The sequence below is a fragment of the Calypte anna genome, chromosome 26 (genome assembly GCF_003957555.1).
Source record: "Calypte anna isolate BGI_N300 chromosome 26, bCalAnn1_v1.p, whole genome shotgun sequence".
NCBI lineage: Eukaryota > Metazoa > Chordata > Aves > Apodiformes > Trochilidae > Calypte > Calypte anna.
The window spans coordinates 1,645,320-1,716,089 of NC_044271.1; the positions used below are offsets into that span (position 1 = coordinate 1,645,320).

The 70,770-nt window shown below is 50.7% G+C and overlaps 1 protein-coding gene across 2 annotated transcripts; it reads right to left on the minus strand.

Moving 5' to 3' along the window:
- Positions 1–15,037: 15,037 nt before the first annotated feature.
- Positions 15,038–32,327, minus strand: CTTNBP2NL (CTTNBP2 N-terminal like). Of its 2 annotated transcripts, none has more exons than XM_030465604.1 (5): positions 32,262–32,327; positions 28,618–28,725; positions 20,940–21,170; positions 19,635–19,742; positions 15,038–18,881 (listed from the first exon to the last, which is right to left on the minus strand). In XM_030465604.1, the coding sequence occupies exons 2-5, from the start codon at positions 28,714–28,716 to the stop codon at positions 17,442–17,444; spliced, it is 1,878 nt and encodes a 625-aa protein (XP_030321464.1). In that variant the 5' UTR covers positions 28,717–28,725; positions 32,262–32,327; the 3' UTR covers positions 15,038–17,441. The 2 variants fall into 2 exon arrangements, with proteins under 2 accessions (XP_030321464.1, XP_030321465.1); XM_030465605.1 differs by lacking the exon at positions 32,262–32,327 and adding an exon at positions 32,108–32,155.
- Between the last annotated feature and the right edge of the window lie 38,443 nt (positions 32,328–70,770).

Here is a 70,770-nt window from a genome sequence, read left to right on the forward strand (position 1 = left end):
CTGATTTAACCCCACTCCCCATCAGCAGCAGGGCAGGGGCTCACTCATCCTCCCACGGCTGAAGGTCACTTGGCTGATCTCACACCCCTGGGCCATAGCACAGCCCAATCCGTGCTGGAGTCACAAATGGGATGGTTTTTCTTTACAGGGATGAAACGAGGAGCTGGAAGGTCCCCGGCCCTGGCCCTGCGTGTGCTGGCACCAGAGCCCCCCCACCTCTGTGTCCTTTCTCTGCAGCCGGTGACAAACCCAGACCCTTCTTTTACAGGAGGAATCTCATCCTATAGTTGCGGGGAGCCCCTGTGTAACCCCCCCACCCCACCCGGCGGAGCTCGGGTGGTTCCGGGAGGTGTCCCGGGAGGTGTCCCGGGGAGGTGTCCCGGGGACAGGACGGACCCGCAGCGCTACCTGCTGGCTACCGGCCCGCGGGCCACTGCGCTGGGGACAGCTCTGCGGGGGGACCCCAGCCCTGGGGGGGTGCTCGATCTGACACAGCAGCTGCCAATGCCAAGAACTCCAGGGGGCTCCGTGTTTTATTTCCAGAGGCATCTCCTGACTCCTTCAAAGGCAAGGACAAAATATTGCAGCTTGTCCCACTGTGGTCCCTGTCTGCCCCTGTCTGACCCTGTATGCCCCCAGCTGGGATGAGGATGCTCCAGGGATGGCTCAAGTCTCCTGTACCAGGTAGGTTTCAGAACAACCTTTTTTATTTTTTTTTTCCTGGAGCAGCTGTGGGGCATTTTAAAGTATAAAATATATTCTTTTTCCATCTATTTGGGCAAAGATAATTTGTTAATATAGATTCCCTGCAAAACTTTAAAGAGCTTTTATCTTTTTTTTTTTTCAGTCGGTGGAAGCAAAAGTCATTTCCCTCTCTGGTGCTGGGTCCTCTGAGCAGTGTTCCAGCTGGGATGGCTCTCCCACACCCAACTCCATCCCGCTGTCAGTGTACTGTCCTCTGCTTGATCTTCTCGGGGCCTTTCAGAGCCATAATCTGTGTTTATTCAGTGGTGCACCGTTCCCCCTTCCTCACTGGTAGTCTAATGTCTGCAGGAGATAAGGACCTGCCCGTGCACAGTGAGTGCACGGTGGGTGCACGTGCATCCATCCAGCTCTCCATCCCTCTTTTCTCCAGGATTTTGTCCGGATCTTTCTCTCCCCACCCCATGGATTGGGTTCCCAGGTGGGCACCCTGGGGTGGCTGTTATGGATGGGACACGCGCCCTCCTCCAGCCTCACCCCCCTCCTCCCTCACCTCCTGCCCACCTGAGGGGACCCTCACAGGGAGGGGGTGGCTGTAGGGTCCCCCCTGGCACAGGGATGGTGGGGACAGTGTAGGAAGAGGGCAGGATCCCCCCGCTGCTCCCGGGGGAGGCAGCACAACAGTCTGCAGCCATCACTCGCGGGCGCGAGCTCTGTGTTTGTTTTTGTAATCCCCCTTTTTTTTAATTGTGATTTTAGTGGTGGTGAAAGGTGCTGGATTGACAAGCTGTGGAGACGGAAGGGCCTCTGGACTCCACTGAAGTTTACATTTACAAAGGACACAGAGAATAAATAGAAGACAGTGTTTAGAGTCCTCTGTAGACACTTCAGACTTGCTTATAATTCTGCAGCAATTCCACCACCTCTGGGGTGATTGATGCTCTCTATAAAGTCTTGCCTTAAAACATTTTCCTATGTGTCAGGGGCAGAAGTTTATTACACTTTACCAAAAGGGCAGGATTTGTGTTGTGCTGAAGGCTGAGTCCTTCCCAGCCCCATCCTCAGGAGAAAAAAAATAATCAGAGTGCTGGAAGAAAAGAGCCTTGACCCAAAGCAGGCGTGTGGCTTGTGGTCAGCCAGGTCTGATGCTGAGTTCTCCATCTGTGCTGCAAACAGGGTGGGTTTAGCAAGTTCTCATCAAGCTGCTTTTTTCTAAAAGCTCATGCATTCATTCAGGGGAAACAGAAGGCATCTGCTTTCAACAAAGAGGAACTGATATTTCTCATTTAGTCCCAAATATATTAGAAAGAGACTGCTTTGGGATGGAGCTGCTCAACAGGCTGCTGGGCTACACTTCTACTGAAGAAGTGACTTGGGTTTCTCTGTTTAAGATGGACAATTCAGGGCAAGGAACCAGGGTTCCCTTTTCACCCTGGGGCTGCAGGAAGAACAAAAGTGATGCAAGGAGTCACTTGGTGCATCCCTTTCAGGGATGAGGGCCACAGGCAAGGTGATCCCCACCCCAGGGCGCTGACCTTCCCTTCCAGCAGCTCCTTTGCCTCCAATATCATCATTCATATAGTGCTCCATTTCTTTAAACACTTTTTGAACAAAGTCCACAAAGTCCACCCACATTTCCAGCCCTTTGGCCCTGGCTGGGAGCAGATGCTGTAATGAGTTGCCTGAAAGCAAATTAACGGGGTGCTGATGTGAGGCTGATGGCATTGGCCAGAGCTGGGGCTCCCATCCTGTTGTATCCCCAGGATCAGGCTGTAACCCCCCCATCTCCTGCCACACAGCCATGGCCACTGAACTCACAGTGTCTGCCTGCTTTTGGATGTTTTGGGGAGAACCTGACCCTAGTTCAGCTATCTGTCTACTAAATCTCTGCTCCCTCCCTGCTTTTGTGCTGGATTCACCTTTTTTTGCTTTCCTTCCCTCAATACCCTCAGGTAAAAGACAAATTGCAACACACAAAAAATGACCCCAGTCACTTAATTTGAACCAGAGGAGACAGTGAGAGTCTGGATACAGAGCTGGATTTATGTTTTTCTTTCTGGAGGCACCTCCTCCTCCAGCAGTGGCTGTCGAGTGGCGTGAGCAGCATCTGAAGCAAATTGTGGGTAACCTTTCATACTGCAAGGCTCTTCCAGCAGGGTTTGCCTGTCCCAGGGACATCTGCAGCCCTCATGTTGGATTCTGGCAGCTGCTGAGCCCATTGTCAGCCAGTTCCACAGCTTCAGCTGGTAACAGAGAGAGAGAGAGGGGCTGCCAGGTCAGCCCATGAGCACAGAGCCACACGTGGCCAGGAGCATCCCCACCCTGTGCTGGGAGCTGTGGGGACAGAGCATCCCTGCAGCATTCCAGGAGGGATGGGGAGGGTCTGTTCCTCTGCCCTAAGCTGCAGCACTTGTTCTTGTCCCACCTGGTGAGCTCCTGGGCTGAGCAAATGTGTGCAGGTCCCTGGGCCACTATCTGGAGCTGGGTGAAACTGGGTTAATAATGGCAGTCTCACCTTGCCTGCTGATTCCAAGGGATTTTAAAAGTTGTTTTATTTTATATGACAACATGGAAAAATGTGAGTGATGCAGATCAAAAAGAGGAACTGGGAAGCTTAACCTCTGGCTCACAAGCTGCTGGACCAGCAGCTCAGGGATGAGAAGACAAATGTCAGACACCTGATTCCTGTGCTGCACATCATACTTTAGAGATTTGTTAATTAGTTTTTCCTAGATTTGAGGAGTTTGACCTCCTAGGAGTTTGACTAGTTTCCTAGTTTGAGGAGTGCATCAGTCATGGGTGGGTTTTCTCTTACACATGGTTGGTGGTCCCAGGGCTGTTGGGGTGTGGGGGGGAGAACAGTCTGCCCATGGCTGCAGGTTGTCTGTGTCAGAGCAGAGGGTGGGTTTCACCCCAGGTGAGGTGTGGGGGGGCCATGTCCAGGTTCTGACCGTGCTGCTGCCATGCATGGGTGCCCTGTGTGCATTCCTGTAGCTCCCTGGGCTGCAGGGATCCCCAAAACATAGGACACAGAGCCCATGGAGGGGTGCTGGTGAGGTACCCCAAGCCATGGGGAGCACCAGCACATCAGGGTGATTCCCTCCCACTCGGGAGGTGTTTCCCACAGCCCGGACATCACGACTGCACAGCCCTGGGCACATGTACAGAAGGGAACCCTGCAATGTCCCTGTCACCCTGTCCCTTCCTGCTGTCCCCTTCCCTCCAGTTCTCCAGCTCATTTTCTGATTCATCATCAAAATCATACCGTGACCCAGCAGTGCAATCAGGACACTTTATAAAACATTTCATTCCATTTCATAACCCCTTTCCATAAACCATCCCCAGCGTGTTTACAAACTTCCCATCTCTTGTTTCCTGCCTCTCACAGCAGACTCTGGCGGAGCTGTGGCACCCAGGGCAGCACCCATGGGAGAGCCTGAGGAGCTCACTGAGCCTGCAGTGAGCTGGAATTCCCTGGGGACAGGAGGAGTGACAGTGGGTGTCACCACTGTGGGACACTGCAAAGCCTGGCCCTGTGGCTCAGTGGGCTCGTGGCAGCCTTGCCATGGCCCATACTGAGACCTGGATAAATCCCTGCTCCTGTTTTAGCTTGGAGCATTGCTCCACTGCCTCTTGGGGCTTCTTTGGTTGGTTTCAGTGGAATGGAAGGAAAGTGGAGGTTGCAGCATCCTCAGCACAGCTCCTACTCCTACTGCCTTTTACAGAAAGTAAAGACAAAGCAGTGGTTCCAACCCCACGGGGTGTGAAATGAGCACAGATAAGTTTTATCCAGGAGGTCAAACAGCTTCTAACTTCCAGCCATTCAAATCCAGGCTGCTTTCCCAGGAGCTGCAGCCAAGGAGCTGCCTGGGAGGGCAGCACCCCGGGTGCCAGGGTTTGGGTGCTGGCAGGGCAGGGCTCACCCTCTGCAGGCTGAGCAGAGCCCGGGGCTGCTGGCACGGAGTAACCCTGTAACATTATCAGCAGCAAATGGCCCTCAGTGTGTCACTTATAGGAAGCAGAAAAACAAACAAACCCTGAATAATAGCCAAAACATCTTTTGTGGGACTTGCAGCCTTCTGACTTTATTTAAAAAAGAAGGAAAAAAGTAAATTTTCCCTGTCAGAGAATTGCTATCATCACGCAATGGCACTTAGGAATATTATAAACATGGGTGTCAGTTTATGGGGCTTTATGAGGTTTTCCTGCAGCCTTTCCTCCCCAGGCTGGGCTGTGAGCCTGGCAGGGCAGCCAGGGCCTGGGGAACCAGGGGTCACTGGGGGGTTCTGCAGACATCAGGGCTTCCCAGCAGGGCCCCATTCCCCAAAACCTCCTCCTGCCCCTCACTGCCTTTCCTTGGCCATGGGCACTGCTCACCCCGTGCTGGGCTGGCTCCTTGCTGGGGCTGCCACCCCCTGCACAGCTCTGACACCTCCCCAGCAAACCCCCCTCCTCATCCCACTCTGCTCCTCATTTTCTCCCTGTTCAGCCCGTTCCTTGCTTGCTGCTCAGTGGGATGTGAGCTGTAAACCAGCACCCAGCAGCTCTGGAAGAACCATCCCAGCAGGCAGGACCCCCCTCTGCTCCTCATTGCACTCTCAGTCAGTTTCCTACCCTGCTCAGATGTTGCAAGGAGGATTTTTCCCCACGGGAAAGCATCCCTGCTCCAAGCAGTGTCTGTGGAGGGGGAGGATGGACACGAGGATCCCTTTGGAGCTGCCTGCCAGGACATCTGCCCCTCTCTGCTCCAGATCTGCCACACAAAGCAATATAGCAAAACACCAATAGATCAATACCCCAGTAATACCCCACCTTACCAGTGTCTCAAAATGCCAACACACCTGCTTGGTTCTGCAAACCATGTGCTGGGGCTGCCTGCTGTCACCCCTTACCTGGCAGGTGGAGCCTGTAAGAGCCTTGGTCAGGCTCCCACATGGAGCTGCTGAGGATTTATAAGCTCAGGACGTGACTGATGGGCAGGGGACTCCCACAGAGCAGAGGAGAGCAGGGGAACCAGGGAGCTGCACGCTTGGACTGGATTCAAGGAATCTGCAGCCCCTCTTGTTCAGGCAGGTTCTAATAGAAAATTTGCCAAATCACCCTAACACCATAAAAACATTTCTTGAGGAAGGGTTGGGGCAGAGATGGGTTTATAAGAAACAAAGAAACACCCACCAAACACCCCGTGTCCCACCCTGGTATTTATGAGATGCACACAGAGGGTGTTGATAGCAGAGGCATTCTTGTAAGTCAATAAACTGAAAAAAAAAAAAAAAAGAGATTCCTCTTGGTTAGGAGGGGTGGTGACTTCGAACACATCGAGGGCAGTGAAGGAGATCATTCCATTGTTTTAAGATTTCCATAACTCACTCTGCTTAAGCACATAAAAATGTAGACATTTTGGCAATAAATGGGTAATTTTTGAGTATGAATCAAAAATCTCTCCCTCGTGCTCCCTTCCCCCTTCTGCCTTTTGTTGCTGCTGCAGCTGCCCCCCCCCCCCCCCCCCCCCAGCTCCACCCCATGGCCTCACGAACGGAAAAATGTCTTCAGCAGAAACCTCCCAGCTTTTCAGTCTCTAATCTGCAGCATCTGTGCCCAGCCCAGGCACTCCTGGCCCTTCCCAGCAGCTCACACATGCAGGTTGAGCCCCCCTTGCCAGGCAGTGACCATCAGAGGTGGCACTGTCACCAGCAGCCTCTATGGGTGCCACTGTCACCACCATGTGCTGGGGCAAGGGCTGACAGCAGCCCAGATGTGATGTAAATGTATTCCTGCTCGGGCTCAGGTGATGGGATGGCTTTCCCCATGGATGATGCTGCCCTGGGGCTCGGCAGCAGCCCCGTCCCCAGTGGCCAGGTGGGAGGTGGTGGCCCTGTTGTGGTGACATCCCCAGGAACCCCTGGGCCCTGGCAGTGCCAACACCTCAGGTGTGGGGCTGCTCCTGCACTGGCTGTTCCCTTCCAGCTTCTTAGCCCTGAAGATTGAGTCTGACTGTTGTCCCAACAGAGCACACTTATTTGGGTGAAAAAAAGCCAAAAAAAAGAGGTTATTTTGTCAACGTGTAATTTTCTCTGGCAAACCAAAACCAGTTCCCTGGGCAGTGCTCCTGGTCCCTTCTGTGGGTTGTGTGGGACAGGGGCTGCTGGGTGTCCCTGATGCCAGCACAGCCCCTCAGCTGCTCCCCCTGCCCACCAGCAGCTCTGCTGGGCTCCTGTTCTGCAGACCAGACAGGTCCTAAACCTCTGTGGGACTGGGAATGTGGTGGGATGGGATGGGATCCAGGGGTGCAGTGGTCACTGCAGACAGACTGAGCCCTGGCTGGATACAGGGAAGGAAATCAAGGGCCAGGGGTGACACCACCTTGTGCTTCTGTGACCTCAGCTGGCTCTGGGCTCAGCCTGCTCCAAAGGCAATAAAACCACGGAGGCTTTGGGCAGGGTGTGGGGCAGGTGTCAGAGCCTTGTGCCCAGCATGTGGCAGTGACAATGACAGAGTGGGGCTCTGGGACCCCCCGTGTCTGAAGCACCCCACTCCTGACCACGTGCCATGCTCCCCAGCAGGTCCTGGCACAGTGCTGCTTCTCAGCTCCTTCTCCTCCTTTTTTTTTTTTTTTTTAAAGTGAACAACTTTATTTCCCACTTTGACATTTTCCAGACCCACCTGGGAGCCTGCCTGCCAGAAGGACAAATGGCACAAGAGGAAATACATCTTCACAGCCCCAAGAGAAGAGAGGGATGGAATCTGAGCCCATAAACAGCGTTGCTGCACGGTGAGCGAAGGCAGAGCAGGTTGTGCTCTGGAGAGTGTAACCCCCCCTCTGCTGCTCCTCTTCCCCAGAAATAAATAAGAGGAGTGGAGCCTGTTTGTTTGTCTCTCTTGGGATGGATGCTGAAGGCTCAGGGATGCTTGGGGAGCAAGCACACAGCCCCAAGAGCCAGGGAGCAACTGCTGGGCTGCAAAAACCCTTTTCACGGAGTGTTTGCCACTCTGCCCACATCAGCTCGTGGTTTAAAAAGGTTTTCTCTGGTTTTGAGGAGGTTGGTTGGAGAGGTGGCTGCCAGCGGGTGGCAGGAGGCTGCTCCCTTTGGTCCCTCCCTCCTTCCCCAGCTCCTCTCCCCTGATCTCTCTCATCACCTTCCCAAGGACTCACTCTCATCAGTGGTGAGCATCCACTGCTGGAGACAACCCGAGGACCAGCCTGGGGACACTGTGTGCCCCCCACTACCACCACATCGGGGACAGGGGATGTGGCTCTGTCCCAGGGCAGCACCACTGACAGCCTGGCACTCTCCTCCAGCACTTAATTAACTTTCCTTAATTGGGGGACCTCCCGCCACATTTGTCGCATCAGCTGCCACATCTGTACAGGTGACAGAAAACGTGTCAGGTCACCCTACAGACACACTGGGGTTTGGTTTATCCTGGGCAAAGTCTGGTGGAGCTTCTTCCCAGCACTGGGGTACCTGGGGCTGTCCCCACTCACGAGTGACACCGTGGGGAGCACAATTCACTCTCTCCACATCCTCACCTACCTGGGGCAGCAGCGTGGGGCTGTCTGGACCTGCCCGGGTCACTGGTGCCTTTGTTACCACCAGTGGTGGCCCAGCCAGGCTCCTGGTAGCCAGACCCTCAGCCTGCACCCTCCTCCTGCCCTGACACAACTTTTATCCCCTTACCTTTTTTTTTTCTCAACTCACTGAGCAACAACTGTCATGTTTATACTCCATCCCCCCCTGCCCAAGTCCTGCTCTACCTCAAGGATTAAGCTTTCATCCTTCATTATGAGCTTCTCCCCCAGGCAACTTTTTCCATGAAGAAAAAGGAATTTCTGGGATTTCGCTTTTAAGAGATTACATTACACAAGTGTGTGTGTGTGTGTGTGTGTTGGTGAGGGGCTTCCTGCACACACACGGGTGATTTGTCACAACCTGGGGCCATGCAGTGGGTAAGGAAACTCTGGCAGGGGGGGACAGGCCACATCTTGGTGGCTCATGGACCTTCCTCCCCTTGCATTCCTCCAACCTCCACCCCACAGGGCAGTGCTGATGGCAGGACATCCATAAGGACATCCATAAGGACATCCATGAGGACATCCATGAGGATCTCCATGAGGTTCTCCATGGCCCCAGAGCTCTGGGGCTGTTGTGGGGTCATCCCCCTGGCACAGAGGAGGCAGAGTGGGGAAAAGGGGGAATTGCTGGGGACAAGGGAATGGGGTATCAGCTTGCTCACTGCTTTGGGGGTCTCTGTCATGGCCCCACTCTTTGAACCAGAATCACCCAAGCTTGATGCTCTCTGCCTGAGTCTGAGCTGCTCCCATGGCTTGATGGTTTTCCCTGTCCCCATCACAGTGGTCCTGGGGGGCTCCTCCCCAGCACCCACCACCTCCAGCTCCTGCAGGGTGAGCCCTGAACCCACTGTGATCCCGGCTGTTCTTACATGAAACCTCAGCTACTTACAAGGAACTTCTACCACGCCTGGGGGCTTGGCGTCAAAAACATTTGGCTGCACAGTGACTGCTGAACAAGGTTGTGCTTTCATTGGCAACAGCTTGTGTTATTAAATCCTTTTCGGGAGCTCATCTAAGCCCAACAAATTAACATAAGGGAACCACGATAGCTAATGTCAACCTACCAAAATAACCCAAATCTGCAGTTACAAACAGGGGCTGGCAGGATGCTCAGCTCCAGCACCTGCTGCCACACAGAGCCTGGTGACAGATAACAGAGCAAGGTCAGGTCCAGCCCGTGGAGATGACCCAAACCCTCAGGTACCCTCTGGGGACACCGTGGGACATGGTTCCACCACAGGAACGAGGGGGAGGAGAGGCAGGACCCCCAGAGCTGGGGCCCTCCCAGGACCCCCGTGGGTGCAGCCGTGGGGCTGAGCCCCCGCCCAGCGACTGCACCCGGTGAGTCACAGCTGAGTCAGACCCAGATCAGCCTCTGCTCCTCCAACACCACAGATTCCGTGTGTTCTGGGGGACAGCACCGAGATTTGCTCTTAGGGAGATAAGGAGCTGCTCTGGTGCTTTGGCTGCAGCCATTAGATGCAATAATTAAGCTGCGGTAATTAGCGATTCCTTTCCCTGGATGCTCCAGCTTGGCCACCAGGCTGCCCTCCTGCCACGACCCTGCTGTTGGGAAATTAAACAATTACCAGCTCTCCACTGCTTTTTAATAGGTTGCTTTCGAATTTCCTTCAGAAGTTGATAAATAGAAGTAGCAGACTCCACTCCTCCTCCAAAGATGCTGAGCTTCAAGGCATAAACTTCCTCTTTTCTTCTCCACAGCCCTCCCTGGTCTTCCTGGTGACACAGTGCCCTGGTGAGGTCAAACGGGAATGGGAGATATTGGAAAAAGGCTCCTGAATGCAGAGGTAGCTCAAGCACATGCAGTCTGCAGGACCCCTCTCTCTTCTACCCCCCCCTCAAAAAAAAAAAAAAATCAATCCAGGCATCAGAGGAGTTCTGTATCACGCATGCAGACACCATTGCAGGTATTAAAGAACCTAAATCTGATTAAAGCCCTTCTATCCCCACCAGTGGTCAATTCCAGAAACCAGCTCACCCAGGAGGCCGCAGTCATTTCATCCCCGAAGTCTAATTAAAGCCATTAGTGTATTCCTTGTCTTTCTGATAAGATCAAAGCATTCCAAGAGCCAGTCATTACCTTATTTTCAAGACAATTATACAACGTAGAGCATCGATTTATTCTGCCTCCAGCTGTATGCATTTATCTCTGTCTATCACGGGGTAATCTGTCCCATCAGACACAGCCCAGTCTGGCTCTCAGCTCACCAGGGCTGTGCTCACCTGCCTGGGGTCCTTTTCCACCCTTGGCTGCAAATTAACACCCCCAGCATCACCAGGTGTCCAGACCCCAGCACCCATGGTGGGACAGGGCACATCCAGGCTACTGTAGTGGTGCTGGGGCTGCAGCATTCACCCCCTCCCACATGCTGGGGCCACACATGAGATGGGATGCCCACCCCCCAGAATGCTGCCCTGGGTCCCCTTGTGCCCCCCTGGCCTGTCCCAGCCAGGGCTGTGGGCAGGGGGAGGGGATGCCTGTTGTGAGAAGGGGGAACCCACCACCCACCCAGCCAAAGCTGGGGGGCTCAGCACCGGTGGGCAGCGTGCACGGGGGTGCCTTCCCCTCACATAAACACATCCCCAGCAGCTCACAGCCCCTGGGAGAGCAGAGCTGTGAATTTTCATCTCTCAGCTAATCAACTCGCCTGCTAGTCCAAACTTGTCAGGAGCTTTATCCCTGCCCTGCCAGCCTCCTCCCGGCCCACGAGTGACAGAAGACGTTCCCATCCCTCCCCGAGACACATCCAGCTGCTACAAAAACAAACATCCTCCCGATGGCGATTCCTCCTCCTCAAACATCCCTGACCTCGCTCCCCGGGGGCTGCCCCTACAATAACATCTGCGCTGTGCCCGTGCCCGGTGTCGGCTCCTCCCGAGCCCCCGGCAGGGACGGGACGGGGCGGTGTTCACGGGGGGGACGGCAGAGCCCTGTGCAGGCCTAAGCTGGGGCTTTACTAATTGCTGGTTCTCCCTATTTCTCCATCACCAAACATTAATCACTGGCCGAGGCTCTGCTGCCCGTGAGGCTCCTGTAGACGAGAGGCAGCTGTGACAGAGCTGGGGGGCTCCTGATCTGCAGCCCCCTCCTGGGGAGACACGGGGGGCCTGAGGGCTGTGCTGAGACTCAGCAGGGTCTGAGGACACCGAGGAGCTCCCAGAAACCCACCTGGAAAGCTGCTGTGGCCTGGCACTGTGTCTGTCTTGGTCCATTTTGTCACCATGCCACCTTGCATTAAATGCCCCAAGCTCCTGCCATCCCAAAACGTGGCTGTCGGCAGCTCCAGCTCCAGGACACTCCCTGTGCTCCAGGTCACCAGGATGTGTTCAGAGTTTGCAGCTTTGGCTCCCAAAGCATCACCCAGGCACGGCAAGCATGGCTCGATGGCTGAGGGCAGAGCTGGCCCCTTGCCACCCCTGGCAGTCCCAGGGGCTCCTTCATCCAGAGCCAGCTGCAGGCAGATGGGAGCAGTGGGCAGGATGCACAACCTTGGAGCAGAGGACTGAAACCCAGACACGCGAATCCAGCCCCATGTTGGCTATTTGGCCTGTCCTCTTCATTCCAGGAGGTGATTACCCCCAGACTGCTCCTCCCAGCCTCTTTATCCTTTTACCCTTTTGGGGTGGGTTCGTTGGTGGCCACTGTCGGGGGGCGAGGCTGTGGCGGTGCCTGCGGCGCCTGGAGGGAGCTCAGGGGTTATCAGGAGCAGTGGCTGAGGCTGAAATAGCAGGGCAGGGAAATGGGGTAAGCAGACCTCAACTTCTTGGCATGTTTGCTTGTGCTTAACCTGTAGCATGAAAACTTTTCACAACAACACTCAGCGCCTGGAGCCTTCCTTGGCTGCGTGTGCCCCGGAGGAGGGTGAGCGCCAGGTCTGGCTGGAAGGAGGGATTGTGCAAACAAACAGCATCCGCAGGGCTGGGACAGGGTGAATGCACACCAAAGCAGAAACTTTCTCCCAGCAGAACTGCAGGTTACAGCCACGCTGCCCAAGGGATGCTCTGGGAGCTGCAGTTACAGGATCTGCTCAGCACCACCCCGCAGAGCCACACCAGCACCCCAGCAGTGTGGTTCCTTGCCCTGTTCTTGTGTTTCTCACAGGTAAGATGCTCCAGAGCTGTGCTGCTGGGCACTGTGTGGCCCCTGCACTGGGGCTGCTGCCTGACCCCAGCTCAGCTCCCGACTGCCCCAAGCATGTGTGAGCTGAGCCCAAATAAATCCATCCCCGCTTCGCCAATTTATTCAGCAAGCCAAAGCTTCTGGCACAGGATGGGAGGACTGGGTTGGTTTTGCTGAGTCAATTCGGCTACAGTTTCTCTTGGCATCTCTGTGATAATGCTGATAACAGCAGTGCTGATGGGATCAGCTATCACCCATTTTCCATGGAGGAAAACAGCCAAGCACAAGGCCAGCAGCAACACACAGCAGCTCCTGCAGCCTAGCTGGTGGCACTGCTCCTGGCAGAGCAGCCCAGAGCCATCCTGCCCTCCCTGCCAGGCAGACACAGCCCTGCCAGCACCTGGGGGAAGGATGATCCTGCAAACCCTGTTCCCATGCTCCATCCCACACCATGTCATCTGCACTTGCAGGAGTGGCAGGTGGGGACAGGAGGGTGGGAGCTGGGTACACAAAGCCAGCAACTTGGCAGGACTCCCAGTGTGCAGCTCGAGCAGCCCTGGACAGCCAGCGAGGTTCCCTGGGATGGCAGAAGGGTGCCAGGGTCATAGAACTGGTTTGGGTTGGAGGGGACCTAAAGGCTCACCCAGTCCCACTCCTTCCACCAGCTTCCCACCAGCCCAGGTAGCTCCAAGCCCCATCCAACCTGTCCTTCAACACTGCCAGGGATTCTGATACTGGTTCAGACACTGACACCTTCTCTGGGAAACCTGGGCCAGGGGCTCACCAGCCTCACACCAAAGAATTTCTCCCTAAGATCTCAACTGAGCCCCCCAGGACTGAGCAGGGAGCCAGATCTTGCCAAGAGAGCTGGGAATAGCAGCAGTGAATCCATGGCTGCCCTGGGGAGGTGCCCAGTGATGGGGGGCGATTCCTTGACATGGACAGAGGGAGCAGGAGGGAGCAGAACCGGCTCCTCTCGTCCCGTTCTCGGGCGCAGGTTTCCCTCTAGCGGTTCCTTGCCTTGCCTTGCCTTGCCTTCCCCGCCCTTCCCTTCCTTTCCCTTCCTTTTCTTTCCCTTTCTCTTTCCTTTTCCCTTTCCCCTCCCCTTTCCCTTTCCCTTCCCTGCCCTTCCCTTCCCTGCCCCACCCTGCTCTTCCTTTCCCCATCCCGCCCTTCCCTTCCCATCCCTTCCCTTCCCATCCTTCTTTACCCACCGGGGCCCAGAACGGAGTCTCCGGGGCTGCTGTCCCTCATCACCTCTCCATTGCCACCGGGGTGGGTGTCGATGGGCTGGGATCAGGGGGTGCAGTTCTCCCCGGGTGCAGGGATCATGGTGCACGGGTCCCTCAGATGAGCTGGATGAAGGGAATCACAGAACAGAATCACAGGATCACAGGTTGTAAAGGACCTTCCTGATCATGAAGTCCAACCGCCAGTCCTACACCCCTGTAACCATTAAATCCCCCCCCAAAGCACCAAATCTACCCTGGTTTTGAATACCCCCATGGTCAGTGACTCCACCACCTCCCTGGGGACCCATTCCCAAGCTTCACCACTCTTTCACTACAGAAGTTTTTCTTAATATCCAATCTGAACCTCCCCTGGTGCACCCTGGGCCCATTCCATTGGGATGGGTTGGTTTGATACCGAGGTGTCAGCAACCCCCCCAGCACCTCTGCTCCCCCCGGCCAGGGCACCCATCCAGCCACGCTCCTGGGAGCGAGTTAGGGGGATGAATAGAAGAAAGCCTTGGGTCCAGAGGATCCACCCTCCTGCCCAGAGAGAGAGGCTGGGAGAGGAGAAGGATGGAGGGATTGATCCTCCCCCCAGCTGGGATCAGCACCCACGCTTGCTGTGTGCAGCACCGCGTGTCCTACCGAGCTCTCGGGAAGGGTTTGCAGGCATTCCAGCCTTGGGCAAGGCCCTTCCGCCTCTGCTGTTATAAAAAGCCACCAGGGCTGTGGCCCAGACACCCACCAGGTCCCCTCCCTGCCCGGGCAGGGCTCCTCACCTCGGCGCCAGCGATGGTCCCGGGCTGGGGGAGGTACCGCTGCCGGGACGCTCCTCCAACAAGGAGCTGCTTCCCAAGCTGCTGCTGCAAAACCGGTTCGACTGGGCCGATGTGCAGATAAGAAAATCAGGTCAGCACTGCGGGATGGAGCAGGGAGACAAACAGCTGAGGTGTCGTGTCCTGCAGCAGCCCCCAGCCCTCCCGGCAGGAGAGATGGTTGCAGGGATGTGCTGCATCCCAAAGGGGACTTGGTGCCTTTGCTGGGCCAGGACATCCTCAGAGGGTCCTGTGCTGGAACTGAGCTGTGCTCCTCCGAGGCAGAGGAGTGCTGACCCTGCTGAGGAAATTCCCATGGCAGAGTCTGTGTCATCCTCCTGCTGCCACCAAGACCCTCAGGGGACAGCAGGGACAGGGGGACAGGGAGATGCTCAGAGTGCAGCCAGACACAATTGCTCATTATCTATTGTGCTCCCAAGAAATCTGCTTTCTTCTGAAAAATCTGCTTTCTTCTGACACTTCAGAGCACCAGAGCTTTGGTCTCCAGGCAAACACAGCCCCCCACCTGCCCCATCACACCATTTCAACTCCAAACACCTTTCTAAGCAATTTGCACATCTTAAAAATAAAATCCTTTATTGATAATATGAATGTTTAACACGTTTAATGCCATCAGCTATAAAAATGATTAAAGACTTCAGCTTGGTACATTTGGCTTTACAAATTTACAAGTGTTAACGAATTAATACTAGTGTATATACTCTGCACTTCATTATACTCCATTAGCCAGTGACAAACTCTGCAACAACGTCTGCTTCTAACAGATGTGAGTTATAGAAGAAATATTTAGTTGCTTCCACACAGAATCTACATCAACAGTTAAATACTAACTCTAAATGTCTTACTGGATTAGTTGGATCCATTTTAATATCTTGTGCTTAGTCTCTCTCTCAGAAGATAGGCTACTAGCAAAAATACATTCTTTTGCATACCCTTTCCCATATTATATTTTAGAAGAAACAGTACTCAGTGCATTTCCTAATAGACTTCATCATAGTATCTCTCTCTCTCTAGAGCTATTGATAAAGAAAGGGGATAATACCATTTAGATTAATGTAAAAGCAAAGAAACACATTAAAGCAGTGTATACAAAAGCCTCACTTTTGAATCAGAAGTGATACATGGGCCAAAATCCATCTGCCCATCCGTTTCTACAATTACTCTCATCAAGAGGAAAAATATCTGCTGTGGATACTTAAAAAAGTCACAGATGTGCTTCTAAAGGAGTCACTGCCCACTCATCTCTAGGCTGCCTCTGGCTCCCTGCTGGCAGCACACAGCCTGTCCCATAGGGTGGCAACAGCAGCCCAGCACACCACAAGTTACCAGGCTACCAAATGGTCTGTACAAAGCCCTGGTTCTGGTCTGTACAAAGCCCTGGTTCTGGTCTGTACAAAGGTTCTGGAGCTGCCCTGGCTGTGGGAAGGAAGAACAGGGGCACAACAGCCACGTCCAAGCAGCACGAGGGCTCTGGGGTCAGGGACAGTAGTGCATCCTCCCAGCTCCCTGGGGATCTTTCCTACAGCAAAGGTGGGTGTGTTTTGTCTAATTAAATATTGAAAAATGGGAAACAGAGAAAGTCTGTGGCAGTGGGAAGCCCTGCTGGGTGTCACTGTGATGCTGTTGATGAGCAGAAAGTGCTATTTCCCAGCTCAGGATCAGCTCACATCCAGCACCCAAGATGAAGCAGCAATCAGATGCTTCTCCCTTCTTGGGCCAAACTTGTTTTTCACACACATTACTTGCCTCAAACTTAGGCAACTCCTCACTAAGTGATTTTTTTTTTAATCTCCATGAATTCCTACATTTTCTTCATATTAGGCAGAACAGAGATTTTCTTAACACATTGTGTATTTAGCATACATACATGTGAAACTCCTCACACATATACTCCTAATCAATCACACATGATTTGTGATTTGGTTCCTTATTGGTAGCCAAGGAAAGCCAACAAGTTCCCATAGCTAACTGTGAGTAAAACCCAGGTCAGCCAGAGGCAACCCATACAGATTAGAAACAAAATTATTGCTTTTGTTTGTAGTAGAAGATTCCATGTTACTCTAGCAAAAAAAACAACCTGTATCATATGGACTAGAGATTTTTTTTTCAAGTAATAGCGAGATCTTTGTCAAGTAATAGCAAGATCTTTTTCTCAGAAGTTCTACACACAACAGTAGACTGCTTGAAGAGCTTGAAAATTCAAGGTGCCACACCAGAAACCAGAGATGAACCATTTAAAGCACACAGACATCTCTGCAGGATGAGCAGAAAGAGCTACACAGAAAGAAAAGTCATCTGGACTGTATTGCAGCTAAAATTTACACCCAGAGACTGGTGTGTGCTTCCTCAAACAGCCAGGACCATGTCCTGAGGGACAAGGAGAACCTGGCTGCATCAGTCTGGTGCTCACCTCAGAGAATCTGTGGCACATTTGCTAAGGTACTGTAGCAAATGGGAATAATCAGCAAGAAAACCAGTGTTGGTTTCAACATTCAGGACTCAGAGAAGAGTTTGTTTCTGCAGCTAGATGGTCCCCTCCTCACCCTTCTCAGAGAATCACATTCATACTGCAGTTCAGGCTTAGTTCAGGCACTTTTAGTAAAATGTTCATCTGGAGTAAAAAGTCTGCAAAAGTTATTTCTGCATAATTTAAAAGTAGCATTTCAGTCCCATTAGAGATTTAGAGTTAGGTCCCACCACATGATTATGGTTCTTGTTATCTCTAACCATTTGACTGATGCCACGAGACATTTTGAGGCTGCTGTATAGCTGTAGTTAAGGTTTCTCCATAAACAAAAATATTTCCCTACCTATCAAAAAAGGAAAAAAAAAAAATATACTAAATGCTTTATACAGACAGAATCTGCTACTATGGAAATAAATAACATGGAGTGGAAAAACAGTGTCTTAGCTGCAGGTGCTAAGCCGTGGAATGTCACATCCCCATTCCCTGGACACTAGCTGCTGGAGGGCAGGAGGATCTCCAGGTCTTTGCCATTGGACACCAGGGTGCTGGGGGAGCAGCTGCTTGCCACGTCCAGGGGGGCACCCAGGGAGGGTGCTGGGGAAGAGGTTTTGGTGAGTGGGGCAGAGGCAGCAGGGGACTGTGCCAGGCCAGGTTTCTTTGGAGGAATGGGTGGAGGGTTCCCTCGTTCTGCTCTAGGAATGGTTGGTGACTTAATTCCAGGAGACAATGGGCTGATGGGACTGGAAACCTTACCAGGGCCTGGGGAGTGACCAGACTCGTTTTTGGGGCTCACAGCAGTTGCCAGATTTCGATAGTCTGTGCCAAAAGGTGAGCTGTTAGGGGAGACAGGCTTAATGGGTCCCTGCTGGCTGGTGAACCTGGACAGGACCTGTGTGACCGTGTTTCGGGCCAGCTGCTTGGCAGCAGAGTTGTCTGCCAGAGTGGGAGACAGATCCCGGGAGGGTGGGCTCTGCAGACCACTCGACTGATGGTCCTGTTCAGCTTGAGACTGGAACTTGTGCCGAGCTGCATGGAAACGTTGGTTGATGCCCACCTGGTAGGAGGATTGGTAACCAGGGCTGCTGGCTGGGGCTCCTGCCAGGCGTCTGCTCAGAACGGGTGAGGAGCAGGGAGAAGGTGTCAGAGAGGAGGCAGCTGTGCTGCTGGGGGACAGGGAGACCCCACTGGGAGGGAGCTGGGACATCAGATGCACGGGGGACTCTGTTCTGACAGGAGAACTTCCATTCTCTACTGTGTTTTCTGGGGCTGCACCAGCAGATTTCTCCTTCTGGGCTTGGTGCTCTGCTGGGGGCTCGCTGCCCACCTGCCCATCTGTGTCACAGTGACCATTGGATTTTGCATAGGCATGAGGAGGTGTGGCAGGGCTGGGGACAGCTTTGCTTGTGCTGGTGGGACCTGCTCGGTCTGCCTGCAGACACTCAGTCTGGCAAGACACAGACTTGACCAGGGGGCTCTCAGTGGTAACGCCCCTGGACATCACCGAGGGGTTGGGCTGCAAAGGTTCAGTAGGAGCTTCCAGCTCTTTCAGGGCTTTCTTCAGACATTCCACCTCTTCTTTGAGTGCTTTTGTACGGTTTTCTTCTCTGTTCAGCTTGGCTTTCAGCTGTTCTCTTTCGATGTCAAACTCTGAGAGCTGCTTTTCTACTTGTGCTTCCATCTGTAAGCCCCTCTTCCTTTTGGATGCCAACTCCTCTTCCAGTTTACTCACCTTACTCTTCTCTTTTTCCAATTTCAAGCTCAGTTCTGCTGTCTTCTGCCCCTCCTCAGCTGCTTTGGCAGTGGCTTTCTTACACTCCACCACAAGCATGGAAGAGAGTTGCTTGTGCCGTGCCCTTTCCTCCTCCAGCTGGCTCGACAGCTTCTTCTGTTCTTTTTCAAACTTCTTTACTTGGGATTTTTCAAACTCCAACTGGAAGATAAGGACAGAAAAGACTGTGAGGGAACCATAAAGTCTCCTGAAAGTAAATGAAGTACAAGACCCCAGAAGGGAGCAGAGTATTACATATTCTGGAGAAATTCCCCAGGAAAAGATGGCAATGGCTACAAAAGAGGCTCTTGCCCCAGCTTCTGCAGGACATTCTCCTGTAACTCAGGCTGCATGTATTAAGAATTATTATTACTTGCTAGCAGTTGTGTCACGTATGAAATTCAACTGCCCTTTAATGAGATCCACACTGGGTCTGCTGTGCTGATTGAACAGGAAACCTGAGCACAGCTTTCTTCCACCTCACTGACTACTTTGTTGGTTTCCCTTTTAAAGGCATTTAGACTTTAAAATGCTGATGTGTTATGTATGTTTAATAAAGTCTACAGTGCTTGAGTGACAGAAAACAGGAGCTTAAATATTTATCATCTTCTCTGGATAAGCCCCCAGGAGACCTTTCACGACTTACTCTGAATTTTGAGTACCAGAGAGCCCTATCATTTGTAAGTGTCTTCAAGAACTTCTCAGATTTCAGGCTGAAGTAGGATTTCAAAGTGTTCAATTGCCTATTAATAGCTTCCAGCACAGCTCAGCTACCAAAACACCCTGAAAAATTAAGGCTGTTTTCCATTTTCAGGTGACAAAAGCTTGGGAGTGCCTCGCAGCAGGGAGGTCCCAGCGGAGGTGCTGGACGAGTTCCCCAGGAAGAGTTGGGATTCCCAAGGGTTGGAGCTGTACCTGCTGGGTCAGCCTCTCCCTCTCCTTCTCCAGCATGTAGGTGACATCGTCCCCCTCTGCTGTGTCCTGGGCATGACGTTGCCTTTCCTCCTCCAGGTCCAGGATCACCTGCCACAAAAAAACCCATCATCAATGCTTTGACTGATGCCCAGGCACAGGTCAGAGCCCAAAGCCCAACAACACCAGGGAGCAACCCCTCAGACATCAGAAAGCCCTCAAAGAGCTGGAGGCTCCTACTGAACCTTTGCAGCCCAACCCCTCAGACATCCCAGCTCAACTTAAAAAAAAAAAACCCTCATAAAAGCAGCTTTTGGCCAAGTTGTCATCATACCTCACCATCATTTGGAGTCAGCTTGCAAAAGAAATGGGGAAAATCTCAGACTGAGGTCTCTTGGTTCTGTTATTGAACAGCTGGACTGCACGTTCTGCTCCAGAATGCAGCTCACACCACCCAGCCCTGGCTGCACAGAGCCCTCTGCAGAACTTCCCAGCAGGACCATGAGTATGAATCCCACCCAGGGGACAGGGACACCAACAGCCACAACAGGAGCATCCTCACCAGGCTCCCAGAGGCAGTCTGCCTGCAGGCTTCACCTCCAGTTTCCTGCAGGGAATCTGAGCACTGCAGTGTGAGGTTTATTTTAAAGAACATTAATTTGTTCTTCCACTTAAGAACAAGATGAGCTCTTGAAATGAAACTGCTTGCCATAAGGACCCAGTTAAGGAGCTCCTTCAGCTTTAACACTGAATTACATGAATAATTGAAATTCTATTAACTCAACAAAAAAAGACAGAATACAAACTTCCCAAGAGACTCTGGTGTGCCTCACCACCAAAACCCTGGGCTCTCCCAGCACATGCTCACCATGAATTTAGCAGCTCCTCAATCTGACTCAAGTGAAAACAAAAACCCCAATTATTTTTTAGGATGTAAAAGAAGCATGTGAAGAGGCAGACACAGTGCTGTGATGCAGGTGACTGCACCAGCTCTTCAACAACCACTGAGAACACGATCTGCCTGCTGAGAATTCCATCCCCCAGAAATCCTCTCTCACATTTCAGTAAGCACTATACCTCCCAGCTGTGAAAAACCTAGTTTCCTTTTTACATGTCCTAACAAAAAACACCTTGCACAGATTTCAAATACACTTAACATCTGAATTGTATGGAGTGAGAAGTTTAAACAAAGGTGCAAAGCCCTTTCAGCTACCAAAACTCAAAGCATTTAAGTGTTTTTGCTGAAGTTAATGTATTACCAAAACACACCTACTAAGTTCTGCACAGATTACTGGCAGCAAAACTTACCTTTCTGTGCCTGCTTTCTGCAGCAGCTAGCTGGGATAACATTCTTTCCTGCATATTCTTGCAATGTTTCATCACCACTTTCAAAATAGATAAGGGATTGGAGCACACTGGCTGCTTTTCACCATGGTTGACCTCTTTCAGGGTCTCAAAATCTCTCTGCAAAGCCATTAATGGGTCACTGATGTTGTACTTCCCATAGCGTTCCTCAAGGAAGGTGTCTCTGTGCTGGGCCTGCAACACAGGAAACAAATGTGCATTTCAATATTCTTGACAGAAAACGAGCTGGATTCATTTCCCTGTCCCTCCAGTGGCACAAGAGCTTTTAACCAAGTGGCCCCAAACAAACCTGAAACCAAGGGAAGTCTTCCTTAAAGACAGAGCATCCCCACAGTACCTTCACTCCAACATCATAGAATCACAGAATTGGCTGGGCTGGAAGGGAGCTCAGAGCTCATCAAGTCCAACCCTTGATCCACTCCCACCGTGGTTCCCAGCCCATGGCACTCAGTGCCACATCCAGGCTCTTTGGAAAGATCTCCAGACACGGAGAATCCACTACTTCCCTGGGCAGCCCATTCCAATGCCTGGTCACCCTCTCCAGAAAGAAATTCTTTCTCATCTCCAACCTAAACCTCCCCTGGCACAACTTGAGACCCTGCCCTCTTGTCTTGCTGAGAGTTGCCTGGGAAAAGAGCCCAACCCCCCCCTGGCTCCAACCTCCTTTCAGGGAGTTGCAGAGAGTGATGAGGTCTCCCCTGAGCCTCCTCTTCTCCAGCCTCAACACCCCCAGCTCCCTCAGCCTCTCCTCATAGGGTCTGTGCTCAAGTCCCTTCACCAGCCCAGTTGCCTCCTTTGGACCTGCTCCAGCACCTCAATCTCCTTCCTGAACTGGGGGGCCCAGAACTGGACACAGGACTCGAGGTGTGGCCTCACCAGGGCTGAGTATAGGGGCAGAAATCCTATAGGGGCAGGATGTGGGACATCCTTGTCCCACAGCCACCTGTGCCCATGAGTGATGTTCCACAACTTGCAGAAGGGAAGGAGGTTAAGCACCAATCCTTGTTCAACCAGAGATTTAATCATTTACTGTTGTTTCAGTCAAAGAGCAGTTGTGTGGCTGTCCTGACGATGTCACCACCAAAGAATTTCATGTTGAGCAATTAAAGTTTTATTCTTGCAGTAGCCTATAAATCCGTAAATTGCTAATAAAATCCTTTATATTCTCATCCAGACTAAACAAGGTTTGGTTTTGTAAGAAGCAAGACAGGAATGATTAGTTTTCTTTTGCTGACATGTAAGAATTAAAGGAGCTCACACGTCCTAAGCTTCACTGTTACAACACCCAGAATCAGCCATTCCAGCTGGAAATGTGTTTGTTAGGACACCAACAGCCCCTTCCTTCAACTGGCACAAAAGACTAAACCCAAAATACTTTCTTTCCATATATCCCCAGTGACCAAACCCAACTGGAGACATCTGTCCCATGATACTGCTCTGGAGGTGGATTTTAACCCTTGCAGTAAAGGTCACACTAACAAACACCCCTCTCTCTTTAACCCTCATATCCACCAGGAACAGTGAACACCTTTGATCAGAGCTGAAGATATTGTTCTACCTTTACAAAAATAAAAAAAAAAAAGAAGAGGAAGGAAAAGATCAGCCCTGGAAATGGGAGGGTGGCCTGGGATAATGAGCTGCCCCAGTTTAATGAATCACAGGAAAAACCACAGGCTTGTTTTTTTTTTTTTTATTGTGAGGGTCAGAGACTCTTCAATTATTCTGAAAAATTTATAAAGATGACTCAACCAAAGCTCACTGGAAGTGTGTAGGGAATTTCTTCTTGACTCAGGCATTAAAACCCCATAAATACAATTTGGGATACCGACAGAGGAGCTGCTGGTGGTGGTCCCAGCAGCCACAGCTCATGGGACAAACCCCTCACGAGGACAGAAACAAACAGGGACATTGGAAACCCTGATGTCTGGGCAAGGTCTCTCCAATAAAAGCAGATCAAGGTGATACCCACACCCTCTGATCTCTTGTGCATACTAAAGGTCACAAAATCCAGGTTTTCCCCTCTGTTCCTTCTGCACCAGGCTCTGAGCTCAGCTGGATTTGTGGGGTGGTTTAGTTCCTGCCTGGGAAAGAACAAGAAGTTCTTCCTCACTACTTGAGCAATTAAATATTGTCCTGAAGTGGCATGACAAACAGATGAGACTATCACAACATGAATAGTTTTCTGAGGTCCAGCTATTCCTCTTTGGTAGCCAGCAGAGCAGAAACATTTAATTAAAGTTGTCTAGACGAGGAGAAGTCCTAAACAGGTCACCCTTCACTGACCACATCTAGTTTAGGGAAAACAAATCCAGTGCTTTGGTATTTGGGCCACCATCCACCTGGAAATGCAAATATGGATTTTCAGCTCTGCCACCAAGGTGACAGGGACAGGGCTGATGGAACTAAGAGTGCCATCACACAGAGGGGTGACATCTCCCGTGGCCTGTGCTCCTCTTTGGTGCAGTTTCTGTTGCTGGAGGTCACCAGAAACATCTCCAACAGTTCAGATTTTCTTTTTTTCTTCAACTTTCAAAAGAGAAGCAATTTGATGTTGGAAGGGAAATAATCTATTAGTGAGCCCAAAGTGGAAAAATCAACCTAGATCTTGGTAAAACCTATTAAAGCCATAAATCCACTGGAAACCAAGCTTCAGTGATGCAGAAATAAGGTTGCAAAAAGCACTGTTAACTTAAGAGTGGAGAATTTAACCTGGAAAGCCAGGGATGACATAGGCACTTCCAACAACATCAACTGTGCTTCGAAATAAGATGCAATCTTCTGCAATTAGAAGATCTGCTAATTTAGTACCTCCACCTGTATTATCTCAAATATGCTCACTTGTGACTTTCCATGCCAAATATCTGAACACTAACAGCAACTAAATGGACAATTCAGCACTTTCTGAAGACTATTCAGTTGCCCTCCCCCAACAGGAAAAAAGAGAACATTTCAGCTTGGGCTCCTCTCAGAAAAAAAAGGAAGCAGCTACAGACATCAACAACTCTTAAAAACCCAAATCCCCTGACAATCAGGAGAATTAGGCAGAAGCAGAGAGGGTACCACTTGAAATGGGCTGGCTTGCAGCTTGAGTTGGGGTCACTGATTACTGCCAGTCTGCCTGAAAAGAAATAATTCTGATTTTATGGAGCAGAAGCAGTATCTGACACAAGGGAAGAGAGGTTTCCTGCACAGCCAAGGCTCCACTTTGTCAGGGAAAAGCAACTGTTTCCCCCGGGGATTTCTACACTGTTTGGGATGAGTGTTTCCCATAATCTATTTGTGTAAGTTTCTGTTTTACAAAAGATTTCCTTTTACTGTAACCTTGTTTATGAGACAGCATTTTCTCTCTGTCTTCATTAATCTTTACAACTTGTTTAACTGGAACATCAAACAGGGAGTTTCCAAGACTTGTTTCAAGTATTTTTCTGGACACAAAGTAGGATATTACTCTTGCCTGTCATTTTAGAGTTTAGGTTTGAACTCTCAGCACAAGGCAAACGATCACCTGTAGCTACAGCCTCTGTAGTTCTCCAGTAATCATTTGCTCAGAAGTTCCTCCTCTGAGGAGTGCAGAGAGTGGCATAATCTTTAAATAGCTTCTTGCTGCCTTGAACTTCCTTATTTGCTTTTCTCCCCAGACACAGATACTGGGAATAAAGACAAGCTGAGGTCACTGACAGAGAGAAGGGAAATGGGGGTGGGGACCACTTGCTTTGCACAGAAATAAATGTCAAAGTGCTGGAGTGGGATCCTGAGCCTGCCTTCAGCTCCAGCCCTACACCCATCACCCAAGCACAGCTCCTGCCTTAATTGCCCTCATTACATCAAGTGAGCAAACCAGACCAACAGGAGCTGCCCAGCTTCTGCCCACAGAAAACCTGCTGTCACCTTCCAGAAACCTAGGATGTTTCCTTGGGAAACACCAAACAGCACCAAACCACAACCTGTGTCCCTGGGAGCTCTTGGTGCAGAGCCTGGGGGTGCAGAGCTCCCAGCACCCTGGGGACAGAGCCCAGGGACTGCACTTTGGGGGCTGCCAAACCAGGGAACCCAACTGCACCCAGAGCTGGAGCCATCCCAGCCTCAGAGCTCCTCACCCAGCACCTACCTGGCTGCTGAGAAGGGGCAGAGAAATGGTGTTTTACAGGTACTGGCAAACAGGGCTGCTGCAAGCAAGAAACAGGCAATGGGCTCCCCAAACTGGAGGGAAGGTGTTAGGAAAAGCCTGCATTCCAGCAGGACAGCACTCCTGGGAACACTGCTAGATCCAGGCTGCTTCTGGAGTGATGCAAAAGCTCGTTTTGTCCCAGCTGTGAAAGATTTACCAGCATCTGCAGCAAGGTTTTATATTACTGAACTTTTTTTTTTTATTATTGTTATTTAAGCAAGAGGTAGACTTCTGGCTTTTGAAGCTGCACCATGAGCTCAACTTCTAAATCCACTGACAAACAAGCACTTTAATTTGCAGTGCATGAATATTGCTTTCTAGAGTGAATCACTGAACTCAGAAGCAAAGCACCACCAGTCATTACCACAGCAAACTGCCCCAGGCCTGAGTAACACCAAGCAATAAGCCAGGAGCCTGTTTCCTGTTTTCTAAAAGTAAACAGAACTTCACTGCTAAGGTATGGAAAATTAAAGAACAGAGGGCAGGGCACAAAGTGCTCTAACACAGACACATCCAAACACTGAGCTGCTGCCAGCACGTGTGCTCCTCACCTGTGGCTCCCAGATCCAATCCTTCCCCTGGTGTTACACAACTCCCTGATAGCATCTCCTCTTCTGGATGATTTAAATATCATTACAAGCACAGGAAAAGGAGCACAATAAGAAGTGAGACTCAAGGTCTGTTTTGAGGAGAACATTTGAGATTCCTACAGTGGGCAGGAAGCTATTTTCAAGGCAAAAAAGTTTTGGTTTTTTTTTAATTTTTTTTTCCAAGGAAGTTTTAAAATAAAGGAAAGAAGCCAAAGGACTGGAAAAGGATATTTTGAATACAGTAAATTTCTTCACTTAATCCTTTATATTGGTATCTTGAGCTTGAATCTAAGTAACATTGCCACCTTAGCTGGGCAGCAGGAGCCAGGCCCTGACCCACTGCAAAGGCAGAGGGGGTGATGGTCCCAAACCCCCACTGCTCAGGAGTCAAATTAACCACAGAAAAAATACAGTGAAGGAGAAGTCAGCACGGGCAAGCTGCTCTCTGGGAGGGGCAGGGACTAGAGGTGACCCAAGAACTGCTCTTTATAACCCAAAGCTGAGCAGCAGAGACTCAGCCCTGGGAGTGATGCTGCCTGGGGTGCAGGGGAACCCAAAGCATGGCAGGGGAAGAAGGGCAGAGATCTGGGCAGGGAGGGAAAAAAAAGGAGGAGAGGGAAGGAGGAAATAAACCAAGCAGTTTCTGCAAAGCCAGGCTCAGAGGCTGATGTGGGCAGGGTGAGAAACGGAGCCAGCACCAGGCACCAAGTGGCCTGAGAGCAGAAGGGAGAGAGAGGGAAACTATTTTAGGCTTTGTCATCTGCACGCATGGATTCTCTCTGCTAAATGCCAGATGCTAAATGCTTCCCTCTGAGCATGCAGGACTATCAGTTATTGCAGGCTGCACTATAACTAAATTACAAGTTCACAAATTAAGGTAATATTTCTCTCTGCAAGTGCTTGTGCTTTCCTATAATGTATCAAAGGATCTGCCTCCAACATCCAGTGAGTTCAGAAGCATTTAAATCTGAATTAGAAGTGAAATTAGCCCATGGGGGAAACACATTTTTCTTACTAGATGGGAAGTAAATAGGCTGATAAACCTCTGACTTTTAACCACTGACATCTGGGTGTCTGACCCAGCTGCTGGAGATAACACCACTACTCTTCACTTTTAGGACTTTTCTGCTTCAGAAGCTGTGTCCAGCCACCAGATTAAGCTGTTACATGACTTTTTCTCCTTTCACATATGAAAAGGGCACTGCAGCCAGCAGGAAGCCAGACCCGAGCTGCAGCTTTGGGTCGGTACCAGCCTAGCTGGAGACCTGCCCTTTCCTGCCACCCTCAGCTCTCCTCAACCTCTCAGGATGAACCTGTACAGAGGAGGGAAAAGCAGCACTAACCTTTGATTAGCTCAGTATTTCATACTTCATGATGACCAAGTATAGGTTACAATTTAATTTAATTTCTTCTCCATCACAAGGACCTCACAGATCATGCCCCAGGCTTTCCTGCCTACATGAATCTCCTCAAACAAGAGGGAGCTGCAGGTTAAATTTCAACAGAAGAGATAATTGCTTTATGCTACTGGAAGGAACAGAATTAAAAAGCCTCTGGAACAGAGCTGCTGCATTCCTTCCCATCAGTTTCTCCATGATCCATTACACCTGTTTCACACTGCAGTCCCAAAGTGGTGCTGGTTTTGGTAGGGAATTAGCAGACTGATCCCTGGACAAGTTTGTAAGTCTGTCCCCAAGGAGGAGCCAAGGCTCCCATCTGATCAACACTTCTGAAAGGGCAAGGACATAAAATAAATCAACTGTTTAAATGCAAACCCAACTAACAACAAACAGATTGACATCCTGACTGTTTTGCAGGAGGATCTCCCTCTGTCCTCCTCCCCAAAAACCATTTGTACTTGGAATTAAGCTGTTGCTGGAAAAACACATCCCTGCAGTGCTCAGACCTGTGAGCTGCCATTCCTCTGCTGCAATAGCTGAAAGTTTAAACATTATGAGCAGTGACAGGTCAGCTTGAAAAAGCCTTCAATATTCAGCCCTGTCACAACTCATTTCTTCAAAAAATGACCCTTTCCATCATTTATACTGCTATTCTTTTTTTTTTTTTTCTACCATGCTGAGGCTGACTGCCAACTGAGCATCCTCCAAAAAGCAGCAGCATTGCAGGGGGACTTCACACATCTGAAATATTTTCTGGATTCAACATTCATGCAGCAAAGAGGCCACACACAGAGCACCACAGCTCCCACTGCCTGAGCAGGGGCAGCAGCAGCAGCATGGAGCTGACACCACTTCAGCTCCAGCTGCACTGACAGGGTTTGAGATGAACTGCTGGGCTGGGTTAGTTTTAGCTGCTCTCTGCTCCACAGCAAGGAAAAATGAACCCTGTGCCAGCAAAGGGAGAAAACAAGGAGCACTCAGGTGCTCCCAGCAGCAGTGCCAGCTTACAGTGGCTTAGTACAGCACAGAGCCAGGGATGATTTTCTTAGTGTGATGCTATCCTCAGGAAAAGACTCATCTGTGATCTCTCCTGGCAAGAAGAGTTCTGCTTTAAGGAGTCTTCCTTACTAAAGGAGGGTAAAACCAACAAAGGGAGCCTGACAGACCTTTTACGTTCCTCATGACAGCAGAAACACATGGTTCTTTATCAGAAAGGATGAAAGCACATGCACAACACTGTACTTCAACACTGAAATGCTTCTTGCAGCCAGCTTTCAGTAATAAAAGCCAAGACAGAGAATGATATCCAGCATTTATTATCTAATACTGCTGATATGAAGATGGGATTCTGAACCACTAATAAATCATCTGCCTCTGAACTTCATCTGGGATGCAAGCACTCTGCAGAACCTACAGTACTCCTGCTGTCATTTTTGTCTCTTATCATGGTACTTCCAACATACCTTTAATGCTTCTATGACAAGATCTCTTGCTTCTAATTCTCCCTCAAGAATGCTGAACAGCGTCAGGAGTTCCGGCTTGCTGAGTTTTTCCAGATTCATCCTGAAAAACTGAAAAAAAATGGAACAGAGTTTACTAAGTCTTTCTTTGTCTGTTAAGATCAGTCTCCCAAGCTGTGACACAATCTCCCTTTGAATTCAGTTCCCATTTCCCTCTCCCCCCCCCTCCCCCAGGCAGGGGGAATACACAAGGAGAACATTTTCTCTTCAGCTTCCAAGTCCTGCTGCAGAAGATGGATTTTTCACCCATTCCCAAGGGGTCACAAACAGATGCACACCCAGCTGGTGCTGGGACTGACCCAGCAGCACAACATCCACCAGGAAGCAGCCAAAGTTAACAGGAGAGGGAAACCCACGGATATTTAAAAGCCACACTACTGTAAATCACACATCTGGAGCTCACAGCTGGGAAGATGACTGAAAGAAAGACTGAAGAGCTGAGATGAGTGTGGTCCAAGCCAGGCCACCTACCCAAACTTCACAGTTTCAGTGTCCTAGGGATGCCATCCTGTGCCAGTGCTGATGGAACGGGCCCAAAGCACTTTACAGAAATCAATGTTAGAAAACCCACATTTAATTACTCCTCTTTCAAACTGTTCCAACATCACTGTCATTTATTAAACACAATTTTACTGCCCATAAGATCCATCTGCACACACAAAAAGCTTCACCCCCCACCCCCCATCTTTGCCCATGCTGTGACATTTCCTAACAAGAAGCCTCCTTGTGACATTCTGTTGCTAACAAACAAGTGATCACTTCACAGACTCAACCCTGCCCTCTGATGCAAACACACCTGATGACAACAATCCCAGCCTTTGTGCTACAACCCAAGGGACTCTCCCCAGACTTTTGCCTCTCTTGGTATCAGGACCCAGCAGCTACTCAGAGCATCAAACTCCACTCCACTGGTAAGTGGGAAGGGTTAATTAGTGCAGCTAAAACATTCAGCTGAACTGTAATTTTTCTGAAGTCACTGCTGCTTTACAACTCATTTGCATAACTGTGCCTTGGAGAATTATGCACAAATTCAAGTTCTGTCTTGTTTGTGCCAAAGCAGTTTTCCAGTTGCAGGGAACAGAAAGTTCTGCTCACACAGAGGAGCAGGGAGCCTTCATGCAGCAAGAGAAACCAGAAATCCACCTTTTTTTGTCAGATACTCACCAAGTTATATTACTTTTGGGGCATTTTTAAGGCAGAACTACAAAGGAGAGGTTTTCTTTGAGATCTCAGAACAAAACACACACCCTCTCACTCCATTCCCCTGCAGCAACAGATTCTGAATGCAGATTTTCAATGTGACTGTGTCTGTGCTTTCCTCTTAAAAAGAGATGTCAAGGGAAGGAGCAGCAGCATCTCCCCACCAGCTACCAAAGAGTAAACTCTACAAGTGAGGACAGCAACCAGCTGCAGCTGGGTCCTCGGGAGCTGTCAGGCTGGGCAGTGATGGTGTCTGTTCTGTACCCTGAACAGCCCCATTGTGACTTGTACAGAGGTACAGACACAACCCAGGCTGTGCTGAGCGTGCCTCTGCAGCTACAGCCTTTAATCAGCTCAACATGAACAGCCTTGTCCAGGTACAAACAGAGAAATCAAGAGCAGGAGCCAGCTCTGCAGAGCTGTCACTCAGCAGCAGGTAACAGCACAGACAGGAATGGCCCAACCTCAGCTCCCCTGCCTGCATCCTCCTCCTCCTCTTCCTCCTCCTCTTCCTCCTGCTGCTCCCTGAGTGATCCCCCCAGTTTCTGATGCAGCAGAGCACCCTTTGTACCAACATTTACATTCTGCTGACTCTGTACCAACCCCAAGCACTCCCTGTTAGGGCCACTCAGTACCAGGGAGCTGAGAAATGGATAAAAGCTGTGTTTGCTTTACGTGATTATTTTATAGCAACAAGAAACACCTCCAGATCAAAGGGCTGGTATCTAATGAGCACCTACCCAAGCTTCTCCTCCCCTACCCAAATCCCAATCCCTTCCAGGCTCTCCAGCATCACAGGCTCCTGAACTGACCTTTCCAGGGCTGCTTTCCAGTGACATGTCCCCATCTCTGCCCTTGTCCCACTTTTTAAGAAAAGCTCATGCCAACCCTATTCAATCACCCAGCTCTGTTCCCCCCCTGCCAAGCAGCTCTGTCCTGCCAGCTGGGAACCCAACCCAACCCACCATGCCCAACACTTCAGCCAAGAGGTAGAGTTTCACAGCAGAAAAAAAGAAAAAAAAAAAAGCTCTAGAAACACCCAAGGCACATCAGCCATCTGCATTCAGTGAAATATCCTGACCAGTGAGATCCCCCAGCTCAGAAACCACAAGAACCTCATTATTTGGTCTGGTGGAATAAATATTTTCCCTGAGTCAGAGAGATACCACCAGTTTGGGGCAACAAGCAAGAGTTCAGAGTGTAAACAAAGATAATTACGTGCTGCTTGCCCAAATGTAAACTGCTTTTTAGCTGTGCTCTGGACCAGCACAGTCTCCTCAGCAGCCCCACAGCAACCCTAGGAGAGACAGAACTTCTCCTTTTGAAACTTATTTCCCAGTTTTAACAGCAAATAACTACCAAGAGCAACGTAACTGAACACACAGCAGTGCCAGCTAACAAACCCGGGCAAGTTATCTGTGGCATGTGGCACCTCGGGAACTCAGAGATAAGCTTCTGGAGCACGCCAGCTCTTCACACTCTGAGTCCTGCCAGGGTGGGTATGAAACCCTCAGAGGAGACACCAGAACCCCTGCAGAGCTGCTCCCATCAGCTGCAGACCCGAGGCAAGGGGAAGCCTCAAGATGCTCCGTAAGCAGAGAGGAACCCGGCTCATTGTTCCCTTTTCCTCGGAAGCAGAGAGGGAATTTCCTCTCCTTTCCTCAGCCGCCCCAAGGCACCAAATTCCTCCCCACCTGTACCCCCGGATCAGCTCCTGCAGGACCCGCCGTGACACACCGGTACCGGAGTCGCGGACACAATTACCGGGATCTTTATGTGACAAAAGCTCAGACAGGCACAGGGGCTGTGATGGTGCAGCCGGTACCGGGAGAACACGGAACGGGACTGCGCTCCGCAGGGGACAAACCCTGCATCAGGGGCTCCTCCAGCCCGCCCACCACCAGAACACCGGTACCGGCATCCCGGGGCCTCCGCCACGGCCCAGGACACGGCGGGGAACAAAGGGAACCCCCGAGCCGAGCCCCCAGAGCTCCGCCAGGACCCGGGCCGGGCTCCGCAGCCGCTTCGCTCCCGTCGCCCCTGCGCAGCGCCCACCCGCCGGGCCCGGGCAGCTCCCGGTACCGCCCCCCCGACCTCCGAACCCCCCCACCCTATCCCGGTACCGCCCTCCCCACCCTCCTACCGCCCAGGTCGCTGCCGCCCCCCCGCCCGCAGCCGGGCTCGGCTCTGCGCGGCCCCGCCACCGCCTCTCTCCGCGCCCCCCGCCCCGCACCTGCCGCGGCCCACCCGCCGGGACAGCGCCAGGGCGGAGCGGGCCCGGCCGCACGGAACGGAACGGAGCGGAGAGGAGCGGAGCAGGACAGGGCAGGACAAGGCAAGGCCGGGCCCCTCCGCCGCCCCGGGGCCGCGCTCCCCCCAGCACCGACCTGGCCCTGGCCCTGGCGCCGATCCCGGACCCAGCCCCGGCCCCGCCGCTACCGCACCGCTCCGCGCCCCATCCGGTAGCCCCGCCCCTCGGCGCGATCCTGCTGATGGACAGCGCTGCCGCCCAATCAGAGGCGCCGCCGCCAGAGGCCGTGGCCCAATCCGCCACCGGGGAGGCGGGGCGAGGGCGTGGGCCGGGCGGTGGTGGCGGCGTCAGCCAATCAGAAAGTGGAGCCGGGGCGGGGGGGCGGGGCCAGCACTGAAAATCCCTTTTGTTCGCGGCAGAGGGAGCGGGCGGCCGTGATTGGTGCGTCACTTCCGGCGGGGGCGGGGTCCCCCGGACCTCCCCTCCCGGTGCCACCGGAGCCTCGAACCCGGGGAAACCACGGAGAGGGTGCGGGGGGGGCTTCGAGGAGATCGAGCAGTGCTGGGGAAAGAGACAGGAGGGTTCTGCCTGACACATGGATGCGAGGGACGGACACACCCCCATCCCTGCATCCCCCAATCCCTGCATCCCCCCCATCCCTGCATCCCCCCAACCCCCATCCCCCCCCATCCCTGCATCCCCCCCAATCCCCCCTTCCCTCCATCCCTGCATCCCCCCAGCCCCCCCTTCCCTCCATCCCTGCATCCCCCCATTCCCTCCATCCCTGCATCCCCCCCATCCCTGCATCCCCCCCATCCCTGCATCCCCCCAGCCCCCCCCATCCCTTCATCCCCCCAATCCCCCCTTTCCCCATTCCCTCCATCCCCCCATCCCTCCATCTCTCCAATCCCTCCATCCCTCCTTAGGACCTCATCAGCCTTTTACAAACCGACTTTCCCCGCTCTCAGAGCCGAGGGGTGCCCGGGGGGGTCTCACACCCCGCCCCGCCCCGCAGCTCCCCCCAGCGGGACCCTCGCACCCGGTACACCCCGAGAATGGAGTTGAGGGGGGGGCTGGGTGCCCGCCGCCCGTCCGCGGGGCTGCAGCTCCCCCCGGTGTCCGCAGCGCTCGGTGCAGGCGGGAGGGGAGGGGGGGGGTATCCGGCAGACGGGAGCTTCGGTCACTGGAGAACCGGGGAGTCCAAATACCCCAAAGCAGAACCCGAGCGCTGTTCCCGGGGGCATCTGCAGAAAGCCCCGCTGGGCTGGCCCGTCCAGGTCCGGTCCGGTTCGGTTCAGCCCGGCTGGAGGGGCGGGCATTCCTTCCCTGCTGCAAACACTCCCGGCGCTGCCCAAACCCCCTCTGGAAAGGCCGGAGAAAGGAGAGCTTTGTGTGGGGAGGGGCTGAGCGGGGAGAGGTCACGGATGCGGGAGTCACACCGGGGAACATCCCGCACCCAAAGCTGCGGGGGGTTGGGGGGGCCCTAGGGGCACCCAGGAGAGCTGCAGAGCAAACACCTGAGGGGCTGAAATGCCCTTGGTGGTCTCGAGGAGGGGGGAAACTCAACAACTGCCACCTGGAGACCCACCGAAGGGGTACAGAGGAAAGAAAAAGAGAAATCATAGAATCTCAGAATTGGCTGGGTTGGAAGGGACCTCAGAGCTCATCAAGTCCAACCCTTGATCCACTCCCCCCGTGGTTCCCAGCCCATGGCACTCAGTGCCACATCCAGGCTCTTTAGAAAGATCTCCAGACACGGAGAATCCACTACTTCCCTGGGCAGCCCATTCCAATGCCTGATCACCCTCTCCAGAAAGAAATTCTTTCTCATCTCCAACCTAAACCTCCCCTGGCACAACTTGAGACCCTGCCCTCTTGTCTTGCTGAGAGTTGCCTGGGAAAAGAGCCCAACCCCCCCCTGGCTCCAACCTCCTTTCAGGGAGTTGCAGAGAGTGATGAGGTCTCCCCTGAGCCTCCTCTTCTCCAGCCTCAACACCCCCAGCTCCCTCAGCCTCTCCTCATAGGGTCTGTGCTCCAGTCCCTTCACCAGCCTGGTTGCCCTCCTTTGGACCTGCTCCAGGACCTTGATATCCTTCCTGAGCTGAGGGGCCCAGAACTGGACACAGGACTCAAGCTGTGGCCTGACCAGGGCTGAAATATTCCTTAGCAGAGCCCATGTGCCCACGCGGGAAAAAAATCCACCCAATTGCCCACTGGTCTGCACTGGGGGGACGTGAAGCAGCTGTGCATGGGGAGGGGGTGATCAGGGCTGGAACCCCGAGGTGAGAAGGGGACAGAGAGGGTTCAGCCCCTCCTCAGCCAGCACAGTGCAGGCTCCTGCCATGGGAACAGCAACAACCAAAAAGGCTTCAAATGCCAAAGAAGAGGGAAAGCAGAGGTAAGAGAGAGACTTGTGAAGTATCACACAGGAGAGAGAGAAACCACAAACACAAACAGTTAGGAAGCAGCACATCTGTCATCTTTGTGATGCTGTTGGAGCAAGAATCCATCTGGGAAAGGAGCCAGCCCTGCTTCCCCAAGAGTTGGAGATTTTCTCTATTAAAATATTGCCTGACATCCATCTCCATAGCAGTCTGGTGGTTGAGCTGGCACGTGGGGGTGTTTCTGAAGGCTCCCCCATTTTAGCAGATCTATGGGCTCATTGGAGACATTTTGCAGCTATAAAAATACATTGGTTTTGACTGATAGTTTGTTTTTTTTTTTAACTTCTTTCCTGAAACTCTGGAGCAAACAGCTTCATAAAACTCATAGGGCTCTTAAAAGTGGGAGTTACTGCCTTGTCTTGCTGTTAAAAATGCATGGTTGATTTTCAGTGTTGGGGTGTTGTTTGCTTTTAAACAAGTGAATGCTGAAGAGGTGCTATAAACCATTTTCTTTTATTGCTTACTGAGAAAAAAAATCCAATTATACCTACAGAAATAGGAATGAAGTATTTCATAAAAAATATGTTACACAGGCAAATAAAATCTCAATCTTCCCCAGGGACCAGCTGTCCCCAGTGCCAGGACCCTGCTCCAGTCTCCAGTCTGTGCTGGAGTTGGGGTCCCAGTGGGGGCTGAGCCCCTGCAGGATCCCTCAGCACCACAAATGTCATCACAGGAGCTCTTGGTACAACCAGGGTGACAGCAGAGACCTGGCTCAGCTGGACACTGACTCCCAGCCAAGGTTTTCCTCCCTGCCAAGCCAGGGAATCTCTGCTCCTGCCTCTGGAGTGCTCTGCAAGGAGGGGAGGAAAGTGCTGGAGTGTGTAAGAACCAAAGGATGTTTGGAAATCCCTTTCTCCATCCAGGCAACTTGCACTGCAGTTGCTAAGTGCTCCCCTTTCATTCCTTGGCACTCCACCTCCATCTGAATTGGCTCTCTGAGCACTTCAGAATCATAGAATCCTAGAATTGGCTGGGCTGGAAGGGAGCTCAGAGATCATCAAGTCCAACCCTTGATCCACTCCCCCCGTGGTTCCCAGCCCATGGCACTCAGTGCCACATCCAGGCTCTTTGGAAAGATCTCCAGACACGGAGAATCCACTACTTCCCTGGGCAGCCCATTCCAATGCCTGATCACCCTCTCCAGAAAGAAATTCTTTCTCATCTCCAACCTAAACCTCCCCTGGCACAACTTGAGACCCTGCCCTCTTGTCTTGCTGAGAGTTGCCTGGGAAAAGAGCCCAACCCCCCCCTGGCTCCAACCTCCTTTCAGGGAGTTGTAGAGAGTGATGAGGTCTCCCAGGTAAGATTGAACAGCCACCACGTCTCCAAAGGTAACAGGGAAATGTCTTTTTTATGGCACGAGGGGGAGGTTTCTCATTTGGGAAGCTGGTTCTTTATTGTTACCAAACGACTGCTTTCTCTGCATCCTTCATGCAACTTTGATCTACTGAGTAATTTTTTTTTCCTATGAAAACCAATAAAATTATGCTGATAATTCTGATAAATGTAAGTATCTGCTGAAAGGATGTAAAATTCATCTTTCTCCAGATTTATCATGCACACTGACACACACATATTTGAATATAAAGACCTCTCAGGACGCTGCCTGTGCTCATGGAATTCCCTAGCTGAGCAGACTGGTCATTATGTCTCCACTAATGACTGTTCACTGTCATTACTCTCATTACACACCACTGTCTCACAAAGCCCTGGCCCAGCCCTGTCACACCCAGCCCAGGAACCACCCCAGGCTTCTGTAGCTCTTTGGAGAATTCGTTTTTTTCTCCATGAGCATTTACTCATCCCCTACTCCAGCCTCTCCTGCAGGTTCAGTGTCCCAGGGCCAGCACCCAGCACCCAGCACCCTGCAGCCTTTGTCCTGGGCAGAGGGCACCAAGCTCCCTCCCTCTCTCCCTCCCTTCCTCCCTCCATCTCTCTCTCCCTCCCTCCCATCCTCCCCCCATCCCTCTCTCCATCCCTTTCTCCATGCCTCCCTCCCTTTCTCCATCCCTTTATCCCTTCCTCCCTCTATCCCTCCCTCTATCCCTCCCTCCATCTCTCCCTCCTTACCTCCCTCCCTTTATCCCTTCCTCCCTCCCTCTATCCCTCTCTCCATCTCTCCATCCCTCTCTCTATCCCTTTATCCCTTCCTCCCTCCCTTCCTCCATCCCCTTATCCCTTCCTCCCTCCCTCTATCCCTCTCTCCATTCCTTTATCCCTTCCTCTCTCCATCCCTCCCTCCCTGACCAGCACAGCCAGACCCACCTGGGCAGGGAGCTTCTTCCACACCCAAAATATTAATTACAGACAGCAAGGAGAAATGTCCCTGTACTCTCCTGAGCTTCTTTAGCAAATGAAGCTGGACCCAGCACCACAGAGCTTGTGCTCAGTGGATGATTTTCTGACTGTGATGCTTCGGGAAGAAGCAGGAGTTTGTTTGCCACCTCATTCACCACCGGGTTGGGCTCCTCCTGCAGAGCACCCGGTGCTGACCTTACCAGACCAGGGTGCAAAAGAAATAGAAAACAGAATTATGTTGGCAATGCCCCTCACCTGTCACCACAGCCCGGGCTCTGGCTCTCTGTGAATTCCCCTCCTCTGCTTGCTGGGAAATTGCTTTTCCTGAGGGACAACTGCTGTGCCAGACCCTGGGACCCTGATTGATTTCTGCAGAGCTCAGAGGAGAAAGGTGTGAAAACCAGGAGGAGAAATGGGAAGGACAAACTGTCCCTGGACTGCCCGAGCAGTGGACTGCCTGGATAATGGTTTCTCATCCTCCCTCCAAGGGGGAAGGAGGGGAAAGCCCTGGAGCTGCTGGTGCAGAGCTCACAGGGTGCCCCTGCATGGGGCAGAGCTGGGAAGATCACTCCAGGTCACTTTTAACTGATGTGGTTGGGGAAATCAGATTATTCCAACAGGTAAAACAAGCTCCACAGTCAGACCAGACTTCTGGAAGTTGATTTCCTCCTGCTGTAATGAACACACTTGCTATTTGAATTAGCCAGGGTTAGGGGTGATGACACCAAAAGGAGATTTTTCTGGAGAGGTTTTCTGGATGGGGATCTGTGGGTGCTGAACCTGCTTGCACATTTCTGTTGGATCTCCCTCACTCAGCATCTCCTCAGAAAGCTGAGCAGTAATCATCTGCCCAGGACCTCTTGATACACAAGTCTGCCCTCAAACCTTCTCTCTATTTTCTCTGCTGCTTTTCTAACTCAGCCCAGAGTTCTGCTCTGGGGTTTGACTGATGCTGCACCCAGTGGGTGAGATGCAAACCCTTCAGCTTGTGTGCCAGCCTCATCCAGAGCACAGTGAGATGCACAGTGCTGAAGCATTTGCAGGAGGGTCCTGCATCCTGTTTTCAGACCAGAACAATGCAGAATAAGCTCCTACAACCCTGCAACATACTGCTGCACCTCTGTTGCTGTTTCTTGATTAGATGAAGGCAAATGAAATGGTTTTGCACCAGTCTATTACACAGCTTAAATTCTCCACACAGGTTGTTGAAAAGATGTGCTTTGCTCTCAGGAGATAAACTTCCTTCTCTGGAAAGATAACAGCACGATTGTGTCCAACACAGCAATTTCTAAGCCATTTCTTCAAAAATAACACTTTTCAGACTGATGGTACATGTGCTCAAGGCCAACAATCCTCAACAAAAGGATCAGCAAGCTGTGCCAGGGGGTCCTGTCTTTTTTTCACCTCAATTTCCAGTTCCAAGCTGCCCCCAGCCTGCCAGGCTCCACGTCCTTCAATTCCCATGGGGAAGGGAGGCTGAGGGGTCACTGGGATGCTGCAGTGTCCCCTCCTGGGAAACTCTGCTAAAACATGGAGCAGAAATGTCTGCACAGCCCCAGGCCCCTCTGCACCCCCAGGGAGGATCCTGCAAACAGCATCTGCCAGCTGTCCTGGGAACAGCAGGATGTTTCCATCATTTACTGAGATGCTTTTATCTCTTCACCAAGGCAGGAAGAGCTGCCATGTGTCCTGAAGACCTCTTATGGCATTTTAATTAAAGTCTCCAAGCAAAACATTTTTCTTGCCTCTGCCAGCCTGGCCTCCCTGCCCCAGCACCCTGCTTTCCATGTTTATTGGATTGATTTCCAGGTGGACCACATCTGACAATTGAATATTGCAATCACAGTGATTTCCCCTTCTCTTTAATCGAGAGGATTATGCTGAGAAAATAACCTGCAGTGTGTGGCAGGGTCTTTACACGAGGGCTCTGCAACCCCCCAGGGCAGTGGAGTGCCATGCTGGGCACCTGCTAGCTGGGGTGAAGCACTCCTTCACGTTTTCCCTTATAAATATTCTATCCAAGGGTGTTTTTCAGCAATTAACAGCCAAGGTAACCTTTCAGGGCTTGGCACCATTCATCCTCTGCAGACAGGTGCTCCCTGGGGCAAGGACCCAGCCTGGGTTTGCATCTGGGATGTGTCTGGAAACACAGCCCCAGCATCCCCCCCAGCCAGGAGCCCCTCACCCCCCGGGGTAGGTGGGAGAGCTGAGCCACTCCTGCAAGCCTGACAGTTTTATTTCTCCCTCGTGAAAACACATTTATTATCTTACATTGCTGTTTGGAGCCCTGGAGCATCTCCTCCTGCATTTAAAGCAGGGGAACCAAAGCTCCCTGGGCAGCACTGGGTGCAGGAGCAGCCCCCAGGCTCACTGGGGTGAGGGGTTGGGTGGGACTGGAGCAATCCCAGTTCCATTTCAATAGCAGGCAACAAGTGACACCTGCACAAGAGCTGTGAGCAGCCCCAGATTTGATTAATTGCACTGCAGCACAGCACAGGCAACAGCACCAGGCAGAGCCCACAAACACCAACAAGAAAGGGAGTAACTCCAAAAGCATCCAGCAGGCACCCTGCTACCTGGAGAGCAAACACCTTGGGGGGGAAACTCCAGGCTGCTGGGGTCTCCTCTGGCCAGGAGGAAAATTTCTGCAAGAGGAACCTGGTGAAGGGCAGAGCTCAGCTGGGGAGTGATGCTGGGGGAGGAAAGGCTGCAAGACCCAGGGCTGCAAAAATGAGAACTTGGAGGGCACAGGGGGTGTCACCAGGAAACTGCTTTATTTTCCATGGCTATTATCTGAAATTAAGAAACCCTGCTTGCTCTGGGAGCTCTTCAGGGAGAGCTCTGCACCTCTGCTCCAGAGGAGGAGCAAACCTGGGATCAGCAGCCCCAGGCTCCTCACCCTGTGCCCAGCTCAGGAGCACGGGGAGGGCTCTGCTCTGTGTCTTATTTCAGCTGGGAAACAGAAAAGCTGCAGACAGCTTGTGAAATGTGTTGGATCTATCACTGAAGGGAAAAAAAAAATGCTAATTCTAAGTTTGGGTTTACACAGAAACACAACCAGATAAAATAACACCCGGGATGGGAACTGCTCACATTTCAGCCTCCCTTGCAATGCAGGCAGAGGTAGATTTTCTGTGCAGGGCAGCAGCCAGCAGTTCCCTTGCTTCACTGTTGGGGTTTTTCATCAAAATGAAGGGGTTGAACATCTGGAGCCTCCACAGGTAACCTTCTGTTTCAGTGGCATCCATCCCCATGGATTCCAGGGGCCATCCATGCTGTGGTGCCAGCCTGGTGAGCATCACCATCTGGTTTGTGCTCTTTGGAGCAGGGACTGCACAGCTCCATGTGTTTGTTCAGCTCTGCAGTAACAGGACCCTGACTCCATCTAGGGTTCCCTAGACATTACTGTAATATAAATGTTAATTGATAATAAAGCTTCCTAAAGTCCCCCAGCCTTAATGATACGTGTGGCTCGACTGTAAATCTGTCATTAAAAACCAGCTCCCTGCATCTCCACAAGAGATAAATTCAGGACTGGGACCTCTCCTTGCAGCAGCAAGTGTGCTGTGATCCCAGCCTTGTCCTTGGAGGTGATATTCACATTTTTCAAGCCTCGTATTTGGAGATTTACAAACCAAGCCTGCAAGATCCAGGCTGCAACCTGTGGGCAGCGAGGTGGGGGACCCCCAGGACCCCCAGGAAAATCAAGGAAAGGAAAGGGAAACCAAGATCCCTTCCACGTGCCCACTCTGCAGAGATTAAAGCACAAGGTAAAGAGAGGGAAGCAGTGGTGCTGCCCAGTCAAACCCCTTCACATTGCTAATGGGTGATAATTTGGGGAAGCAATGCTCCTGCAGAGGCCACAGGCTGTCCCAGCACTCTGACTGCTGTGTCCTGGGGGACCTCGGGGTCTGGAGGATGAAAAGAAAAAATGCCAGTGGAAATCTGCTGTGCTGGAACTCCCCTGTTTGTATCTGGTCGGATGGGAGGTTACTTTCCAGGCTTGGCTTTGTGGTCTCCAGAATGACAAAGTTCTCAGCAAGAGGAGAGGTTGTTGGGGGGTATGGAGGCTCCTGGATAAACCCCAGCACTGCTGCAGAAAGCCCCAGGTTGATGGGAGAGCACTGAAGGGTCCCACAGCACAGGGACCAGGGGAGCCAGCCTGGTATTGCCATGCATGTCAGGCTTGCTCACTGCTAGCAGAGCACTTCAGGATTTGCATTCATCCAACGTGAGTGGAAACAGCAACCACAAACTTCATCAGACTAATATATAAGGTGATTTGCATAATTTCCTATTTGCATGGGGCTCCTATTTAATTTTTTTTGCCTTGTATGATCAAATACACCTACTTCCAGATGAAGTACATTTCCAGTTCAGAGGATTAACCTGCCTGCAAGCAGTGCTAATGCTGCCTGCTCCTTTGCTACAAAACACAACTCTCAGCTCCCTGCAAGCTGGAGAAATCTCAGCTCTCCCCATTCCCTTCACAGGGATTTGCACCTCCACCACTGCCAGTCTCAGGACCTCCTTTACTCCCCCCCTCTTGGTACCTGAGCCCCACACAGGCAGAGATGCTTTAGGTCACAGCAAGCTCCTGTACATCCACCCAGAGATCCCAGGTTTGGTGTCCAAGGCTCCCAGCTCCCACAGGGGTGCAGCATTGCACCTTCTGCCCAGGAGGATGGAGCTCATTTGTTTCTGCTCCCTCTGGCACGGGCAGAAATGGAATTGAATTCAAGCTTTGGCTGGGAAAAGAGCAGCTTTGGAACTTGCCTGAACAGCACAGGTCTCGGGGAGCAACCTGCACCCACCTGGGGCTGGTAGCTGGGGTAACATCAGCTCTGCTGCTCTTTGGAGGGCACAGGATTGATGAGCCTCCATCCCCCCTGCCTGCCTCAGTTTCCCCACAGCAGGTACCAGGACAGTGGCATTGCCAAGACTGATGAGTTTGGCTTGCAAACCACTTTGCACTGAGCTCCTCTGGCACAGGACCCTGTCCCAAGGACCCCCCCATCCCCTCCCACGGCTCCCTACCCCACAGACCCCTCCTCAGTGTCCCCACCAAACCTTCAGCTCATTGCTGGAGAGGGGGGGAACTCCTCCCAGCCCCAGAGCCCCCACTCCCACCTCACCCTCTGTCACCTCAGGACCCCACTGGGTTTTCCATCCTGAGGGACGGAGCCGAAACGGATTTCTGTCTGCCAGGAATCAGTATTTATCTCAGGCTTCCTCCCACCCTGCGTGCTGCCTGCAGGGGCAGAGGAGCCAACACCGATCCATGGGAAAAACCCTTCCCGGGGCTGAGGGGCAGCACCCGCCCCCAGCAGGGGTTTCTCCTCTCTGGTGCCTGGCAGAGGCCCAAAGCGTTTTTCTGCTACAACGGGCATTTTTTTTTTTTTTTCATGCATCACCAAAGAACAGAGCTGCTAATTTTAGCTCTGATCAGCATACTTAATTTTCCCCCGCCTCATTTCAGCTGTTTTGTGCAACATTTCTGAGCACATCCCCGGGGGCTGGGTGAGGACCAGCCCCGTGCTGCTGGCCAGGATGAGCTCGGGGTTTGCCCACTGGTTCCTGGATCCCACCCTGCATCCCACCCTGCATCTTCCTTTTGGCACCACCAGATCCCAGGATTCAGTAAGTGCCAGAGCTGCCCCAAGGCTCTGGCAGGGACCCTCACATTGGTTCCCCCCTTTCCTATCTGGGGCAGCAAAGTGCTCCTGTTACACAAAGAATTCATCAACAGAACATCAAAGGTCGCTCGTTTGCAGGTGCAAACTGCAGAGTCAGGATGTTCCGTGTCGTTCCCAAGTGAAAAAGAGCTGCCAGAGGATCGGGAATGGTGGAGTCATTTCCCAGTTGGAAACACTGTGGTGCAGGGCAGGAGCTTTGCCTGGCTCTGGGCGAATCCACTTGGCACCAGACCCCGAGGGACAGAGGGACAGACATCACCCGGGGATGAGCTGCCAGGGCAGGGGACATCTCCCGCGGTGTGAAATGGAGCAACTGGTGCAGTGCCAGAGCCCTGCCGTGGGATGGGGACACGCGTGCTCCAGACAGGCTGGGATTTTAACATTTGGACTCCCTCCATCTGGCTGCAGAGCCAAGCAGGTCCCAGCCTTGTGCAGGTGACCAGGAGAGGCACAGCTCCGGAACTGCTGCTGTCAGGAGCTCAGGAAGGTGCCAGCAGCATCTCCCCAGGAGGAGGCAGCACCCCCAGCAGGGTCCCACTCACTCCCCACCCATCATCGATTTTGGCTGCGAGGGAAGGGGATGGAAGTGCCCAACAGCACTCGGCATCACTCACTGTCAAGTCTGGGATGCAAATACAGATCTAACAACTAGACAAATAAAGAATATGGGCTGTTGATAGCTCAGTCCTTATCCTCCAGTAATCAATATGGCTCATTAGGTTTATGAGACAATCATGTCTTCTGCTACCCTGGCCCAGAACCTCTGAATAATGCCTTGCCGATGCCAAGTAATTATAAACATGTCTGGCAAGTGGAGCAGAAACAGCCAAGTAAAATGATTTAAAGCAGTTTAATTGGGCCGAGTTTTGTGGAGCTCCAGGTCCCTCCAATGTTCTGACTTTCCCAGAAGTTGCTCTTCCACAGCACCATGAGGTTTTCTCCTCCTCCCTTCCAGCTCTCTGCTCACATCCACTCCTGCCCATGTCCCCCAGACCCAGGGACAGTGTTTGGTCAGTGACAACTCCCCAGGTTCAGCAGTGCTGGGCACAGGATCCCCACCCCACAGGGCTGGTACCCCCCATGGCTGCCTGGCAGGGATGAGATGTTTGCAGCAGACTTCAGCCACGGTTGATTTTATTTGTTGTTGTGTAAGTGTATTTCCAAATAAAGCAGAAAGTGAACAAATAAACTGGGTGACAGAGCTATAAACCCCAGGCCTGCTCGTTCACTTGAAGAAAAGCCTGCCTCAGCTAATTAACCTGCACAAGCCTTGTGCTGCTCATAAACAAGCCCTATATTAATACTATGTATTTTTTTAAACAGCCAACATGTGCCACTACATCTTTATTGGGCAGCAAAAACGAAATAGCTTTCCTTCCTGAGCCAGGCACAACAAACAACAGGGAGAGGGTGAGATCTTTCTATAGGAAAGAAACACTAGAACAAGTTTTTTCACTGCTCTTGCTGTGCTGAGCAGGTCTGGACCGTGCTGAAGGAGTGAGAGGTGTGTGTTGGGGGGGAAGGGGCTGAGCTGCAGCCTCCCCAGCATCGGGGGAGTCACAGCAGAAAGCATCAAAACACTGTTTTTCTGCACCAAATCTTGTGTACTCCCTGTGAGGATGGATTATGCTGTGCAACAGTTGGGGAAGCTGAGGGATTGATGGTTTCCTTCCTCTGGGTACAGAGCTGAGCATGGGAAATGGGCACATGAAGCTGTGGGTCTGTGGGGAGGGGGCAGAGGCCAATCCTGAGATGTCAAAGGAGCCTCCAGGAACAATAAATCAGAGGCAGGGCCAGCAGAGGACACGAGCTGGGGACAGGGGTCTGCTGGCCATGCCCAGGCAGTGCCTGCAGGATTCTCTTGAGGACAAGCCCTGAGCATCTGCTGCTCAGACACACATAATGGGAGACCTCAAGAAAAGCAGAGAGGGGGCAGAAACACAAATCAAGGAGTAACATTTTTGAAGGAGAAATTATAAATTGCAATTTAATCACATAATCACTTTGACACTCTCAAGCAAGCTAATTTCTTCTCTTGCCTCATTTCACCCACTTGGCAAGATGAATCTTAATGAATAATGTCCTATGAATATTTCATTTTTTTTTTTTATCAATTTGAACCTTTTTTTCCCTTGTATCCCTACCTGCTGGAGGGATAGCTCGATTCACTTTTCCTCTTGCAGACACACAGAGAGCAACAGCTCCTCCTCTGACTTCCATCCTCCCCTGGTCCTTTCCTCTCCTTTTGCCCAAGCAGTGGTCACTGCTCTCACCCCTTGCCCATCCTCTGGCAGCTCCCCAGGACCAGCAGGCCTGAAGCCCCTCCTGGGGGCACCAACCCATTTCACCCCATAAAGCACTGACTGGCTCCAAGGAACTTCCTCAAACAGGGAAAACTTTGCAGAGAGACAAGGAAATTGATTGCAGGGAATCGTGGATCTTTAATGTGAATTGATTATCTCTAATGGGTTTAAAGCAATTTAAATATAACTGGATTGTTTTGGGCAAGAATTTGGCATCTGAGGAGGGAGCAGGAGAGAGACAGGAACAACCTGTCTGCTACTGGGGATGGGTGGGCAGCCCCCAGCCCCACACCTCCACCTCTCCCCAGGGTGGGTGGGGGGACCCCTGGGCAGGGTGGTGTCTGCCAGGGCTGGGGAAGGGGCTCCCATCCTGCTGATTGGGTTTGCTGCTCTTTTTTGTCTCTAGAGAGCAACTGGGCTGTCTCAGGGCACTGAGAAACCCCTCAGTGGCAACCAAGTTTAACAAACCAGCAGATAACCTTCTCTGAGACTCCTGGCCCAAGGATCAGCCCCAGTGGTGGCTCCACGGGGCAGGATCAGCCCTGCAAGGTTTGATTTCCCCCCTGCCCCCATCCTCTCACCGTTTGTTGTTGTAAAAGGGGAGCAGAGCCACGTTTGGAGACAGCTTGAGCTGGCAAAAGGTTACCCAGGCTGTGGCATTTTCCCCGTGGAAGTCACAAGATCAGGAGCTGAAGTTCACAGCTGAGCTGCAGAATCAACACCTCCTGGCAGCTGCTCCAGAGCTTGAACCAGCAGTGGATGGGATGGAAAACAAACCCACTGGAAACCCCCCCAGCAGACTCTCCCCCCCCACACACAGAGGAGCTGCTGACACAGAGGGTCCATTTCACACCTTGCACAGCAGAAAACTTCACTGGCCCAGCACACTGCCTGTCCTGGGCTCTCTGGGGACACCAAGCCTCAAGCAGGGGCTGCTGCCCACAGCCCCACAGCCCCTCTGCCCCCCTGTCCCCCCCCCACTGCTGCAGAGCATCCTTAAAATCCACCCCTTGGGCCAGCAGGGTCTGGCAGAGCTGTACAGCAGAGCCCAAGCCTCCTGTGCTCTTGGCAAAGAAATGCAAAAGACACAGATGAAACAATTTCTTACAACATCAGAAGTGCTAAAAACTTTCTCACGTTTTCAGTACAGGTAAAGACTCAACAGAAACTTTCCTTTAAAACCTTCTGATTCAGTAACTTACCCTTTTGCAGTCCTGATCAGAGCAGAGTCCTGCAGCAACCACCAACCCACCAGCCCCAAGTGCTCTGGGGCTTTATTGACTTTCTCCCCATGCTCAGCAGCAGCTTTAAATCCAAACTAATTAAGGGTGCTGCTGAATATTCTCCTGGTGTGTGGGTATTGTCTGATTGCTCCTTAGTTTAAACTTCAGGAAATCCTCTGTCTCTGGAATCAGAGCATCCATGCTGTGAGTCCCAGGCACAAAACCTCATCCATCCAGGGAGTCAGCATGGAAAGCAGCTCTGGATGTTGTGCTCCTTGTAGACAGGGATCCTTCTGGACTGCAAACTGCTTCCAAAAGAAATCCAAGTGAAATATCCACGTGCTATAAACTACATGGGAACCCCTTGCTCAAATAACTGAGCTCCTGCTAGGGAGGACCCAGAGGCTGTGCTGGCAGAGAGCCCTGGAGGGAGAGGTGAGGCCAGAGGCTCAGAACACCCCAGACATTTCTTTATTCCTTGGTTAGGGGCAGCCAGGCAGGAGGCTGAACTGGGGAAGATCTGGCTGCATTCTTGCAAAAGCCATTCATTGAAAATTAATGGCAGCTTAAGTTTTCAATTAAATTTTAATTTATAGTCTGTGACTGGTGCAAATCAGCACAGTTCCACTTGTGTCAGTGATTTATGTCAGCTGAGGATTTGGCCCAACATCTCGAGTGAAATACACTGCCACAGATCCTCAGGCCAGATCCATAACATGTCTGAGCCCTGAGAGGCACCCCAGAAAGCTCCATTTCAGCTTGTCAGAGTCTCCTGATGTTTAAGGAATGGGCCCCAATTAATACTTTGCCATAAAGGAAAAAAAATCCTGTTTTCACCTTTCAAACCTAAATGGACACTGGGATGGAATCAGGAATCAGTCTTGTTAATGTCTGATAAACCTCCCCCACTTTGGACTGGGTATAAAATAATTAGCCATCCAGAGACATTATATATAATTAATAAGACATTACTGCTAGGTTTTAGGTAAATAATACATTTTAATGAAGACATTAATAGTAATTGTAGAGGAGCTGAATGATTGCCCAAGACCCCCTGGTGGCCCAGGGGACAGAGGGACAGGGACAGGCACCTTCCCAGTGTCTTTGTTCAAGAGGGGTTTGATAGGAAGTGGTGAGGGCTTGGTGACTCCTTTATATCCCATTTAATAGATCTGTGGAAGGAAATTTAATTTAGGAAGTTTTATACACTCTTTTTCTTTTTTATATTTAATGTAGTCATTCCTTAACATGCTGTTCTCAAGAGGTTTTTCCTCCTTGCTGCTGAAATCTAGCTGGGCTGAATCATTATTCCCTAAGTTCCACCATCCTGTTCTGAATCTTTTTAGAAGAAAAAAAAGTGAGATTTCTGCTCGGGACTTATTTTTGTTTATAATTTTTGCATCAATTTCCAATAGAAAAGCAGCAAAAGGAACTTAACTGAATCTTCTAATGATCAGGAACATCTTGTGATGTGCAGGCAAACCCATTGGGCTGGAAGAGAACAAAGCAATGAAAGGGAAGGGGGGATGTGGAAATGAGGGTCACTCCTGCCTTACAGCACAAGATTTAGTTGTCTCTTCAGCTGTGAGGGCTTGGCCAGTCAAGGACAGAGAGGAAAAGGCTCTTGGTGCCACTCTCTGTGTTTTTTCTGGAGCTGATGTGAAGGCAGAAAACTTCTGTGTCTGCAGCCTGAGCCTCAAATCCCCAGGTTCCATCAGGCTGGAAAAGGACAGGCACTGCCAGCTTCTGCTGGGTAAGGCACCAACCCCCCAGCCTGGGGGTAGAGAGGGCAGGAGAAGTGCAGAAAAAGATTTTGCATTCAGTGGGAGCAGGGGCAGCCCCAGGTCCTTCCTCCCCATGGTCCCAGGCAGCTGTGAGCAGAGGAAAAGCACAAGGAGCTTTGCAGAGGTTCTGAGAGCAATGGTGATTGAATCTCTGTGGGACAGAGCGTGGGAAAAAGCCTGAATCACACAAAAATGCACCCGAGAAGATTTTAATGCTATTGCAAAGCTTCATTATAATGTATGATCAAGTATGTAAGTGGAAATCTTAGGACCCGTGGGTAACATATTGATTCTGGCAGACATTAACATTTCTATTTGATGCTTAAGCAAAATCTAATCTGACTTCTGATTTTGCAAAATATTTTAGTGTAATTAGACATGTTTGTGCTTTATTGATATTTAAAATGAACATAAGCATGTGGGGAATTGCTAACGCTCTGGATTACAGAAACTGAGACTCCTTGCTTTGCAAAAGTTCCTGCAATTAAATCACCTTCTGCTAATACAGCCCTCATTATTCTGGATGGAAATGAATGCAGGGAAGGTTAAGGGAGTTAAAGATAATAATGATCATAGAAGGGAAACTTTAGGGTTTAAATGAGAGTTTGATTTCTTGCACTTTCGCTGATGGATCCCACAGTCCTTTGGAGAAATCTCTTCCCTGGAAAATAAAACCCCAAACAGCCCCGGGGGGGGACAGAGCATCCACTTCACCATCATCTCTGCTTTGGTTGGGGCACTCACAGCCCAGGACATCACCCAGCACCTTCCCCTGCATTTCCCAGCAGAGCCCAGTCCCACCAGCACAGCCTGGAGCCAGGAGGCATCAGCCCCCCCCGGATCCTGCTCTGTGCCCAAGGGAGCAGAGGGATGGAGGTGGGTCCTGGTGACTGTCAGCTCACACCACCTCCCCAGGGGGTTTGTCAAAGAAAATGCTGCCTTCCCGTTGGTACACGAAAGCTCTCCTGACCCGGTTCATCCCAGGGCTGCAGGGAATGGAGCCCAGCAGGATGCAGGGAGGAGCCAGGCTGATGGGTGCTGAGTCCAGGGTCAGACCTGGAGTCAATGGACATTTCATTAAGGCCAGAAGAGGCTCATCTCCAGTTTGCTTATTAATATGATTACAAGTAATCTTTCATCTTGAAGACAGAGGACCAGTTCCTGCCCTGGCTGTGAGTCAGTGCTGTGGAGAGGCAATTTGTATTTTCTCCTCTTTATCAAGCATGTGAGGCTCCTCCTGGTACATATTTCATCCAGTGCTGTGAGCTCCAGATGAAGCATTTTGGACAGAAAATCAATACAAGGACATGTGTATTCCCACCCTGAGCTCCATGCTTCCATCTGCTTCCACCCTGCACTTATCCACAAGTCCCTGCATCCCACTGTGCTTCATCAGGTCCAGCTCCAGCATGAAGTGAACTGGAAGTCCCAGAATCTGAAGGCAGGAGATAACTGTTCCATCCCCTGGGCTGCTCTCCTGCAAGAGGCAGGCACAGCCCAGCCTGGGATGCAGTGTCCAGACTTAGCTGAGCCTCAGGAGGGCAGAGCCCAGGTCCAGGCTATTAAACTGCTGCAATTAAACTCAGTGGTATCAAACTTGGTGCTCAACCCATCCCCACCCCCTGCCACCCTGAGCATCCTTGTGGCAGCAGCAGCATCACCATCACCCCCATCACTCTGCCGAGCTCTGGGACTCGTCCTGCACAGCCAGGACACAACTGGGACCTTGGAGCAGAGGGGACAAAGTGCCTGGGAGCCAGACCCTCCCTCCTCTTTGCAGGGTAATGCCCCAAGCATCGTCTGACTGCAAGGGCCCGGGGACTGCTCCAAATGCAGAAGGATCTGAAGGGCTCTGCCCAGATGGCTGCAGAGGGCGGTGTCTGGAGCTCGGTGTCACTGCCCTCGCTGTTTGTCACCGTGCTGCAGACACAGACACACGGGAGCACAGCCCTGACAGCAGCCTCTGAGCCCCCTCCTCCCCTCCCCCGGCACTGCAGGTTAAGTGAAGCCATAAATAAGCAATAAGCAGAGATAAGTGTCTGATTTATTGGGGAGCTCAAAGACGAGACGAGCAAAAGCAAGGTCAGATCCCTGGCAAAGCAACACCCCCTGCACAGCTCCCTCACATCCCGCTCCTCCCCTGCTGCTCCCGCATCTGCCACGCACCAGCACCGGATGGGTCCCTGCACCTCTCCATTCAGCTCCCTTCCCAACACCCAAGCCAAGAACTTCCATCAATCCCGGGCTGTCTGAGCACAGCACCGGGGTCACCCCGCGTGGGGACATTGCCTGTGGGGCTCTCCAGGTGCTCAGCACCCTGGGGGGTCCCAGGACCTGCTCAGCATCACTCATTCCTTGGGAGCTGAGCTCCACCCCAGGAGCTGACAGCCCCTTGCCCACCTGCAGACCCTTCAGTGGCTGCACCTTTAAGACCTGTGCCTGTCCTCATCCTGCCCACCAAGGGGACCCCACCTGAACCCCCAGAGCTCTGCAGGAAAAGGTGCCTGAAGAAAAAAAAACAACCAACAACTTGTGCCTGAAAGATACCTGGGATGACAGACTGCTGCCTCCTGCCTTTTTGCTCACCCTCATCTCCTGCAGCATTAAATAAAAATGGGTGTAAAAGGGGGTAAAAGCAGTGCTGCCTCATGACATCCTGAATTCCCTGTCCCTTGGCACTAAATAAGCCACATCAGATCTAAAAAGTGTGATTGCTGAAAGAAATGACCTCGGTAGGGTGGGTATGAGTAAGTGTATAGCAGTACAGCTCTGGGTTGGAATTGTTTATGCAGGTAAAATTTAATAGCAGGAGTGTGACCATGTTTGTAACGGAGTAATCAGTTTGTAATTTCACAACCCCAGTGTGTTTGCTCACAGGAGACAAGCTTAATGTCTTTTAAGAAGAATCATTAGATTTAAGTAATAGCCAACACCCAAGTACTCTATCAGGCAGTATAGAACAAATCAACTTTTATTGCCAGACAAAAAGAAGAAAACCCAATTCCTTGGAAGCTAATAAAAATGTATTTCTTTTCTTTTTTCCTTTTTCTTTTTTTCCTTTTTTTTCTTTTTTCCTTTAGTCAAGTAAGTGCAGGGCTTATTACTTTGTAGATATCTTAATAAAAACTGGAGCAAACCCAGTCTAGGTGGAAACAACAGCTGTGAGGCAGGATGGGTACGACCAAGATGGATGTCTCAGAGGTATGGTGTTCATTAACTCCCTAATCCCAACTGTTAAACAAGGTTTAATTAATTCCCAACTACAATGGTCTGTTGGTCATACCTGGGACACAGCATCCATGACTGCATGGAGCAGCTGGAGGAGCAAGGCTTTTCTGAATGGTTTGGCTGACACTGCTGCTGGAGGTGCCAGGGACAGGAGAGCAGGAGCACCCTGCTCCTCATTTTGCTCTTTTCCAGGAGCATCTCTGGGTGCCAGGGGCTGCTCATGCAGCTTCAGTGAGGATCTGCCCAGACTGAGGACTCTAGGGTATATGCTTGGATGTATGTAAGTGGAAACCAAGGGCCTAATTTGCTAACTTTATGTCTGATTTGAGCATGCAGTGACAGGGCTACATTTGCCTGTTGTCCACAATAACTTCTGGGTTGTTGGTTTGCTTTTTTTTTTCCTTTGTGTTTTGGTTTTGGGTTTTTTTTTTTTTTTTTTTTGTGGTTAAAGCAGGGTTTAGAGGAAGTGGTTACCAAAGCTTCACTGCAAAACATCCAGACCTGAAGCTTGGATGAAATTCCAGTTCTTGTGACTGAACAGACAGCAAATTTACATAAGCTCAGGTGGCAGCACCACGTCCCCTCTGCTCCCTGACACCTCCCATTTTGTCACAGACACAGCGTGGTCCTGGAGCCCCAGACACCTCAGTAAAAGGAAATAAAACTGCTCAACTTGGATGCTTTGCCTTCAGCCAAGAACCACTGCAAACCTTCTGCTAAAGCAGGATTGGGAATTGCTCCCTCTCCTTCCTTTCCAAAGGATCTCAAAGCATTTCTTGTAAAACCAAGCAGAGAGTTATCTTCATCCTCAAAAGAAGAGAGTTATTTCCATGCTCTGCTTGTGGCTGACATGCACAAGAGCTCCAGTTGCAGATAGGTCCATGACAGCTGCCTGATAGACACAGGGATCTTTCTTTGGAAAGAAACAACCCGAGGCGATGCAGCCCAGCTGAGACTGCTGCAGGGACACTCCCTGGTCCCCAGGACCTTTCCAGCATCTGCCCTTTCCCTCTCTCTGCTGCTCAGGCTCTGCTCTCACCAGAGGCCTGGAGAGGATGCCACAATACAAAACCTTTTACTGACAGATTTGAGGGGACCTCCCAGTGGGAAGCTTTTACTCAAGGGGTATCTAAACAGAGCCCAAAGCATGAAAAAAATCAGGTTTGCTTTGCTGACATTAGAGAACAAAAATCAGATGCAAACCAAAGATGCACAGAAATGACAACAACCCAGCAGCAGACATCACCCAGCTCCTGGTGGAGCTGTCCCCCTGCAGCTTGCCAGGCATCCCACTGCCCTCCCCGAGCCATCCATCCTGTGTCTGCCCTCACACACAGAGGATGCAAGGATGCCCTTTAAGGACAAGTGTTTAGGTGGAGACCCACACCATAATTACCATGATAAATGCTGGGCCAGATAGGGGAGGAGCAGCAGCAGATCCCAGTGCTGCCCATGCACCCCATTGCACCCTCCTCCTGCCCCCCATCCCACGGCTCAGGGCCACCTCCAACAGAGCAAGAGCAGAGAGAAGGGGCAGGCTCTGTGCCCTGGGTGGAACATGAAATGGTCACTGAAACAGCTCAGAGTTCACTGGGTGTCCTGGGCACTTCTCCCATCGGGGTGTGCTGAGCCCTGGCCACCCCTGGACCACAGACCCCTCTGAGTGACACCAGGACACGTGCTGGCTTTGGACCCCTGAACTGGGAATGTATTTAACTCGGGCTCAAGGCAAGGTCACAGCTCACAGTCCTTTACTGCACTGCTGACTTTTAAACCAGCTTGCAAAATTGTTCCAAAAATAACCTTGTGAGTGTCTGTTACCCAGAGAACTGCATAAAATCTGTTTGTCCAAAGACAGAGGTGCAAAGAACTTAAATGTCAACACTTTCCCTGGAGAGAGGGAGCCCCCCAGGCCCACACCATCCTGCCAGATGTTTCCCCAGCACTGGCTCAGCCCCAGCGTGGCTGCAGATGGAAACAAACAGCTCTGACCAGCAGCTCCAGCCCAGCTGCAGTGCAGGATGTTCTTACCACGCTGTTATTTTTCATGTTGAGAGGGGCTTCAATTATTTACAAAGCTCCCAGGAAGCTGCTCTGCATGCCCAGCCTCTGCTTCTCTCCCTCTTGCTCTCATCCTCACCTCTCACTTTTCACAGCCACATCCTCCCCGATGGATTCAGCAGCTGCTGAGCCACGGCCAGAGCATCCCAGGGCTGGACCCCCCTTATCCCAGCCCCGTTCCTGGCCCAGAGGCCACCCCAGCTAATGAGTTTGGCCTGGGGCAACCACCTCCATCCCTCCCTCCCTCCTTCCCTCCCTCTGTTATTATTTTTTTGGAGCCTTTCAGCCCAGGGTGCTTGTTGCTCCTCCAACATCAACAACATTAACAAGCTCTGACATCTCATAAATTTCCCTTGGTAAAACAAAGAGAAACAAATAGAAAAGCAAGTTTCAGCACTACAGAGGGCTCAACACTTGGAATTTTTTCCTCCACTTTCTGTGCACTGGGTTGTGCTGAGAGCAGCTCCCACTCAACAAACCCTGGGCAGCGTGGGGCAAGCTAGAACACAGGCATTCTGGCTTTGGGTAGAAAATGCTGATAAAAATGAGATCTGGTTAAAATAATATAGAGTTAGATCCAATCCAAGCCCAGCCATAAAGTTGTTACGAGCTCAAAAATAATGGGGTTAAGCTCCTTTCTTTTCATTTTCATCCTATTCCAGAGATGGCCAGGAAAAGCTGAAAGCTTCTATCTATTCTCCTGCCGTTTTCCACCAAGCCTCCTGCAGGCATAAACTGTTTGTTAGGAATGAATCTTGTTACCCAGGGATTAGGACAGTTCTTGAAGCAATATGATTTAGGGAGAGAAGTTCATTTCTCACTGATCCAGCACAAATAAAACCTGCATTCCAGCTATGAAAACTTTCTGTTTAATACTTTGTTATGCTACAAAGACCAGAACAAACAAGCAATATATATATATATATATACACCCAGAGAAGAAATCCCAGGGCATGAAGATCAGAGATGAAACCACCAGCACTGAGAGCTGTGATTTATTGACCAGCTGAACACAGGACTGCTCTGCTCTGACTTGTCCCGTGGTTTTATGAGCACACTAAAAGCAAACATTTCACAGAACAACCATGAATCCCAATGTCTGGAAGGCAGACAGCAAATATCTGTCAGTTACCCGGGTTCAGGAAATAAAACGATCTGAAATAGCACATCTGATTAAAAGGAATAAACCCCCAGGTACATCAGGAGCCTGAATGCAGCAGAAAGAGGAGCAGAGACCTGCCCAGGGGTGGAACTGTGCTACTGTGCCCAAGAACAGCACCATTCTTATGGTTTTTCAGGTAAATGGTACACTCTGGAAACCAAACCCAGAGTCAGAAATCTGCCACCCTATCCCAGGCATTCCCTCTGCCTGTTATTTAACCTGGAACACCCACATGGGAAGAAGCTGGCAGAGCAATTCCTGGGTGAACAGTAATTGCTTTGAACAGGATTCCTCTCACCCCAAGGGAAGTCACAAATAAGATAAAGAACATTTTAAAAATTAATTCCCAAGTAATTGTACGGGGAGCAAGGGGAGCACGAGCACAGGTTTCTCCCATCTTTGTTGGGAAGGGTCCCTGAGCTGCAGGGATGGATGGAGGATGGGAACACCCCACCAGGAATTTCTTCTTTAAAGAAAAGGTGTCCAGCCCCAGGAACAAACCCCTGGTACAGCAGGGCCAGAGGAGGCTTCCCAGGAATCCCCTGAGAGCCATTGGGATGTGCCTGGCCACTCATTTAACAAGGTGGAGAAACCAGGTCCTTACTGAGGCCTTGGCTTTCTCATGTACTTTGGCATTTTTTGCCCCATCTTTCAGACCAGGGCTGGCATTTATGGCTCCTTAGCCTGTGCTCTAACCAGATCACATCTCCAGCTTCCCCCTTAAGCCCATATGTTTCCTTTTGATTTCAAGAGTCTCTATTGCTCCTCTAAGTATTGTTGGGTAAGAAATGTCAAATGCAAATCGAGCTCAGGGATGCAAAATTTAAGAAAAAGAAACAAAGAGCCAAAGGTAGGAAAAAGTGATCCCTGAAGCCAAGCTCTGACCCCGAAGAGGCAGTGGGGAGAGCAGGCAGCTCCAGGAGCAGCAGCAGCGGAGGCTGCAGGTGATGAAAGGTGAGCACAGGAGCAAGGCCTGAGGGATGGGCACCACGGGGACTTCTCCCTGGACTCTCAGAACCACTTGCTGGCTTTGCCAAGCACAAATGAACTGATGGAATCCAAAAAGGTTTGAGGAGCAGCTCTGTATCAGGCAGCTTTGGCATTATTAAGCCTACCTTGGGAGCAGACAGAAAACAAGGGACAGAATGTCAATTAATCTGAGTGCAAGAATTCCCTGGCAGGGTGAGGAGGGAGCAGGTGGTGGCTGCAGGAGGAGATGGATTTTTCTGCACAGACCCAGGAACTTGGGGTTCCTCTTCCTTTCTATTTGTTTAAGGATTCTGTACAGCACAGAACACTTTGGGCTGGGTGAGAGGAGTCTCACAGAGCAGTAATTGGGGCTCTGGACAGAGAGGGAAGCCCCTCAGAGAAAAACCAGCATGGGGGAGAGGTGAAGGGGCTCACCTGGCACTGCCCTGGGCAGGGGGGCTGGGATGAGCTCCCAGCAAATCCTCATCTTCCTCCCGATGCTGTGATTGCCACCACTGCTGCAGGGAGGGGGGGGCTGGGGGAGCCCTCACTCAGCTTGACTTGGACCCCATCTGCAGAGCCCTCAGACACCCCGGAGCCTCGGGTGCTGCTGTGGGTGCTGATCAGAGACCCTCAGATTCACCCCAGGTGTTTCCCATGGCCCTGCCCCTTCCCACAGCCCCCTCCCTCCCCTTCCTGCCCAACCCTGCTGCAAATCCCTTGGTGCTGGAGCTGAGTCCTCTCTTAGCTCCTCCCAGTCTGGAAGCCTTCAGAGCAATATTTTAACATTTCCTTTATTATTCTCACTTGATTTCTGCAGACTGTGTGTTTATGCAGGTTTTCTCTGGAGGATTGTTCTAAGCAGGGATGCTTTATATTTACACTTTACACACCCTTTAAGGAACTTGCCAGACTTGCACTGTGCCTCTGCAAGCACAGAGATGCTCCACAGAAGCAGAGCTGCCACAGGATATTTTCTCCTTAAACTGCTCAGAATAAGCACAATCCAGAGGGGTCAGAATCTCTATGGGGCAAGAGGCATCTCTGCAGAATCAGGGTTCTCCCTTGAGCAGACAAGACCATCAAGTCCTGCCCAAGGCCAAAGAACTTGCATTTTCCCCTTTCTTTTCAAGTGAAATGCAAACAGAAAGCTGCAAAACAGTTTTTTTTTATTTTTCCCCTTTATGCAACTGCTCTGCACAGCCCCAAAGCTCCTTGCTCTGCATCCACTGGCAGGATCTGGACCTGGGGTCTGGCAGTGATGGCACAAGAAAAGCTGTTACAGGTAAAAACATCTGTCTGCAGAACCATAGACATTGAAACTGAGAAACTCCTTAATAAATTCAGACCAACACTTTGTGACATTTCCCACAAGACTTCGGTGCTGTTTACAAATTCTGGAGAACACCTCAAGTCACTGCTGGCATGGACTTCTGATTTATTTCAAAGAAAAATGGGTCAGAGTGTGTGGGTCTGTGTTTAATGTGAAAAGGGATTTGGAAATGAAAAGTCAACTGGAATGAAAGATTGCAGGGCAAATGTAAAAGCAGTAAAGTGTGGGGGTGGTATCTGAGCGTGTAATGGGATATTTGTAAGGAAAAGCAACACGCAGGACTCTAAGCTTTAATAAAACAGTTCCTTTTTACCCCATCAATAACATAATGGTAATTTTCCAAAGCAAGATGCCTCCTAACTCCCTTTCCTCCTGGAGAGGGTGGTACAAAGCGGAGAAGCACTCTCCATTCAGGAGGAATACTATAAAGGAAAGGTTCACCTGAGTGTCCATCCTAAAGGAGCTTCCCCTCCTCTGCCACACCAGGGGAAGCACCACAGAGCCAGGCACTGCCACACACTCCAGCTCACAAGTAATTCCCTGCCAAGCTGAACGGGGAGAAAAAACTGAGGAACCTCAGGAACCCCTGCCAGGAGCTGTCAGTCTGGGACGGGGCTGCTGGAGTGGCCCATGTGGCCAAATCCACCTGGGAAACCTCAGCTCCATCCATGCCTCCTGTGGTGCCTCCCCTGGAGGTGCCTGTGAGCCCCTGGGCAGACTCCTCTGCTGAGGGATTTTGCTTCCTGAACAGTTCAGAGCTTCTGGTCTGATTTTCTGCAAAGGAAAAAAGGAAGACACATTGAAAGGCTGCCATTATCCTGCAGGACAATAACACAATAATTAAAATCACCCTGCACAGCCCGTTCTCCTTCCTTGTCTTGGAAGAGAATGGAGAGAATAAGAGTTGCCAAGACCCTTCTCTTCTCCCCCCAGAAGAACTTCACAAGAGACAGAGACTTGAAAACTGGGAGCAGGCTCTTGGGGAGAAGAAGAAATGCTGCTCAGAATATAGATTTTGGTGCCAGATGGGAATTACAGCCCTGATCCATCCTCCTCTGTCACTGGAGTCTGTGTTGCTCTGTGGGCTAAATGGAAGTGAATACAGTTACTTCCCCTGTCTTGGGGGAAAAAATGACATTCCATTTTGTCTCCAAAAAATACACATTATTTAATTTATAAAATATTTAATCTAAGTAATTAATCCTCTCATGACAGCGCTTTGCACATTTTTGCTGGCAATCCATACTTTGAATGGCCTATAGTTACAGCTAACTTTGTTTCCTTTTTCTCATGAAATTAATCAAAAGCTTGTATTCTAAATTATTCAGGAGCTGAATGAAGCCTGCTTTCCGTGCCTTGCAGCAAGAAAACTCCGATTTCTTTCATGTGCCAGCAATCCAGCAATCCCATTTTTCTGAGGGGGAAAGTACCAGGGAGCAGAGGCAAGAAGCAGCTGGTGCCTTCTCCTCCCCTGGGCTTGGGGCATTTCACAGGTTTGCTTTGCACGTGGGGTGTTTGTGAAATCATTTCCAAGGGTCTGGTTTGCACTGGTTTGGTTCCCACTGGAGTCCTGAGCCTGGCCCCAGCCCCAGCTGCAGGGGGAACCTCACCACGGGCTCTGAAGTGCTTTATCAACACTTGCTCTGCTCAGCTCCTGGATGTGCATAATGCTCTGGCTGGATTCAGAGTTCAGCCCCTTTGAAGTTTTCACCTCTGGGCTTATTTTCTTCAGCAGAAAATTCTCCCTATCACCAGTTGTGGAGGAGCCATGTGGGGAGTCTGGCTGCAGCTCTTGCTGCTTCACAAGGAGCTGCCTTTGGATTTTCTGAGATCCTTTTATTTTTCTTATCTAAAACATTTTCTTCTTTATCTGAGCAGCCACCACCAGCAGCCTCCCAGGAGTCTCCTTTCTGCTCTGGCTCCTGCCCTGCATCCCTCAGGATCCCAGGGTCTCCATGAAGGTTTGGATCTGGGGCTCTGGAGATGTGGCCCTGGTGACACACAGACTGTCACCTCTTGCTGTCACACCAGCTGCAGCCTCTGTCCCCTCCAGAGTGACAATCCCTCTACTCCAGGTAAGAAATTACCCCCAGAAGGAGACCCAAAGGGTCTCACAGTTCTTCAGCTGTGCCCAAGAACACGTCCTGCCCTTCCCTCTTCACACTTTGCCTGGGGTCTGTGCTTGTTCCCAAACAATGGGGGCAAATTCACATGGTGAACGTGTTCTGGCTGCCCCACTGCCTGCTGGGGGTCAGGCACAGGCACTTCCAGAAAAACAGGAGCCAGAGGAAAGGGGCAAAGTCTGCTGGGAAGAGTTCCCAGAGACAAATTCTGTAGGAAAACCTTAGGAGTAAAGAGAAAGCGTTCGGCACAGCCTGGGGAGCCAGCAGCTGCCTTGGCAGAGGAAAGTTTCACCCTCATGTATTGTTAATCAGCTCTGAAATTCATAGAGAAAGAAAATAATAATAATAATAATAATAATAATAATAATAAAACCCCCAAAGCAAGCCCCTGATTAAAGCATGCCCTGCTGCACAGCAGAGTTCAGTGGAAGCCAGAGAGCTTTGCAGGGCTCTGTCCCAGAGCATCCCAGCAGGCAGAGCAGCACCAAGTGCAGACACAGGAAGCCTTCTAATGATGGAACAAGCATCATGAGCATTGTTGTTAATTAGGTTTTATGGATTTATGGAACAAATCTTACACACTTATCTTGCTTAATATTATTTTCCAGCTGGAACCTCATTTTAATGCCAGTGCCCTGAAATTATACCATTCATAAATAATGCAAGCAATAAAACCTTTCTCTTATCCCCTGGTGCACACAAACAGAAGCTGAAATGTGGATTTAAACAGAAATATGGTAGAACTTTGGGTTTAAAAAACCAAAGCAAGTAGGAAATGTCAACCACTCTGAGCCCCGACAGCAAACTGAGAAAGTCAGCGCAGGCTCCAAGTGACAAAGGAGAGCTGATTTCTAAGGAGAGAATTAATAGAGTTTTCATGAGTTTTGGAGGTGCGGGATGGAGCTGCTGGAGGGGCTGCTGCAGAGGGACAGAGCTGGAGGGGAAATATTCCAACTTGGTTAAAACCCTCCGGGGCTTCAGTTCATTTGCTACTCATCCTCTACATAATTCATACCCCAGAAACGGTTGGAAATCTGGAACAATAAATGAGGCAGCAAAATTGGTGTTTGTGGTCTGAAACAAAACCATGGTTTGCCTCTCCTGGCTTTGGCCAAAATCAAACCATGGGCTGAACTGCAGTTCCAAAGAGTTGGAGGCAAAAGCCTTTCCCTTTTTGACAGGATCGATGTGTCTGTTGTGCTCAGAAGCCTGAGACCAGTTTTAATGAGTTGGAGAGAAGGAGAGAAAAGAATCTGTGACCTGTGGGGCATTTCACAGACAGAGAGGGCTTAGAGCAGGCACAGGCAGAAATGCCAATTAAGTTCCTTGCAGCCTTGGTGCTTCCCCTGCTGCAAATTTCTGTATTTTCTGGTAACTTCTCGGTCAACTTTCAGCTCCTGAGCAAGGATCCCTCCCCAGGAGACCCCTGAGGGTGAAGGGAAATTGCTCTGGGGGTCAGCACAGCCCCTGTGGTGTCAGACACAGACCCCAAAGTAACAGACCCTGGAGTAGAGACCCCGAGGAGCTCAGGGCTGGTGCTCAGGACCCAAGGGCAGGATCAGCAGCAGCAGCAGCTTTCTGCTCAGCCAGGAGCAGGCAGGGAAGGAGCTCAGTAGCTGGAATAAGCCCCAGAGCCTGCATTTGAATTTACAATGAGCTGCTCGGTGGAGCTCAATCTGTCAAGCACTATGTCCCATTAAGATGAAAATTTGAAGGTCTCAATAGAACAGATAGATAAACTCTTTTCTTTTCTTCTATTAGAGGATGCTTGTGAGGCTGGCAGGTCAGGCTGGCTCCAACAGGACTGTGACAATTGCCAATGCTGCCCCAGTCTCAGTGTCCATGTGCTTTTCTTGCTTGTTTGTTGATTTATTTATTTTTTTTTTTGGCTTTTATTAATTCCCAGCTCATCACATCTACCTTTGCCTTGGTGCTCCTGCTCTGCCTGATGCCCCTGGTGCAGGATGTGCTTGCTGGATTGAAGTCCCAACCTGTGGGACACCAGTGGTGGGTCCAGGGGGTTGAGCAAGCACAGAAGGAGAAAATGAAAACATTGAGGTTATAAATCATCTCCCACCCAGGTGTCCCCTGGAGCTGAGCACTCAGAGCTCTGGTTCTGCCCAGAGGAACACTTTAGGTCTCGTCTCTCTCCCTCTTGACAGCTTCTCTGTCATCCCTGAAAATCCAGCCCTAAGTGAATGCAACTCCTTGCCAAAAGGCAAGAAGAGCCTCACTTGGCTGCTTCCCTTTGTCCTGACAAGACACAGAATGATTGAAACTCCCCCTGTTCAGCAGCACCTTGTACAGACACAGCTCAGAGAAGGAGCTGCCTGGTGTCCCCTGGGGGCAGCTCCTGTGGAAACCCGTGGTGAGCAGAGGTTTTCCATTAGCAAAGGATGTTTCTGCAGTGTCCAGATGTGTGCTCCTCTGCCCAGATGTTCTCCCTTCCCTCCCCCAAGGGCTGAGCTCACTGCTCCTCCCCTGCCCGGACTATTTGCAAAGCATTGGGTGTTTGTTGAAATATCCTCTCTGGATCAAAGCTCAATATTTCTTGGCTTCTCTACACTTTCTGAGCTGCCTTCTGCTCACTGGTACATATTTGCCTTTCTCTCCTAGGTTGTTAATTTGACTGAACAGCTTTTGTTTATCAGTTGGGCTTCCTCTCCCCTCCATCACACCCAAGTGCTCCCTGGTACCTTTCCCCTCTCCTCTCCACCAACCTGCAGCTGGGATGAAGGAAACCAGCAGGCAATTCCTCTTCCTTGGCATTAGATTTACTGGGGTGTTCTAAAACACCAACAAAGTATCTTTATGTGAAAGATTTCCACACCTTTGAAAGTCAGGTTTCTTTGGAAAAAGAAAAGTCTCCTTTGGTGCTGTTCTTCTGCTTTCAGCAGCTCAGGAGACAACTTGATATGAGAGACCTCCACAGTACTGAGCCACTTTCTTAGGCAAACCCCTTGTGCTGATGCACTGAAACCACCCAAACAAAGTGAGATTTTTCCTTTAGTTAGTGATGTTCTGCTTAGCATTGCTCTCCCTCCTCCAGCCCTCCTGGAGCCCACACCAGGATCTGCCACCAAAGCCCAAGGGACTCGGTGCTGCCCTGGGTGTCTGAGCCCCTTCCCCTGAGCTGAGAGGGGATGGCAGCTCTCTGAGAGCATCCCACCACCTCACCCTGCCTGGAAACCTGCTGCTGCCTTGGGTTTTGAGAGGCAAAACGATGTGGTCTTGCCAGCAGCCACCAGTTCTTTTTATTGAATTTGGAGTCAATAGTGCATCAAGTAGCTGGGGATGTTATTAATCAGAAAATTGGCATGAGGACCAGGAGGTAATAAGCAGTGCAGTGAGCCCACTCTTTTCTTGCAGAGTGGCTTCTACACGGCTGTGGGTAGTGCTAATTACTGCCTGGGACCTGCCTTTCAGCTGCTTCACAGACAAAGCAAATGCTCCTGGCACTGCACAGACCTGCTGCTCCCAGCTATTTGCCCATCAACCTGCAGCAAAACATTACAGAGCACTTTCCCAAAGCCAGAAGAAAAGATAGGAAGGTTGGAGGGAAAAGGAACACATAGTTTTGTTCAAAAGCCACAAAAAAAAAGATAAAAAAAAAGAAATAAAAGGGGTGTCCTGCCAAGCCTGGGAGCAACATGCAGCACCTCTGCCTGTGCTGTTACTCCCCAGGTACCTGCAGGCCATGGCCACCAAATGTCCCTCTTCTTCCAAACACTCTCTGGGTCTCCCTGGGCAGAGATGAACTGCCCAGAGATGAGCCTGCAGCTGCCTGAAAACTGGGCTGGTGATTGCCCACATTTTCCATGATCTGTTTTCAAAGATTGGAAACCTTTTCATTTCTTTTTCACTTACCTTTTATGAAAAAAGCCTCTGTTTGCAGGACCTGTCCAGGGTCAACAGATTTAGCAGTTGCCTCTGTAAAAATAACACAGAATTTCCGAGCCCTGCACAGCATACTGCAGGAAGGAAAATCACTTGAAAAGTATTAGAGCAACTTTAATAAGCTGAGGTCTCCTGGCTGTGACCCTGGCAGTGTGTTTATCTTTGGGCTGGTCTCAAGCAATCGTTATATTCCACCACTACCTTAGGATAAGTAGGAATGGATGAATTTACAGCTGCAAATCCCATTTGACTGCATGAAATCTGGTGGTTTTCTGAGGCAATAAAGGTTTGAAACTCCTCACCTGCCTTCCTTTTGCAGAGATGAGATTATGTGCTTGCATCATTACTGTATCATTGTGTCTAATTGGATTTCCAGTGCCATTTATTTCATCTTGAGGCTAACCTGGAGGCAATCTCCAAATGCATCCCCGGATCATTCCCAGCCTTGGCAGCACCAGCACCACTGGAAAGGAGAGAGCAGCCCCTGGGGCTGAGGCTCCACGGGAGGATCCATACTGGGGTTACTGGTGTTACTGGTGTTGACATTCCAGGCAGCACACTGGATGCTTCTCCCTGCTCTGCATGGGGCACCACAGCTGCTTGTGAGGAAAAGGTGGGATCTTGGCAAATGCAGGATTTGGGTTTTTTAGGCAAATCTGTGTTCCTCACTTTGTAGGCTGTTCACATTTTGGGCTTATGCTGGCAGATTTGAGGCAGGCAGTGAAGTCCTGGGATGGCTGCTACTGGCATTTCAGATGCTTCAGATCTCTCATCTTCACTCAGGTTTATTTATTCATGATGATGCCTTCTCCTGGCAAGCTCTTGACCCTCCTGTTTCACGGCTTGCAGCAAAACTTCATCAACAATGACTGCTTTTAGTTAGAAATCTCAATGTCAAGTGGTATTGAGATCAAGCTCTTGAATTTACATCTCTCCATGGACTGTGATTTCCCTCTGCTGCTGCATGATGTGAGTTTTCATTCTGCTTCCAAGAAATGGGGTTGTTACATGGTCAGACTCACTGCTTCCATTATCCCATTCCCATCCCCATGGCTCTGGGCAACATTTCCCCTTTTTTTTCCAAGTTGCTACTTTGGATTCTTACAGGAGGTTCAGAGATTGAGGGAGCTGCTACAGACCCAAGGTGCAGCAGCTCAGCCTGGCACTGGGAAGCTGCTGCTCAGAGCATCTATTCATTTCTGGGCCCTGCTATTTATCACCCTGCTATCTGATCAGCACCCAGCAGTGCACAGTGAGCCCATTAGCATTCTCACAGATATTATCTCTCCCAATACACAGCAATAAAACCCACAAGTGAAAAAAGGCAGCACCCAGCACAGCACCCACCCCTCTTTCAGCTCGGAGTGCAGATTTGTTGCACACACTCCAATTTCTGACAGCCACAAATAACTGGAGTTCCAGCTAAATCTCCAGTGCAGCCACGTCTCCTGGCATCAAATCAGGTGCAGGTTTGCTGTCAGATCATCCTGGGGTGGGGAAGCTCCTTACTGCTTTTTCCCTGCAGGTTCCCCTGGCAAACACTGATCTGCTTCCAACCTGCTGAAGCTGTGATGCCCCCAGCACTCCCTTCCCCTGCTTCTCTTCCCACTCCTGCAGGGATTTCTGGGATCAGGGATGGGCTCTGCTGGGGGACCTGCATGCCCAGCCCCAGATCCCTGCTCTGGCAGGGGTTGGTGACACCCTGGGGATGTCCCAGGGTGCAGAGCTGGGTTTGCCCCCAGGGGCTCTGCTCAGGGGGAGCAGGGGATCCCACTGGTCCCACCATGGCCCCCCCAGAGCTGCTCCAGAGGACAGGGATGTTCCCTGCACCCTTTTCATCCAGGCCTGCTTGGGGAAGGTTGGCATGGGCACCATGTCAAAGAGGAGTGTGAGCTGGTTATGAATATTCATTTGTTCATCTTCCATGATGATTTCCCTTGCAGTCCTGGGGGAGCTGTGGCCACAGCAGGATGGGGCTGGGCTGGGTCCCTGCAGGATTTCTGGCTCCAACCCCATGGAAATGACAGGGGGGGAAACTCGGCCGTTCAGGGAGTTTATAGGCAATGCAATTTATTTTATGATCAAATTACACCAGGGTAATGCAGCCTTTTGCATCAGACAATTCAGTTCTAGTAATTGCTACCCTGGGGGTCTCTTCTCTTCTCTGTGTACCCAGCCCATTTATAACACTAATGGCAGCAACGTGTGAGCAGGGGGAGGATAACAGACCTTAAATAGCAGCAGCATCCTACTGCAGGAAGCAGAGAGCTTTGTCTTTATATTTCCAAGACTTGTTGAGCCTTATGAGCTCCATGAGATGAGAAACACCATGAAAAGTTGGTGCTGTATGAAGTGATGAGCTGGGACTCGCTGGCTCAGTGCCCCAGGTTGTGCCCCCAGCCCTGCTCCTGTGGTTTGGCACCCACACTGCAGACACCCACCCACCCACCAGAGACAGGGACAGAGGATGGGTAAGAGCTGTCAGGTCCAAGGGTTCCAGGGGGACAGCAATGAAAACCAGAATGGGTGGAGGGAGCCTGCAGGAGCTTGGCCTGAGCAGAATGAGAGTCTCTGTCTCAGGGAGCTCTGCAAGTGAAGGACAAAGCCTGAGCCAGGATTGGTGCCACCAAGGGGACAATTTGTCACCTGTCAGTGGGGAGAACCTGAACAATTGACAGGACATAATGTGCTTTGAAGTGATGGCCTCTGTTTGGGGAAAAGTCACACCACGGGTGATGCTGGAAGTGAGTCTTGATCTATTTGAACTGTTTTGCTCAGGGTTTGAAAAGGACAAGAATTTCTTGGGGAGGGGAAAGTGACAGAAAGCCTTCAACCAGCTGTATAATTTCCTATAAATATTCCCCAGCCCCAGGGACCCCAGCACCCTCTCTGGACACAGGTTGAGCTCTGTGCATCCTCTTGTCAGTGTGATGAGGCCAGAAAAGTGGTTAAAGGAGTCCTGAGGACACTTGGGCAATTGCAAAGAAGAAAATCCCCCCCTCTCTGCTGGATTCTTACCCCCCAGTTCAGATCCCCCATGCTCGGGGGGTTCCTCTCCCCAGCCCCTCTCCCCCATCCCTCTCCATCCAGGTGCTCTTTTGGCTGGGCTGCTGCCCAAACCTTTCTGCTCTGATCTGACCCATTCATGTCAATAATCTATTTCTGGAATCACCATTCCAGATGCCTTCAGGTCCCTGAACTGGGCAGAGCACCCGTGGCCCCTGGGTGTGGGGGCTTGGGCTGAGCAGAGCCCCCAGCCCCTGGGGTTTGCTGGGCTGCTCTGAGCCTGCAGCCTGACACAGAGCCACAGGTTATTGATTTGCTTTTAACACTTCATTCCTCAGCAACAATATAAATCAGCAAGAGGGATAGGAAATAGCTTCCAGCAGTGCTGGGGGGGCTCTGGGTGCATTTGTGCTGCAGCCCTGGTTTTACCCAGCAAGGTTGCACCTTGGAGTTACACTGAGCTCTTGTAGCTCGTATTTTTTCCCCTGGTTCTAAAAGTAGCTTAAAGTGGTTAAGACATTTTTATAATACCCCTGGGGGAGCTTCTGAGCTGCCCAGCACCTCCTGTAGCTTGCAGAAAGCTGGTGGGCATCACCACCACATCCCCATCAGCTCACAGAATCTCTGCTTCTTACAGAGCACCTTCAGCTTCTGCTGACAACCCCAAATCCTCACCATTTGCAAAGAGTTTTTTCAGTCTACACCTCCTATATACCTGCAAGGGTGGATGTGAGACGTGGGACCTTGATCTCAGCCCTTTGTACCTTTTGTCCTCAACTGAAACGAGTGTGGAAACAACAGAGTCCTTGGTGCTGCCTTGTCCTCAGAGCCTGTGAAGGGGTGAAGGGTTTTCATTCCAGGAGCTCAAGCAGTCTGCAGTCTGCCAGGTCTGAAATTCATTATTGATTCCTCCTCCTGTCCCCAGGAGCCAGGCTCAGCTCAGCCCAGCAGCTGACTGCAGCCGTGACAATTATTCAACCACAAACACACCAATGGTTAATTAATAATCTGTTTTACCAGTAAATTCTCTAATCCCTGAGGGTTGGGACACTCCATCTATCACCTCGTAGCACTGGGCCTTATTGGCCTCATTACTGTATGAGCAGAGGAAGCCAAATGAGAGCATCCTCAGAGTCAATGCTGGAAGAACCAGGGAATAGCATTAGGGATGTGCTTGCAGATTACTAAGCACCTTTCAGGATTCTAATGAGCACTGGGGTTTTGCAATGAGTGTTTTCTGTTGTGCTACAAGGTCTTTCAGGGCTGCCCTGACAGTGAGACACATGTTCACAGAGGAAAACACTTCCCAGAGACACAGGGACCCATCTAAGCCACCTCCCCTTGCAACAGATTAATTTCCTTAGAGAGCTTCCTCATCTCTTGCATCCTGGGAGGAGGAGGAGAAAGGATTAACATGGAAAGCAAGCCTGGTGTTAGGGAGGCACAGGTTTGATTGTGCCCATTTTGATCCCATTTGCATTGAAACAGAAGTGTGGGGGTTTTTGAGGACCCTTGCAGCACTCCCTGTCCTGATGTTCCTCCATCATTTATCCTTTGCCTCTTTCCCCCAGCAAGAGATGGGTCCTTGCACACAAATAAATGACAGGATTGGTGTTCATCTCTCATGTATGACCTGGGAACACACCACAACCTCTATTAATGGTGGTGGATTGCAGGTTTTATGGATTGAGGCAGTGTGACTGCTTTGTAATTGCCTTTTTGAACAGGGATGAACACGAAGCTGTAGCCTCACCACGGTTTAACCTGGGTTAGATTTGACTCAGAGGCCCCATTCTGTTCATTAAATGATTAACAGCAAATGAATTCCTGCAGCCACCTTCTCTGAAAATGCCACTTAAGGAACCAAAATGATCCTTTTCACACTTTTCCTTTCACCACGTGCCACTGCCTCACTTGATAAGGGCAGGAATGACAACTGCTCACTGTGCTTCCCCTCAAGGGCACAGCCTGGTCCTTGGGGATGCACAGAGGCTTCACACAAACCCCAGTCCTCAGGGAGCTTTTAAATCATCAATTGTCTTTCTTTATCCCAATATAGACATTTAAAATATGGTCACTTTTTTCCTTTAGATACCTGGAGTCTGCTTGAAGTCAAATGGAGATAAAAAAACTTACTTGTGACTGCCAGCAAAGATTTTTCTTCTGGCAAATTATTCAGTTTTATTAAGCACATAAAGTTGGCCTTTTAATGTACTTATATAGCCATAAACTTATATCACAGAAATAATTGCATTCTAATGATTTTTTTTTTATCTTCACATTTGTATATTTAACAATCACACCAATAGAAAGAGAAATGCTCACTATAGAAGCTTTCTGCTTAGAGATTAGGTGCAAGCTTATTCCTCATCCCCACTCTGCTGATGAGAGCTCCCTAATTCCCTGTATCATGTGCTCTTAATGGTTTCTGTGAAGATAAACCAACCCTTCCCCTCCTGCCTGGCTCTGCTTTGCACACCAGGGCTGCAAGGATCAGGCTGCTCAGGGAGCACAGGTCCCATCCCATCCCATCCCATCCCATCCCATCCCTTCCCATCCCATTACATCCCTTGTCTCTGCAGGACAAGCAGCTGGAGCCCTGCAGGATGCCAACCCCCATCAGCCAGAATTACATCCTATCTTCTTGAGAAAGCACAGTGGGATCCCAAACTGGGCTGGGGGTAGCTCCCTGCACCCATTCTGTCTCTGGGACACACTGGGAGCAGCCCCATGGCTTTGGGGTTGGTGTTTGTCCCAGGCACAACAGCAAGAAGCTGTCCCCAGGGCTTTTGGGATGTGATAGATACACAGCAGGGATTTAAGCTGCCCAACTGAACCTTGAATTTAGATTTGGTAACAGTTTAATAACATTTATATCTATAGATGGATGTAAATTAGCAAGGAAGTGTACTGTGTACAAGGTCAGTGTACTGACCAGGTGCAGGAGACTGGCAGAATAAACCCAAAATATCTGGCAGGTGATTCCAGACCTGGTGCAGGAGGCTCCTGCAACATCCACCAAAGGCACCAAGACCCAGACCCAGCTTGAGATGGGCACTGGCCCTGCCCCAACCCTGCAGCTCTGGTTTCTGATGAGAATGGGCAATAAAGGTGAAATTATATTGAGACTCAGGAGGAAGGAAGATAAATTACTACCTTGTATTTATATTGCACGTTTCACCCCAAACCATTGAGTTAACTGATTGAGACACAAATTATATCTTGAGAGCTCACTCTGTCCATCCCTGACATGCAGATATATCCAATGTAATCATTATTTTTTAAAGCAAACTTACTTATTAGTGCACACCTTACAATTGGGGTAAGCTCTTGTGGGCAAAGATGAATCAGAAGTGACAAAACTCCACCATCTTGTGTTTAAAATGAATGGAATCATTTAGATACTCACAGACCCCCAACTGGATCAGTTCAAAGCCAAACAGAAAATGCCTCCCTTCCCTGAGGATTCCAAACAGACTTTGCTAAAATGTAATTAAGTGCCGAATCCCTTGGAATCAATCACTTCCAGAAACTAATCCCCACCTTGCTGATGAGGCAGTGGGCAAGCCAGGGGCAATTAATGCATTAGTATGAAAAGTGTTAACCATGAGAGCACCCAGGCTGGGTGGGATAATTGCTCTGAGGAAGAGAACTTCATGGTAAGGATGTGTTTGGGAGAGGGGAACCTACCATGTTAACTGCAGCTAATTAAAAGTGACCTCATTCTCATTAATACTCTTTGATTGGATACAAACTTGAATCTGGGAGGCTAATTGGGAGCGTGCTGCCCCAGCTGGGAGGTTTTCTGCCTTATCTCAGCCCTGGAAAAGAGATGAGGAGCCATCCTCCTGGCAGTGGGGAGCCTCTGATCCAGCAATCAGAGAGGTCAGACCCTGCCTCCTGGTTATCTCCCAGCCCTCCCCTCCAGCTGGTCACAGCCATCCCTGGTTTGGGGAAAAATGTTCAGAACTGGAGGGTAATGTGGGATGGGAATGTGTCAGCCAGACTTGTGCCAGCAACTAGAAACCAGCCCAGAAAACCCCAGCCCATTGTGTTCAGCCACTTGCAGCAATGTGTTACAATCCTGAGTATTTCCAGCATGTGTTTGTTCAGTGTGGCTGAATAGAAGTGTCAGGGAAAAACGTTTGGTTTTCATACTCCTGCAGTTAATGACCAATTTTCGACAAATCATAATAGCCTTGCACCATTAGGTTTTATAATTAAGTCTTTATGAGGGGATGTTGTTTGCTCAGCACACAGAGGGATCTGACAGCCATCCCACTCACCCTCCCAGTCCCCCAGCTCTGGGCCAGCAGAACACAGAGAGACCCCAGCACAGCCCCCATGAGGGGGGGGATTTGCTACTTGTGAATAAAGCTGTGGGTGAATCTCTGGCACGCAGGGACCTTTCCGAAGGGACCAACAGGCACTGATGTGCAGCTGGGGGCAAAACGTGGAGATCACTGAATTCATCATTAGCTGAGTATTGTGCTGCTATTTATGTGGCTGGGCAATTAATGACCAAAAAAAAGCAACAGTAATTAATTTATCAATGATAAAAATCGGAATTATTAATTGATGGCAATAAATAACCTGATCAGCCTTTATCAACCACTTTGCTCATTTCCTAGGAAGGCTTCAAGCTGCCATGCCAGTGACTTTTCCTGGCAGGATTTGTGACCTTCCTCCCAGCCTGGGGTTGGTCCCCTCAGCTGTCCCTGGGAACACAGGAGCAGCAGCCCCAGGGCTGGCCAGATGGGGCTTAGTTAGAGAAAATAACCCAAACACCATGGAAATGAGGCTTACATCCTCCTGCCCTCCAGCTCTGTCCCTGCAGGACCTCATCTCTCATCCTGGCCCACAACGTGTCCCCAATGTCCCTCTGCCACCAGCCTGGATCTCTGCCCTCACCTGGCTCCCTGCTTTTCCAAAACTGCCTTGAGCCATCTCTGATTATTCAGCAGAGCATGCAGAGCTAAAGAGGAATGAAAGCATGCTGGACCTGCCTCATTGGTTTCACAACGTTTTAAAGAGGATTTAGAGTAGCATAAAGTTGTTGTGGCAGAGTGGAGGAGCTCCATGGGTATATGTATGTACATTGTGTTATGCTGCTCC

Excerpts from the sequence above, each read along its gene's own strand:
- CTTNBP2NL (XM_030465604.1), bottom strand. The coding sequence starts at position 28,716 with ATGAATCTGGAAAAACTCAGCAAGCCGGAACTCCTGACGCTGTTCAGC. Across the intron at positions 19,743-20,939 it reads CAGAAAGCAGGCACAGAAAG|GTGATCCTGGACCTGGAGGA; the intron begins GTAAGTTTTGCT and ends TTTTTGTGGCAG. Across the intron at positions 18,882-19,634 it reads GGGAGAGGCTGACCCAGCAG|TTGGAGTTTGAAAAATCCCA; the intron begins GTACAGCTCCAA and ends CTTATCTTCCAG.